The following is a 71,727-nucleotide window of genomic DNA, read 5'->3' as shown; positions in this document are numbered from 1 at the left end:
TTTCAGAGAAGCTAGCACATGACAGATACTTTGTATCAGACAAAGTAGGCCAAATGGGACCTCATCCCCACCACCTGCCCGTGTCATAGACAATACGGATTACAGGCTACAAGTTGGTTCTGTACCTCCCAGGCACACTTGAGAAGATCCTAACACAACATACCTTTTCAATTTATAAACTGCAGGGTCACAACTCTGGTCCCCATGGCTGGGAAAAGCTGGTTCACACCAGTTATTCCATGAAGAGATGCCTGCAACCAAACTATTAACCCATCTCTGAGGCCTCTGTAAACCAGAACTGGCATGTCATTATGACAGTGAAGCAGCTGGGCTCCCGGCTTTTAAGTCACCTTGCTCAACTCATCGTGATAGGGTAGCCTTGGGACATCTCATGGGCACAAGCAGGAGGAGCTCCTGCCAGAGCACACCAGATTCTGTGCCCCCCATCAGAACTGCTGCCAAGTAGAGCAGGGCCAGGAGCCCCACCCCACGCTCCTAGAATGAGCAGTGTTATCAATTAGCACTGAAAGAAGTAGCCCAGTTTGGGGAAGGTAATAAAAATAAGGCGATAGATATCTCTAGTGGAGGGTGGAAGAGGGACAAGTGCCCAGGACAACCCAAAGTGCGGTCTGTGGACCAGCCGCATGAGCATCCCCTGGGAGCTTGTAGGACGTGCTTGACTCCCTGGGGGTGGAGCCCAGCACTGTGCCTGGAACAAGTCCTCCAGGTGACTGATTCTATGGCACTGAAGCTGGAGAAGCTATGTCTAGCTTCCTGTCCTGGAAAGAGGCCTGAAGTTTGACACAACTGTTTCCAACTAAGTCCTCATGCTCTATGAAAAATCGGACTTCCCTCTTTTCAATAAACTGGAAAAGCCCCACAAGAGAAAGACAAGGGTGTGGGCTATGTCCACAGTCAGAGATGGAAGAATGGAATGCAGAGTAAGCCAGGACAGAATGGGACAGAGAACTGCACCTTCCTCAGCTGTCCCACCCCAATCTCCCACCCTCCCCTATACTGGGGCACCCGGCACCCTCTTCACAGCCACATCAGTGACCAACAAAAAGGCCAAAAGAGAGATTACCACCATTTGGTGCAAGGGTGTGTGTGTGTGTGTGTGTGTGTGTGTGTAACTCAACACCTGCCCACTGTAAACTCAGAATCTGGGCTGAGGGCTGCCCCATCCCCACTCTGACCATAACTGCAGCACAGCCACTCATCAGGTGGCCTGTAAGGAAGGCTCTCAGCCACCTCCACTCTGGTATCCTTCAGGCTCTTGGGCAAATGACCTGGTCCTCGGATCAGGAGACAAGAAACAGAATGTTGTAAAAGCTCTGCCGGACATGGAGGTGTCCTGGGTCCTGACCGAGCAGGTCACGCCACAGGGAGGGAGGCCTTCACCAAGCCTAATCTGTTCAGCTGGCCGGAGGCTGTCCTCTTGGGTGGGTGGGAGGACACTAGGACTTAAACACAGTGTGCATGAAACAGGAAAAGGAAATACCCACAAATTAAAACGTACACCCTATTTTAGCTCTAAACACATATCCCTCTCATAGAGCAATGTCCAAAATAGCCCATCTTATTTTAAAGAGATCAAAGGCAGTTTCTAAATGGGCTACAAAGCAGACCCAGAGTCTGGAAGATCAGGACTGCATAATAACCTAAGGTTAGAGGCTGCAGATGGTGTTTAACCACCTCCCACACCAGCCTGTTTAAGGCCCAAGACACTGGGACCCCAAGAGCTAAACTGGCTGCTCCAGTCCTCCTGACTCAAATTCCATCCTCCACCTCTGATCTCTCCTCCCATATGGGGGCCCAGGCCGTGGGAGTCAGAGGAGTCTGCCACCTGTCCTCCCTCACCCACTGTGGTCTCCAGGGCAGGAGAGCCCTCCTCGGTGAATGGACACAGTCAGGGAGAGGTGGGAGCAGGGTGTGGTGGAGGGACGAAGTCCCTGCTCATCAGCCAAACTTTGGCCTGAAGAGGGTCAGTCACTCATGGAGGGACTGTGACTACCATGGTCTTATTCTCTTACAAAGGGAGACCAGTGACGGCCAGCTGAAACAGCTCAAGATTTGCAGGAATCGGGGCTTTGGCTAACCCTTTCTTGTTAGGCTGTGGTCTGCGAACACGGGGTTGAGTACCTCAGACAGAGAAAGGCTGCAAGCAAAGATGCCCCTAGAATTGGAGAACAGGGCCTGGAGCAGTCAGTGGCTGAGACCATGGTTTCCCTAATTCAGGCAGGATGACCAGAATGTGCTACCGCACCTGCTCATGATAAAAGGCCAAGAGGGTGCTGCTGTGGGCACCTCAGGGAGTGGGGCGGGCAGGTGGAGGGGCACAGCATGCCTCCTCTCCCTGGAAGGGGGCCTACCCCACAGTCAGGAGCACAGTCCAAAGCCAGACCTTCTGTGTTCCCACCCTAGCTCTGCCACTCACCAGGCGACACGTAACGCACGCTGACTGGCTTAAGCGCCTACTCCTCAGTTCCCCTCCTCTGAAACCAGCCTGAGAGGCATCTACCTTGTCCGGTTGTTGCATGGACGAGATAATTTCATCTCCGTAAACTCGGCACACAGAAAAGCTACTCAGGTGTTTGCTGCTAATTATTACTCTCACTACTACCAAGGCCAGGCGACACTACCAAGCCCCGGGGACTCTTCCATCCATTCAGAAATAAGGGTTCTGGAAGCACTTGGGCCAAGCCACTGGCTCAAGGACAGCAGGGAAGGGGCTGGAAGTACCCAGAGAACATAGAAAACTTACAACAGGAAGTAAGGCCTTGATGAAGGTCGATAAAGCTATTAAAAGCACCCATTAAAAACCTGGCTAGAAAAGAACAGTCCAGAGGGCCCTATGAGAATTTCTACTCTGGCAACCAGGAACTCAGAGGGAGGCGGGCCCCACTCCCCTCTGGAGCTGGACAGGTGTCCTGGAACCGGACAGGTGTCCTGGAACCCCACCCCGGGACTTCACCCCCAGCAGAATTCAGCCTCCAGACGTTTCCTCCCTGCACACACCCAGGCTGGGCCACAGCTCTGTGGTGAAGGCCCCCCTGACTCCAGGGTAGGGGACTGGAAACCCTGAGGCGGGGAAAGGGGGGTGCTGCTCGTCCCCACCATAAAGGGTGTGACCCACCTGGAGAGACTTCCTGCTCTGAGGAGCTCCTGGACTTGAACCCTCCTGAGGGCAGACAAGCAGGGCAACCTTCACTAAACGTGGAGCTGTATTTGGACTGAGAAGCCAGCTGAGTGTGAGTCTATACAGAACTTAGAGCCCCGTGCAGTTAGCACTGGTGCGTGTGGCCTAGCAATGCCTGACCAGGAACCTGAGGCTGCCTAGCCCTGAATAAGCAAAATTCAAATTCTAGGAACTATCAAGACTCTAAGTTTTACAAGCTTTCTGCAATCTCAACTTAAAAAAATAAATCAAGTTTCTTACAGTATGAATCTTCATTATCCTATTCTAATTAAATTCTTTAAAAAGTTTTGAGATTTAAAAAAAATTTTCAGGTGGCAAGTCTGACTCATTTTATTAAGGAGAAAAACGTGGGCAAGATCTCATGGCAAGGAAGGCTTGTTACCACAAAGCTATTTGGAGTTGATTTTAGTAAGATTCTGCCATCAAATCTTGACTAACTGTGGGTGGATTAAACATTTGTGGATTCACCTTGGTAAACCAGGAGAAGGTACTGTATTTGTGGGAAAAAATTAAAACCATGATAATTGCACTCCACAGTTATTTGGAATTCCTGGCACTTAATAAGGGGGGGCACACGGGGCCTCCTACAAAGCAGATCCTTCCCCACCATGAAGAGTGCTGCTCCCTTCTTCCCCAAGCACCCCACCCAAGTAAAGAAAACAGGGAGCCAGGAGTGGGGTGCTGAGCTCACCCCTACCCCACACAGCCCTGTCTGCCACAGCCATAACCATTTTTGGTCATGCGATGAAACACTGATGCTTTAAAGTATAAAAACAATATATCTGTAAAAGTTCAATGTGCTTCTAAATTTTACATGTAACTTTTACCAGATTAAACTCATTTTGTACTACATTTTGACTCCTTTAGTGGTACCTGTGATTTTGCTTTATCCAAGGCATTGCCTCCCTCTCTGGCCTCATCTGTTGTCCTGGATAATCAAGAGTTGAGTTTCAACGGCTGGGGGAGAGAGACCATTCTGGTACTTGAAGCACGGCCCACGGGGTTTTAGAAGGCTCTCTGTAACCTGCAAATCTGAGGGGCTAACTCTCTGACTTAAATGAAATCCCTTCCCCAGCTCTCTCAGCACACAGGGGATGCAGTCCAAAGCCTTCACCCAGCATGGACCAGCGGCTTATCCACCTCTCCCCCAAGCTTACTAAATGCCACACCACAGGTGGTGGCTTTCAAATACGCATCTCCGTGCCTTTGTCTGGGGTCCCCTCGGTCTAGAATACCCTTCCTGTTCTTGTGGGCTTGGGCTTGACAATTCCTACTCATGCTTCATGCCCAGTTTAAATAGCAGTTTCTCTGTGAAGCCTCTCCCACACCCAGGCAGAAATAAATAACTTCTGCTTTTTATGACACAGCCCTCTCTATCGCCATAAAGAAAAACACCTTTACTACACTCTAAATCCCCACAAGCTCCTCCAGGGAAGGGACTGAGTCATCTCCATCTTTAACCCTTCAGTGCTCAGCACAGAGCTGACCCATGGAAGCAGCCCCAAAACAAGCTTTTATTAGATGAATACATGACTGAGAAACATAAGTTTTGTATCTCCCGTGCCCTAGACGGGTTTGGTACATAAGAAAAATTATTTGGAAATGCTTTTTATCAATAAAATAGATGTTTTCTTAAGTCATGACTCTAAAATAATTAAACCAATCTTCCTGCTCCTCACTAAGGCTGACCCAGTGGCAATGTGCAAAGAGAGGCTAGGAACTGCCAGGGACGTGGCAAACCGCCTGGTTAAAATGGGTCTGCAGCCTCTTGGCACCTCAGGGAATACAAGAAGGCCAGAGGTCTGTTTGACTCTCATCTGTCACTCACCAGAGGGCCAGTTACCTGCTCCAGCCCTCATGATGTCTGTGGAGTGAAGGGTGACACAGCACCCGTCAGGGCTCATCTCACCACAGGCTCTTCAGAGCATGGAGATCTCAAAGGCATTTCCATGTTGCAAAGAACACTACACACGTCCAACTCTACCTTGAAGGACCTCCTTGTGTGTAGGAGTCCTGCTTAAAAAGAAAAACAAAACCTGCCACGGACCCACCAAGCATCCAGAAGGATGGGAAATTGCCCTCACCTGCTGTGCCATGGACACTAAAATCCACTCGGTAACAGGTTGATTTTGAGGTTAACAAGGTAATACAATATTATTAATACAAAAAGAGAAATAATGGGAGACTAAAATACAACCACAAGTGATTTCATAACCCGTGTGTGTGGCTTTCCATACCAGCCTAGTGAAAAGAGCGCATGCTTTGGAAGAGGACGCAGAAACATACACGTCTGTACATGACAGACAGACCACCGCCAGGAGGATGCACAGATATGCTGGGCCTGCTGGTTGCCTCTGGAGAGCGGAACTAGAAGACAAGACAGAAGCCAGGATTTTTCTCTCTATACCCGTTTGTCATTTTTGAGTGATGCCAAAGGTAAGTAACACCCTCATAGTGTGTAAATATGTCAGACCTGTAATAGCCTCAAACAAGTTTTGAAACTGTCCCCCAGTGAATAAATTGTATCTTTCCCAGTAACATATATGTCTTAACTCTCAAACATTTCACTCAACTCCCTGGTAAAGTGGGAAGTCAAGATAGTTTAAGACCCAGATGAGCTTTTTAATGCCATGTGAACTTGGGCAGTCATCTAACAGAAATGTCACTTCCAGCTTCTGAGAAGCAAGTAAACTATGCCCCTCTGTTTCCAGGGGAGGCTAGACAGACAGAAGGACAGACATAAAGCACCCCATGCACTGTGCAAACGGGAGCTGAGCTGGACAGGTGAAGGAAGAATGAGTGGATGAACACAGGGAGGTGGGGCGGTCAGTGGGCCAGGAGTGAGGACGCTCCAGACTGCAAGGTGTCACAGGCACCCGCTGATTCACTAAAGCTCAAGAGGCAGCACCAGCCTTGTGGCCAGGGCCTGGGTGAGGCTGCTGACCACACCACAGGGTTCCTAAAGCAGCCCACCATGGCCAGTGCCCAGAGCGTATGGGGGAGGCAGGAGCCAACAACTCGGTTGTTATCCTCTCTACACAGCACCTATGATACCCTCCCTCCCTCCTCTCCATGAGGAAGGCCGGGAGCCTGGGCTCAAGATCCAGCTCCAGCCCTGGCTAAGCTGCACGTCTCTGGGCAAGTGTCACTTGCCCTTGCTGGCCCTCGGATCCCTCTTCTGTAACAGAGGTACCTCAGATCCCTCATCACTTGCCTGTTTCTGCAGATGCCTTCTGCTGAGGGATCGAGGCCCACCACAAACTGTCCGTGAAGCTTGGGCCAGGGCTGGGGGAGGAGACGCAGGACTCCACTGTAGCCTCTCCCTCGTGAACTCGCCATCCACAGGGCAAGGTGACACATGCAAAATGGCTAAAAGAGGGAGAAAATGCCTCGCCAGAAGCAGCTGGAGAAGGGGACAGGCATTTGTACCAGGTCCCTTTGCAAGAACTACCTGGTCCCTTGGGCACTTGCCACAGTGTTTGTCTCTCCCATTTTGGGTCAGCTTCTCCGCTGGGCTTTGAGCTCCCCCAAGGAGTTTTATTCTAACCCCATCGTCCCCACCGTACCCAGAGATGCTGGGGGCAGGGCCCTGCATGGGGGGATGGTAGTGAGCACCTGCTAGAGGCCATCAAGGCTCTGGGTGCCGCTGTGTATGTTCACACCACTGACCTTTCTGCTCTGGACAGGTTTTGAAGGAACTGTCAGGGGGTGCTGGGTTCAAGTACAGCTGTGTACGTTGCATCCTCCTCCCCTCACCAAGGACCCCACCTGTGGCTCCTACTCACTATGGCCAACACCCCGCAGCTCTCTGCTGATGTCCAGAGGTTGCAGGGTGTGGACAAAAACAGGCTAAGCATTTCAAACCTTCAGTCCACTTAGCAAACACCGAGCTCGTTCCTGGTTCCCAAAAGCTCCATCTGGAGTTTTAGTCTCTGAGAAGCAGCAGATTCATCGGCCTAATGTCCACAAGCACCTCACCATCATCCACACCTTCATCCGCAAGAGTTTAAACCTCTGAGACGGCCCAACAGGAATATTCCAAATGTGACAAGGTATCAACAGAAACCTTAAGTTAAAAAAAAAAAATTCCCACCTGTTACATATTTTAATTCTACATTTCCCCTGATAGCTTAGTGAGATTGCCAAGTTTAAAGGAAAGAAGAAAAGCTTTTCAAAACTCAAATATTGTTTTAACCCCACAGGGTCATTCATCCTTTCCTCCTACATAGAATGGCTGTAAAATAATGAAACTGTCTCTCACGGGGCTTAGTCAGGACATCATTCACAGCGGCCAGCTGCAGTGGGACCACAGATACATGTATGCACAATCTAACACCCATGGCTAAAACTGTTTTAATGCGACCTCATGTCAAAAGTTTGCCCAAATCATTCTGATTTCTGAGGCTACAGACTGAGTGGGTCATAGCAAAAATGAAATGCATGTTGAAACCTCTTTGAAGAAGACCAGTGAAGGTTTCCCTGGAAATGTCTTCCAGCTCTTCCTATGGCCTGGCCCTGCACCACACCTGACCAGAGGTGACATCCGAAGAAGCCACCACCCAACCCACCACCACTTCTTCCACAGTCCTGGAGTCACACTTCTTTCCCTTCTGCTCCTTACGTTCCTGGCCAAGAAGGGAGAAACACCCCCACCATCCCTCCCTGCAGGGGCCCAAGGTGCTGCAAGCCAAGGATCTGGGCTCTAGTTCCTGCCATGCCTCCCAATGGAGGGGAAGGGAAGGGCTGTCCACTCAGGGACACAGACCCACCAGGCGGGCCCTCAGCTCCCTTAGAGCCTAGAACTAGCAGCAGGTGGGCTTTCCCCTTCCCTTGGTGCAGTGGGAGCTTACAGGCACGCAGGGCTCCAGTCAGGAGGCATCCAGATCGGGTCAGGAGTTCAGGAGACATCCAGAGTGGGGCGCACCTGTGCTTGATCAGCCCCCATGGGCTAGCTCTCCTCACCCCCACACTCCCAAGTCCAGAGCTGGGCTCCTTAAAATCCAGGGATATGACAAGGCAAAAAGTAGGATTCTAAAATCTCAAGAAGTGAAAAGGAGAGGAAAAAGGAAAAAAGGAAAGATTGAGGAAAGTCTTCGTGGCAGCCCCAAATCCTATGTGTGGCAGTCGGTCTGATACAGACCCTGCCAGATGGGTTAATTCCTCACAGACTTAGCCCACGTGTGACTCCTTTATATGTTCAAAAGGAACATGCTCTCCATAATCAGTGTCATTAAGAAGGCTTTGTGGCTGTAAAATAAAGTAACCTCTGTTATCAGGAAGCCAGCGGAGCTTCCCTGGGGCTGTCCCCCTCGCCCCCATCAGCACGCCAGGCACTAGGCAGCACTGGCCCCTGGCCACTCACCGATGCCTGCGGCAAACACGGCCTCGCCCTGTTGCAGGGGTCTGGAGACAGCTGCCTGCGCGTCGGCCTCGAGCGGGTTCTAAGGCACCCAGGGAGAGGGCCCAAGCCATCGCGGCAGAGACTGCGAGGGAAAGCAGGGGACGGGGGAATCACAATTCTAAACAGAGTTGTCAGGATGGCCCTTACGAAGAAGGGGACATCTGAGCAGAGACCCAAGGGAGCTATGAGAACAAGAAAGCCATGTGGGTATCTGCGGGAAGAGATGCCAGGCAGAAGGCAAGCCAGGGCAACCTGCCTGAAGACAGAGTAGGGACAGTAGGAGGAGACTGGTGGTGGGTCGGGGGAGGGGGGGGCGGCGGGGAATGCCCTGTGGAGCCTCATGACCGCTGCTTCACATCCCTGAGCAGCCTCTGGAGGGTTCTGAGCAGAGGCTCGAGCTCATGTGATTTTGCTCTGCAAAGTCCTCTGGCTGCTCTACTAGAAAGCGCCCGAGCAGGGGCGAGGGCAGCAGCAGGGAGGGCAGATGAAGGCAAAGTGAGGGCACAGGGAAAGGAGACGTGTGTGTATTCGGAAGATGGAGCCAGCAGGACTTCCTGACAGATGACACAGAAAGCGAAAGGCTGTCAAGGACACTCCCGAGGCTTCACTGAACACCTCAGTAGCAAAAGGACGGTGTGGTCATTCGCTGAGGTGAGGAAGAGCGGGTGAGGAAGAGCATGAGTCTGGTCTGGGACACGTCACGTGTGCGATGCTTACTGTCAGGAAAGCAGTGGAGACGTCTAGACTGGAGCAGCGCGCTGAGGAATTGTCCGCCTGGGGGACGTAAGTGAGCCACCAGAGTGGCCGACACCACCAAAGAATCGAGCAGAGCAGAGGTCCCAGGACTGGGCCCCGGAGGTATCGGGGAGTGGAGGAGAAACTGGCCCAGCAGACTGACTGAAACAGGAGGGCAATCCAAAGTGAGGGGCTCTGGGAGCTGTGGGGAGAATGTTCCAAGGATGCAGGAGGGAGCAAGAGGCCACCGAAGGGTGAAGCCCAGGGGCCGGCCACTGTTGGGGGGCAGGGTGCGGCATATGGGAGGCTGGCCTCAGAGCACGCGTGTGGCACCCACGCTGGTGGGTGGTCTGCGCAAGTGCAATCCAGGCTGCTGGAAGCAAGGCCAGCAGCACGGAGCGGGGTGAGGTGAGGTGGAGACGAGAGGTAGTAGAGATTTGAGGAGAAGGTACAAAATGACTGTCCAGGATAGGGCTCAGCCAAATCCTGCCCACCGTTTGTTTTTGGAGAGTTTTAATGGAACACAGCTGCATCCAACTGTTTCCCTACCGTCTGGGGCGGTTTTCACACCACCATAGCAGAGATGGGTGGTGCTGCCACAGAGATGGATGGCCCACAAAGCCTGAAATATTAACTAGCTGGCCCTTTCCAGACAAAGCTGGCCAACCCCTGGCCTAGGACAGTGGGGAAATATGCCCTGGGTGCCAAGTGGTCCCACCCACACTCTGTGGTTGTGAAGTTAGAGACCCGTCAACGTGGCTGCGTCCTCCCCAGCCACAGGCCACTGCGTTGAGACGTGCCTACAACCAGGGTGTGGTTTCACCAAGTGAGCCGTCGAAGGGAGAGGGGCCAGGGGCCTGTTCTGTCAGTCATCGTCAGCTGCCACCACCACAAAGCCGTCCCCGGCTCCAGGCAGGGTACTCGGTGGCCTCATTTCACCTTCCAGCCCAGGACACTGGAGGACTGAGGCTCAGCACGTAAGAGACCAGCCCCGCACAGCCACGGGGATTCTGAACAGGCTGGCCCTGTGCAGAAGCCCAAGTTCCAAAGCCCCAGGGCCCAGCCGCTCCACCCCAACTGCACCTCAGGATCACCTGATGCAAAGGTGACAAATGCCAATGCTGGCCCCACCTCCACATGATTTTACTGGGGGAGCAGGGGGCGGAAAGCAGGCTTCCATGTTTCTCGAAAGCCCCCAGCTGAGTGTAATGTGCAGCCATGGCGGAGAACGTTGCAGCACGGTCTCGGTCCCTCCCGAACCCCCAGCACCTCCTCTCCCCAGGCTGTTCACAAGTGTTCTGCAGGGCTGGCTCCTGCTCTGCCATCTCAGCCGCGAGCTCCAGAGGCATCCTCCAAGCCTGCGAGTTCCCAGTGACAGGGGTCCATGGTGCCATGAGGTCCCTCCTGCCCTCAATGCCCAGCCATAAGCCCCACATCTGGTCTCAGCTGGATTTATGGTCCCCTTGTGAACCCATGAAGGGTTACAGACTTCGATCCTTCAGCAATCAGGAGTGTGTTGTTTCGGGGTGCGTGGGTGGCTCAGTTGGTTAGGCGTCCGACTCTTGGTTTTGGCTCGGGTCGGGATCCCAGGGTCATGAGATTGAGCCCTGTGTCAGGCTCCATGCTCAGTGGGGACTCTCCTTGGGATTCTCTTCCTTCCCTCTCCCTCTGCCTCTCTCTCAAATAAAAATAAATAAATCTTAAAAAAAAAAAGTGTGGTATTTCTCCTTCACGAACTGAAGCCTCACTGGGTTCAGGATCAAGACCATCAAAAAAGAAATGCCACGGGTCTCATGCCCAAAAATGTGACCCACCAGCCTTACCCCACATGGAACTACTCTGGTTTGGGTTTCATTCCCCTCCCTTCCTTTATCATATTTCCCTGATAGCACCTGCAGCTTTTCTGTTCTCTTTACTGAGAGGTCAAATTTGGAGTGTCTCGCCTCCTTACTATAAGACCTCAATATTTTACTATAAGACCTCAATATTTTACTATTATTCCACTTATTTAGGACAATCACATGTTACATTAATTCATGGTCTCATTGCATTGGAAAGCAAACAAAGCACTACTATTGATAAATATTTTAAAGCTCAGTTCTGGAATTCCACAAAGGTGACGTTGAACCTCTGGGCAGTTTAATCAATAGGCTGCATTCCAAAAGTCCATTTATAAGTAATTTGGAACCTAGAAAGTATTTCTTTTCATATAAAATTACCTTTAAGATGGTATTTAAGTTTCTAAGCTAACAAGCAAATGCCTGTTTTTTTGTTTGTTTTTAAAGATTATATATTTATTTATTTGAGAGAGAGAGAGAGAGAGAGCATGAAGGGGGGGAAGGGCAGAGGGAGAAGCAGACTCCCCGCTGAGCAGGGACCCCCCCCCCCAAGGCAGGACTCAATCCCAGAACCCTGGGATCATGACCTGAGCCGAAGGCAGATGCTTAACCAGGCGCCCTGGCAAATGCCTGTTTAACTCATTTGTTCTTTTGCTACTTTAAAATAAGGAAAATGCTATTATAATATAAGAAAATCAAGTGTGTGTTTCCATGTGCCTATATACAAGAAAATCAAATGTGAGTGGATGTGTGCTGCGTATATGCAAAAACATCTTCTGTGACCCAAGGAAAAGCAGCTCTACATCAAACGCTCAGGTGCTAACCCACAGAGGCTGGGAAGAGACCTTTGCTCACGTCCAGGATGGAGGACACCGATGACACTGTGTCTCCGCTGTACGTGACACCAGCACATGGTGCGGGCTGGTCACTAACACTGCCGACGGCTTCTCGGTCTTAGCTGGCAACACAGACAGGTGCAGATGGAGAGATCGAGGTAACAGAGTGGTGACCGATAAACAGACGAAGGGGAAGGTGGGGAACGTGCAGCATGGGTTCCAGGCATCCAAGGGCAAAGCGAAGCAAGTGTCTCCCCTGCTCTACTCAAAGAGGCTCAGAGTGCACAAGTCTGGCATGCTCACTCAGTGACCGCCACAACATATGCAAGTGTGAGACAAGCACTTAAAAGAGAGGTGGAAATAAAACTGTGGGTCCCCATCAAAAACCATGCAGACACTGTCCCCTGTTGGAGTACCGTCACTGCTGTGCGTGTGGTGTCTGGTCGATCACTGGGCAAGGCCTACCTGATGCACGTAAGCAAGGCGCTCTGTGGACAGGAAGACCTGTGACATCCGCTCTGCCACTGACCAGCTGGGTAACTGAACTCCTCCGCACCCCGATTCTCTCATCTGTCAGATGGGAGGATGGACACGCATCCCTGAGGGTGTTACGAGGATTAAACAAAATGGTGTGCGTGGAGACGGAGCACAGCAACGAGCACTCGGCAAGGCTCCACTAATGCTCGTGGCTTCTAGTTCGTGACAGGGAATGTGTGTCAGCCCACTTGAGTCATCGGGCCCCAGGGCACCATGAGTGCCCAACAGGTTAGCTTAAGAAACACAACAAGAGAGGTGCCTTCCTGAACGTCTGGGGAGAGGCAGGAGCAAGTCTTGTGGGGGGCAGGGTACAGACTGAGCAAGGTGGGCAGGGCTGGCCTGGACATGGGGCCAGGTGATCCCCAGAGGCCATGCTGCTGGGCAGAAGCCAGGGCTACCCCAGGAGAAACCACAGGCCCTACCCACCTGAGCAGGGGGCTCACCGTGGAGAGGAGGTAGGAGCAGGCTCCACTCCCTGGGGAAGGAGATAACTGGGCCCAGCCAGTTATCGGGGACTCTGAACAGCCACTGAGGTGGGTGCAAGAAGAAGAATGAGCTGAAGATATGGAACAGACTCAGGAACATGGTATTTATAATACATAAATATAAATAGACAAATATGTAATACACATATCTGTTCACATTCACATCAAAGACAACTTTCCTCATTCCACAACAGTGGAACGACTTTTCAAATGTCTGTCCTCCGGCTTCCCAGCCCCCGACCCCAGGGCAGGAATGGTATGTTCTGTTTGCTGTTCTTTTCCTTCTGCCTTCCAGACTGCCCAGCACAAGTAGCTATTTGACTGATGTTTGTCCTGTCAGTGAGCCCAACTGTTTGCACATCTCCCGATGCACTATATCTCTCAGGGATTAACACAGTCCATCCCAGATGTCACCTGGCCTTCTTCATGTCACTTCTCCCTGGCTGGGACTGGCAACTCGCAGTGAATAAGAGCCCCTGCTGGGCCATCCATGCTGGGCCATTTCACCCATGTGATACCACCTAATTTTCACCAGGTTGTTCTACCATCATCATACAGATGAGGAGAACGAGGCTGCCCAAAGTCATCCGGCCACAGTGAAATAAAGTCATTCATTCAACAAACATGTCCCGAACAAGTTACAGCCGTGGCACCTGACCCCGAAGCTCTTATATTTTTCAAACGACCAACGTAACAACACAGGAAAATGACAGGCGCTTATCTGTTCATAGAGTGCATCTCCAGCAACATCACAAAACGGGCCCTACTGCAAAGTCAGAGAGAAGAAAGAACCATGGCCACCCAAGAGCTGTTCAGCCTCTCCAAGCCTTGGCTTCCTCCTACGTCCCCTGAATGTCCTCTGAAGGCTGCTGTGGGATACCACACCAGAGCCCATAGTGGGGCAAGCAGTGGGGATGTCCACATTCTAATCCCTGGAGCCTGCAAATGTTATTTATATGGCACAGACTTTGCAGATGTGATTAACTGAACATCCTGAGGAAGGGAGATTATCCTGGATTACATGGGTGGGCCCTAATTCAATCCTAAATGCCCTTACAAGGAGGAGGCTAAGGGAGATTTCAGACAGAAGGCCATGTGACAGAAGCAGAAAGAAGAAGTCACAGAGAAGATACTACCTAGCTGGCACTGAAGATGGGGGGTAGAGGGACACAAGCCAAGGAATGCCAGCGGCCACCGGAAGCTGGACAAGGCAAGGACTGGACTCTCCCCTAACACTACTGGGGGGAGCACAGCACTGCTGAACCCTGGATTTGTGCCCCAGGACACTGATTTTAGACTGCTAGCCTCCAGAACTCCAGAACTGTGAGCGCATACATTTCTGTTGGTTTAGCCACCGAGTCTGTAAGAATTTGCTAGAGCAGCCCTAGGAAACTAATACAGGGGATTAAATGAGAAGCATCAGCCAGGTGCCCGGCACAGTGGGAACTGAAGCAATCTCAAACAGCGAAGGACAGTCCCCGCCACCCTCCCTGGACCACCAGCCGGTCTTCACAAGTGGTGGGAAGAGCTACAGCCTTATGCTGTAATGATCCTGCTTACATTTTAAAGAATTCCTTCATATCTAGTGCTTCTCTCGATTGCATCCCCAAAGGGAGTTTCCCAGGCTATGCAAGGACTCTTAGCTCCTCCCATATAAATACAGTATTGCCACAAGCATTTGTCTTAAACACCCAGTATAATTAACTCAGATGTTCACAGGGCAAGCTTTGCTGATGTTGCACGGACTAGACCCTCCTGGCTTTTGGTGTCAGGAGCTGCCATCAGGGCCCCCTTACCTTGAATAAACACAGCAAGAGAACCTGTCCCGGCCACAGGCCCTGAAGTTGGTGGGGGGCCGGCCCAGGAGAAGGGCCAGCCGGGCAAGCAAAAGACAGGGTGGCTGCCGTTTGGCCCTCCGACCCCCTCTTTTCACCTCTTCAGCCCTGGTACCATGCACACCCACACTTGGTTTTCCTTCTTGAGGGTTGAGTCCCAATGTCGAAATGCACGGTGTGCAATAAGCCCACTTCCTCCGCTCTCAGCGGCCTCCTCCTGGGCTCTGTGTGGAGGCGGCCCCACGACCCTGACGGCTCTTCTGCCTCCCTTCGGCCCCCCTTCAGTTTTGGAGTCAGGACCAGGTGGCCCCAGGACCCTGCCACCCTGACCAGGGCCTGCAGGAGATTTGAAGACCATCCCTTCCACCAGGCTAAGCAGCCCTCAGCCACAGAGGGCTCAGGGCGGAGCTTCGAAACCTCAAGAGTATTTTAGAGAAAATATGAACAAAAAGAAGAAGCCTGTTCACTTCCCGAAAGTCATCTGCTGGTCCCGGAGCTGCCTTCATGGCTCCCAGTCTCTGACCTTCTGCAATAGCTGGGCTTACCCAGCAGACACTGGTGCCCTGAGCAAGCTGACAGCCACGAACGGGGCAGAAGGAAGGCAGAGCTGTGTACGGATTGAGCCACGGCCAGAAGGAAGAGCCTCCTCAGCGCTCCTCGGCCACCGGCACTGCACGCGGCAGACCCCGGCGGCGAAGGTCTAACGTCTGCCAGGCCTTGGGTGTGTCCTGCTGAATCCCGCACAGGGGCTGGTAAGCAGCCTCACAGACACATACCTCTGAACCCTCTGGGGTGGGCTACCATCAAGTCCTGCTCTCCGGAGCATCCCCGGGGCCAGTGTGGCAACAGTCACTCGGTTTATGCCTGAAACCTCCTACAGAAGCGAACGCTAACAGGCAGGCTTGCTGGAGGAGCTCCCCACTCCCCCTCCCAGGCCCGAAGACAGGGCCTCCCGCCTGTACAATGTGGCCATGTGTCGTAACTGCATGCGTGCTCCACCGTGGTAAACTACCAGCCGCCTCCAGACTTAGAAGCTGACAAGGCCCATCCAACCTGACTCCGAGACGCACTTACAAGGCCCGTGTCCAGGCTGTTCCCTTCCCTCTCACACGCACTGCAGCCTATATACTGGGTGGGAGCAGCCGGAACCAGCCTCAGCCAGACCTCGTCACACCTACAAGTCGGCTCTGCTCCGTAAGCACTGTGCATCCCTGGTCCTGCTGTCGGAGACGTCCTCCAGAACCATCCGCAGCACCTGCAGTAGCTCGGACCTGCGGTGGGCCCTGCAAAGTCCCTCGGAGCCACTGTTCTTAAAGCTGGCGTCAAAGGTGGCCCTGACAAACCTCATTCGGGGTGCTATGGGTTGGTTTAAAAGGTCTGTGTGTAACTGAAGGTAATATTTTAAAGAAGCGTATCTTACAAATAATAACAACTAACCATTAGCTGCCATCCACTCCCCAAAGAAAAAGTTACAGTCCAGATGAGAATTGCAGTCAACGGGGAGGAATTTCTAAATGTCACCTAACCCCACACTCTCCTTCCAGCCAGGACAATACTCAATCCATACCTTAGAGCAAGGGCCGGGCCGGGGGGGGGGGGGGGGCCTTCTTTCAAAGAACTAACATGTTAGTGCCCAGCACAGACTGGGAAGAGACTACCATGTTCAAGAGAGCGCTACTGCACAGCCGGGCAAAGCAAAGAGAAACTCTTTGCAACGAGTACCAAGATATAGTAAGGGGAGAGGGCGAGGGGAACAGCGGACGGGGAATGTGATACTGTGGGCATGAAAAAAAATTTTAATGTGTACATACATAACATCTGCTGGCATACACACAATATCTTGGGAAGAACACACCAAAAGCACATGGCATTGGTGTCTCTAGGGAGGGAATCTGGGTGGCTGGGGTAGGAGGCAGACTTTACCATATACCCTGCTACAGCTTATAATTTTTGAACCATGAACAGGTATGCCTATTGAAAAACATAAAATGTTATCAAATATGTCTAATCAAGCTAAGTACAAGCAGGTTTTGAGGACTCCCACCAAGTAACATTAGTGTTTAGCCACTAATAAGAAGGTAGAGGGTTCAAAGGGGTGCTTCTGTGGGTCAGTGTCACCCCGGCAGGTGAGAAATCGGTAAGGCTGTACCTGCTGCTGGCAACAGTATCCATCCCCTCGCCCCTGCCAGCGTCCCTCGCACTCTGCCCTCCATTTCCCTCTTCTCCAGCCTTGCTCTTCCGCCATGTTTTTCTCCCTGGCTACATCACCACATCACATGGCGTAGTGACGTTTATACTCACAGTCCCCCAGTCACAAACTCTTAAAGGAGGAGCATGTTTTAGCACAACCACAAGCCAAGCCCTGTCCCCATCATCTCTCATTACCAACCACCCTCCCCCAGCCACTGGCCAACAGGCTTGACTATGTTTTCTGTCTACACTGCACCCCATGTGTGGAGACCCCACAAGGTCATAGGAAGAACATGTGTCTGTGGAGGAGGCAGGGCCAACTGAAGCAGTTTCATTGCAGGGAGAGGACCCTGAGACAATTCATATCTGTTTCCAGAAGCCCGTATTTCTGGGGTTCTTCACACTCCAACACTTTCTTTTCCTTACAGCCAGCCCAGTTTTCACAGGTAGTCTAGAATATCCTTCCCTGGTCCTGTTTCATTTCCACCATTTCAGAGACATGCCTTCCCAACCAGCACGGTGGGCTCTGGGGGCCTTGCCTCCGGGTTCAGTGAGCTGCGATGCCCAAGCCACTGAACGGGAATGAGGGAGCCCACCTTGGCCCACAAACCTAGTTAGAGCACAGGTATGGTCATAAAAATGATTACCATTTAAGAAAGGGTCTCCTCGAACCCCTAAAGAGACTCTGGAATCGCTTTTGTCACTTAAAATAATGATATAAGCAAAACAGACTAAAAAGCTTTTAAAAAGTTTGAAAAGGCTCCTGTGTGGGATGAAGTCCCAAACTTGAAAAGGGCCCCTCAGTGAGCTGCCCCTGCCTCTCCTGAGCCTCCTTCCTGATGCGTTACCCCCAGTGCTCCCCACACTTTTCTTTTGGAACCCTCAGCTCAAGCTATCACCCCCACCCTTGACACATAACTCCCCATGAAGTCCTGTGATGTCCCCAAAACCCATGAGAGGAGGAAGCCACCCTTCCTGTGTACCCCATCCTACTGGGCTTCTCTTTTCGCTCCTATGATACCTCACTTACAACCCCGGGCATATGGGAAAAGGTTGATGACATTGAGAGAGAAAAAAATCCAAGATGACCAAGCCTGAAGGCGGCGTGGCATGCTCCTCCCAGAGCAGCAGCAACGGTGGCTAGGTTCCAGCCAGCTGGCTGACAGGGCCTGGGTGCCTAGGACACGAATGTCAGGGCACAGGGAGGACTTACCAGGGGCACGAGATGTCAGGTTGGCTTTCACCCTGAGAACCGGCTGGAGCTGGAGCTGTACCATGAGCTCCAGTCTCACTTCCCTCTCCTAAGTGAGACTGAACCCCAACTTGACCTCTGGGAAATGGGCTGTGCTCCTAGGACAGGCTGAGGCTTTTCCTGCACTTTCAACAATGAAATGGTAGCTTTGTCCATTCATTCACTCGAAAAACATTGACTATACACCTATTTTGTACCAGGCACTGTGGGATACTCTGGAGATACAAAGAAAACTGAGCTACTTTTCCTGCCCTGAAGGACATTTATGTCCTATGACACCCCAGATCTGTTATGTTCACTGGGCATGTCCCCAGAGAAAAATCTTCACAAACGCAAATGCCAGTGAGGGACACAATGTCCCCCCCAATAAAACACAGTAAAGCAGAATTTAACATTTTAAATGATTCCTCTGGATCCCTAAGGATTTACTGTCAAGGAGCTACACACCATGAAGGAGCGGGTAAGGGGGCTCCCAAACGGGGGGGTGCAGGTGAGCCAGGCACTCAGCCCTGCACATGCCAGCCCTTCGGGGTGCCCGGACTAGGTTAGTTTACTTTGGTGCCGTTTTCCTTTTGGCGACCTGGCACTCACCCCCTAATTACACTCCATTAGTGGAACTGTGCACTCACTCTCTCTCAGACCACTCAACTTGGGGGCGCATGTGGTCAAAAGACCCAGGCCAGGCAACTGGAGTACTGAGTTCCCCAGCATTAGGGGCGATCACCTGACCCAGGTCCACTCAGCATCACTCCTTCCCCTGGGACAGTCCAGACCTGCACCATCCATCTTGTCTCACAGTGAACGTCACTCCCACTGGACAAAGCACCGCTTGAGCGCTACACAATCCTGACCTAGGGCTTTATTCTGTGCTCCACGGATGCTCCACATCGGGTGTCTCCAGGCCTGTGGTGGTCGCCATCTTGAACTCAGATGCTGCCCGAATGCCCTGTCCCTGGCAAGGGTTCCTGGGCCAGTGGCCACGTGAAGTGTGCTGACAGCCACCTTCTACAGTCCGCAATGCTTTCGAGAACTTCTGCCTTGTCTGTACTTTTCTCCCCCACCATACTCCCTTGAAGGTGCTTTCCCCTTTAAGAGTGGGAGATGAAACATGGAAATCAGAACCACTTCCCCCTGGCCCGGGGCCTCACTTTCTGCATTTATACTGCAGACTGAGGGTGTCCCAACGGTCTTTGTTTCCCCTGAAAAAGCACAGCATCTAATTCATTACACCCACCGTCGGCACCTGTGGAATAGGAAGACAAATTCCACATAACACATAGACCAGCACACCCAGGGAGGGGAAGAAGAGTTCTATGAAGTTTGATGGACACCTCCCTTAAGTAAAATATTTCACTCTCAAAGATAAAAAAACAACAACAAAAAAACCTATGTTCATACTGAGAAAGAACTGGATAGCAAAACAATCAACAATCTGGAAGAGAGGCACCAGCTCAGGCAGTCATGATTCCTGGTGGGATCTGAGGTGAGATGCTATGCTCAAGCCTTGACTACAGGAGCCACTCCTGGGGTAGAGAAGATGAGAAAGGGCCATCTGATAATCCTTGCCTTTTTAAAATGTGAAGTTAAATTTTTTTAAAGGCTTAGAAAAATTACTACAGATTAGCAAATTTTCATCAGTAGTTTTGTTAACACACAAAAAAATTTCCTTATTTCAGAGGCATGAATTCAAAGAGTGTTTCAAGAGGGTAAAAATTCTTGAATACATGCTCGTCTACACCCCTAAGTCCCAGGGATTTTAGTCAGACAGAAAGCAAAGCATGGCTCCTCAGGGGAGCTCAACTTCCTGTAGCTACTGCCTTGCTAGGTGCGCGCGTGCGTGTGTGTGTGTGTGTGTGTGTACACACAGAAGATGTGTAAGTAGATGCATGAACAGTGTGTGCAAGCACATGAGTGGTGTGTGAGCACTCATGACAGGTGTGTGTGTCGAGCACATGCACTGGACTGGGGTGGAAGGAAGAGGACAAGAATAGCTAGCCAGCTTTACCCAGGTGTGCAGCAGACAAATGCTTTTACCCAGAGGCCGGGAGGCCGAGGAGAGCCCAAACTTCTCCTACCATGCCTATTCCTTGGTCTGACATCTGACCATTGAAGAGGCCCTCTATTGAGTTTAGGAACTGCCAGCACATATATCCTTCTTAAAATCCAAATGCCTCAAAAAGAAGAACACATTCAATTTTGCTAACACCTAGAATAAGTTGGTTATTAGATCCCTTTCATCCAACAGAGAGCGGACACTTGGGATCACCTTTCTGAAAGGAAAAGCAGGACAAGGAAGGAAAGAGGCAGGATAGAAACACAGACCCAGGTGCCACCCCCCATGCAGCTAGTGAGGCTGGCCCTCCCCACACTTGGGAAGGGGACTTGTCTATGGCAGACTCAGGGTGGGGAAGGATGAGCCAGCCCTGGAGACTATGGCGAGGAGAAGCTTGTCTGCCTCCTCCTGGCCCCCCTACTCTAGGCCCCCTTCCCACTCAGGGCATCTTGTCCAGAGGCCCTCGCCTGGATCCCACATGCTGCCTGAAATCTCCCACCCAGGCAGCCCTTCCCTCTGGACACACCTAGAGGCACCAGAGGGACTACTGGTGGGAAGCAGCTCTGGGACCTAAGTCTCGGCCCTGGCCCTGAGAATTTAGTTCAGTACTCTGTCTGCCATTTTTGTGTTTTAAATGAGGAAATGACGGAACAAAGGGATCAAGTGACCTCTTTCAGGCTCTCGTATGAAAGCAATGTGGAAGTGAGAAAGGTCTCGAGCTCTCAACTTTTTAGTCAGCTGCCATGCCTATAGCCTCCCCAGAGGTTCCCCAAAATCCTGCCAACATTCTCCCAACAAGCATAAAAACTCACCTTCCAAAAAAAGGCAAGTTGCAGGAAAAGACACAGCTAGTTGCCTCCAACGTGTACTCTTCGCTTCCTCCTTCACTAAGGGCCCGGGACCCTGACGTTTAGTTGGCACAGGGCTGTCCACCTCCCTTGCGGCTAGCTGTGGCCAGGGGCTCGGTGCTTGCCAACAAGATGTACAGACAAATTTGATGAGGAGTTCTCGGGAAGTGTGCCTTCCTCCAGCCTGATGTCTGGAAGGCCCATGGGCTGGCTGCACCTCTAGCCACCACTCTAGACAGGAGGCACGGGGCCTCATTGCAGGAAGGCAGAACATGAGCTCTGACTTCGAGAAAGCCATGCCTATCCTTACTAAGCCTCTCTTCCTTCAGACTGTTTCCCATTCTATGCAGCCAAGTGTTAATCCTAACAATTTTACCACTCCCCACTTATATCCTATATATATATATATATATACAGGATATATGGAATGCTGAGAGCTGAGGATAAAGGAGGATACTATTTTAGATTTAAGTTAATCAACAATCCCCTTTTTCCAGAAAGAGTCAGGAATGCTTTAAACAAAGCATTCTCAAATTTACCCTGGGCTCCAGGCTAGAGTGAGTACATTCTCACTAGACCTTATAATCATAATAAGATTCATTTTGTTGTAGGGTTATTTTATAAAACAGTTTCTCCCCCATATAATCAACATTTATAATCCTAAAAAAAAAAGGCAACCAATCCTATTTCTAGGCCTGTCTGAGTAGCAAGCTCAAAAAGCTTTAATATACCGAATTCCTGTTTACCGCCCCAACCATTTCCTGGCTCAGCTTGCATATTTAGTGCAGACAAGTCTAGGTTATGAGGCATTCATTACAGTTAGTCCATTAAATGCGGTTTACAGTCTAAGCCACGGGCTGCTGGGAGCCGTGATAAAGATGGGTACAATCCTTCACAGTTAACAAAGCAGCCAACCTGTGGGTCTATAATGCTGGTCACACCCTGTGATTCCCAGTTCCAAGGAATGACACGGCGATCACTGCCCTGGGATCTAGTATCTCATCTCATCCTGTTGGGAATGAGTCTGTTCCAGGACGGTTTGGAATCCTCTCTGCTATGGAAGCGGCTGAGGCTGCACCTGCTGCTGTAACGAGGAAAGACCTGAACAGCAGCCAGAGTGGCCTGATGCTTCTTAACAACCAACTTGGTCTAACAGTGGTGCCGCCATCTTGGAAGCACCCTTTCTCTCTGGGCAGTCCACCAACCTGCAAAAGGCTTCTCACTGCTTCACAAACCGTCTGCTGGCTTTTCTCCTCTCTTTGACCAACGAGGTTAACTCCTAGCTTGGTAGAGATATTTGACTAATTAAGGATGATTAAATAATCGAGTTGACTCAAAATGAAAACATCTTTCTGCCACCCCCCCCATAAAGTTATTCAAAATACCATACTGTTCAAAGGCGCCTACAATGATCATCACCAAACATGTATCTTAGGCAATCACTGGTACGTTGCCAACTCTGTGCAAGACTATTTGCATTATCCAGTAAGATAGGTTCCCGTTCTCATGGGCTCTGCAGTGTTTCAAGGGGAAAGATGCACAAATGAAGACTGTGACAGCTTTTAGCAATGGAAGCATCCCTGAAATGTGTTCCGGGCTCTTCTTGGAGGGACAGCATTCCTACAGTCTTATCCCTCTGAAGCTCTGTCTTCAATTCTTTTTCATCACTTTATGCTTTAACTAATAACTTTAAATCCACGCACTCTTTATGTAAAAGGTCAGGAATGGGTAATAGTAAATAAAATAGGTCAAATAGAGTAAAAGGAGGCCAGAGGGAGGTAGGTGGAAAAGTCAGGGAAGGATATCGAACTGCCAGAAAGAGACAATCCAGATCTGAACAGCTGTGTATAAATTATCAGGGGAAAATATCATGAAGCAAAGTGGCCTCCATCAATCAATGGAAAATGGCAAGGATTTGGGCATCAACATACAACCCATAGCTGTACTGGGGGACTATCCACAAAGGGCCTCAGAAGGGGGGGTGTAGGGAGGGGTGCAGGGTGGAAGAGCCAGAGGCACCGGGTACTCTATGTGGACCAGGAGGAGTTTGGTCTGTATGATACACAGACAGCTTCAACCTCCACGGACATATCCAGGGTACTGCAGGGTCTCTGACACTAAGTGTGTATACTCTAGGAAGCTGCTGCTGAATCACTGCAGAAGGGAGCCTGAAAGTGAAAGAGGAGAGGCAGGAGCCTGATTTCCAAGGCCACTTCCCTAAATACTGTGTATGTATGTGGGTGTCACCCAATGCCAACTTTCCCCATGCAGCCCTCAGGCACCATCACAACTCCGGTTCATTGTTGGATTGGGGGCCAAGGGAGAAAGAAATGAGGGACTCACCTTCACCAGATGAACGAGGAAGGAAGAGGTCAGATTCAGCATGATTTTTACCAAGTCACTGGCAGGTTAGGGGCAAAATCCAAATGCATGCTTCTCTTCTGCCTCGGGTGGGCACTGTCTACCAGCAGGCTGTTTCCCTAAGGCCAGTCCATTCACCCATCACTCTCTCCTCTTCAGAACCAGAACAGTAACAATGTTTGGAAGATTCTGGGGTATCCTGACATTTCTTGGCACACAGCCCCATCTTAATTGGGCTCTATTATTGCATTTAATCAGCCATTAGATTATCACCCAATTATGTAATGTGATCACTCTGTTTAACATTTGTATATGCAGAACACAGCCAAAGCAACAAGAAATGTGAAAATACTCAACGTCCATTTCACACAATCACAAGTTTTTATGTGCTTTACAAAAAAAAAAAAAAGTGTCAGTAGAAGGCTTAGCTGGGTCAGTGACCACCTCACAAAACTTTATGAGCCCGAGCCCCTCCCACTTCCCTGTTCCCCCTCTGCCCACATCCTTCTCTGACCTTTGCTGGCAGTTCCCTCGCAGAACCTTCTTCTTCTGTAACATTTCCCCTCAGAGATACCCTGGGCAGGAGTCAGAGATGGATGTACTCTAGCCTTTTGAATACATTTTTTTAAATGGCTGTTATGCTTTTAATGGAGGGAGATAGAAAATGCACCAGTGCAAAAGAATGTTTTGCATACTCATTAGCATAGTGATTAATGTAAATTTAGGAATACACAGTGTGTTAAACTTCAAAAACTACAAAGTTTCCTGCAAAGATAATGGAAAAGGCTCCTTATGTTTTTACCTGCCACCTTTATTAATAAAGTTCTAAATGGTATTTGGGGTCGGGGGGGCACTAAAAAATAATAAGAGGCTCTTTTCTGCTGTAGTTCAACAAGAATTCTAATAAAGTCATATGGCAATGACTGTAGGGCAGTGAACTTTCCCCAAAAGGAAGTTCTAGATGACTATATCACAAACTTTAAAAGTACTGTAATAACGTTGCTTGGTAACAGATGGTGATGGCACTTATCATGGTGAGCAATGAATAATGCACAGGATTGCTGAATCATTATGTTGGACACCTGAAACTAATATAACACTTACGTTAATTATACTTCAATTTAAAAATTCTTAAATCTTTAAAAAGTATTTCCAATAACATATAGGCAAGCTCAGTGGCTTAACAGTTTGCAAGCCTGGAAAGCAGCTAAGATATCTCCTAGAGAGAATTTTCAAACATTATAAATCCCATTTTTCCTCCACAGAGAAACTTTCTAAAGCACGGACATGACTTGAAGGACACCAAGAAAACAATACATTTTTTAAAATAGGGGCAAAAAAATGGGAAAAAACAGAGTTATCAAGACCATAAAATTGAGAGGAAGGATACTGAGTCTCCTGCAAGATAGTAACTTCCCAACTACAGGGGTCCAGAGCACTGCAGGGCACAAATCTGCTTACATTATTTAATTCACACAGCCCCCTGTGCACCAGGTACTTTCCCCATTTCCCAGATGAGAAAGTTGATTTAGGTTCATGTCCAGCACTTTTTCCTCCCATAATCCAACTTGTCCCCCTCAAAACCAGACACAGACACCCCAAAGAGATTACTGCATGTGCTTTGTGACACAAACCGGACTAACGCCTGCATTAATGCATAACACATGCATGCCAAAGGCAACCGAGGGAACTTGGAAGTTGTCCTGTTACTGCTAAGTCACAAAGGACTGCAGAGGGAATCACAGGTAGCGATGGCTCCAATGAGGCCAGCCTCAAAACAAGGTGGATCTAGATACCAACCTATTTATCTATCTCATTTGCTCGCTCGCTCTCTGTAGGTAGACATGCTGACCCACCCTGTTAGGAGAAGGATGGGTCAGGCAACCAGAGTTAACTTTTAAACCTCTGACAAATCCATACACTCCCTGCCACTGCCTCCCAATCGCTCAGAGTAGCCCTGCTAAGGATCCTCAACACCATCAGGAGGCTCTGGCCCAGGCGGTCAAACACCACAGACGATAAACCAGAGCAAGACCACAACATCTACATCTTTTGTGCTGCTGTCTCCCTGGGCTCCAGCTCCATTCCCACGGGCCCACACTGCTGAAAGTCCCCTTGCATTTTAGATCAGCATTCTCCACCTATGGTGAGTCACAGATCCCTAAGGTTCGGTTGAAGGCCAGAGACCCTCTCCCCGGGAAAAGACCCAACGTGTGTGTGAGTGTGTCTGTGTGTGTGTGTGTGTGTACACATGGCCAGGGCAGCCCCCTCCTCTCTGTGCTCAACCTTCAGATTTGACACATTTTAGCCAAAACTGACAGTAGAAAACACTGACATTGTAACAATACCCAAACACACACCACATGCAGATAACTACATGTTTTTACCAAAAGATGTCTATGCTTCCTATAAGACATGTATTTGCATATTTTCTGTTTTATTTCAAAAAAATGTTTAAATGCTGGTTACAATCTCAAATTGATTTTGTGAACCACTGCTGTTCGAAAAACACCATTCTGGATCCTTCCCACCCTGTCTCCTCCTCAGGTGCTCTTCCTTCCTCAGCAATTAGTACTGATGTGGTACGCAGGGTATGAGACTTCCTGGATTAGACGAACCTTGAAAAGTCAAGAAAATCTAGAAACACCTTGGAAAGCCTTGCAAAGTAGAGAAAATCTAGAAATATCTCAACTCACTAGTTTCTGGAAAAATCTGGAACAGTGGGCTATTTTGAGCTCACAAATTACACCATGAAGGTGGCTATTTCACTTTACCTAAACATAAAGTTGGAGCTGTACTTGCAAAAGGGAACAACGGAGCAGGTCACCCTGGGCAGAGCCAGGGAGAGCTATAAACTGCCATTGAAAGTGGTCCCTTAGGCTGTCTGCAGGCCAATTCCTTAAGCATCCCCAAGTCCCTATAAGCTGTACTGCTTTCTATTTTTTTCTAACTGAGCAAGGAGTGGCAGAGTAAGCAAACCCTACGCATCAGAACTTACTTCCAGAATGGCTCTGGAAAGTGAGTCTTAAGGGCCAGTCTAGATCCTTGGTAGCTGGCCCAGTGGACTCCCATCCCTGCTGGGCCAGAGACAGAACCTGGGGCTGGGAGGTTACCATATTGCTTCCTTTAGTCCTACAGGGAGGATGTGGGCCACTCTCAGAGGAGCTGGAGAGGCTGCAGGCATAGGGGCTGGGAAACAGCTGGGCCAGTAAACAGAGGGGGCCACAGAGAGCAAAGACACCCACAGGCTCCTCCGTTTACACTATGGGCTGACCACCCAACACGCACTCTCCCTTCTTCCTACTCTGGGAACAGTCCTCTCTGGATTCAGGAAAAGCCAGCCCCATCTCCAGCTGAGGAATGGGGGTGGTCTTGATTAGACTACGAGCAAGTCTCAAACTTGAGCTTGCATCAGGATCACCTGGACGGCTTGTTAAAACAGAGTGCTAGGCCCCATCTCAGAGTTTCTAATTCAGTAGGTTGGGGTGGGGCCCGAGCCTGCACGTCTAATAAGTCTCAGGGGATGCTGATGCCGCTGGTCTGGGGCCCAGACATGGAGGAACACGCCTAAGCCAATCAGCACCCAGCATTCTCACGGCCTACTGACCTGGGTCCCAGGGAGGCCACGCGGTCCTCACTGCTCCCACAGACCAGAGGGAGGGCTGGTAGAGGCTGTGGCTAGGAACTGGCTGGTGTCAGGGGCGGGGAAACACGCAGTCCCGCTGACCATAAGGACCATCTCGTCCTCATGAGGAGGCTGACTCTGGGATGATACTAGCAGTGATGGTTGGAGAGAGGAGAAGAATCTTGATGAAACTGCAAAACTACTGATAGAGTAGAATTCCAGTTCTGAGATAGTAAATGACCTTATTGTTTACTTGGCAGCCAAAAGCACCCCAACGGACACACCCCACAATCCAGGGAGACTCTTGAACCAGGCATCCCTATTACCTAAAAGGACCCTGTTCTCCAGAAACATATACTTGCCTAAATGTACTTCCTTCACACCTACAGAATTTGTACACCTAGGTCATCCTTCTTGAAAATTCTAAGTAGTGGGTTAGAGGATGAACCATTTGAAATGCAAGCAACACAGGGCAAGGGAAGGAGATCTACATCCTGGAATGAACGAATTTTATCAGACAGCCACTGATACCAGCTGTACAAGAGCTACGGTAGGGGCGTGGGGAGCAGGAAGAGAGGCGGAGGATTTCAGGAGACCTCAGAATTCTACCTAGTAAGTGCAACAGGAAGGGCACTGCATAAACTCCAGGCCAGGAGATATACCAGATGTCGGAGGGAAAGGCTCTGACAGCGTCCCAGGAAGGGAGCTGCAAGGAGCTGAATGCTTTCCTCCTCCAGAGATCCCCTCCCACACGACACCCCTCTGTCTTCCTGACCCCATACCAGAAAATGGACATGACTTCATCACCATAGACCCTCCCCAACTGAAGCCTTCCTGCTTCGGAGGCCTTCAGCAGGTGAACTTTCAGATTCCACCTTGAAAGGGCTGCAGTGTCTCACCTGCCCCAGGTTAAGGACTGTGAGCCAACACTAGGGGCTGGCTGGGCTGGCTGGCAGGCACGTGATAGAGCATGAGGAAGGTGCGTGCAGAGACCATATTGAGGAGACAAGCACACAGCACCCAGGGGCCCTGATTCCCCATTTCCCAGCCAGCTTATGACGAAAGGGATGGTGAAACCTGAAGAGAAAAGGCTACTCTCATTCCAAGTTCCACACTTGCCCTCACGTGCTGCACACGTGAACTCATCATCAAGATTCATGTCCCTGAGATAGCAGGAATCAGGTGCCAACCAAGCACCTGGTGTATCAACACATTTAACCCCCCAACAAGACTCTGGGGTTGCAGATGAGCAAACCAAGATAGAGAAAGATTAAGCTACTTGCCCAAGGTCACATAGCTGCTGGAGGCTCACAGGGACTTTGGCTCCAGAGTCCACAACAGTTCGAGAAATAAAATAAATGGTTTTGAAAGATGTGTATGCTCAAAGTTCCTTACGTACAGATCAAAATACTAGCAATAGAAATATTTGATATTGGGGGCCCCAGGTAATTAATTCCCATCCCTACATTGATACAATAAAATATTTATTTTTAAATCCTGTGCAGGAAGCTATGTGATTTAATGGAAATGGTACAAGATCCAGACAGACCTGGGTTTGAATCCCAGTTCAAGCTCTTCTAACCACTCTTAGGTGGATACCTTACCCACGCCTCACCCAGCTTCCTCCTCAATACCACAGCTCACCTTCTCACAAGACCTTGCAGGGGATGCATATAAACACTTGGCCCGGGGCCTGGGATGTAGTAGGGGGTGCTCAGAAAATGGTAGCTTCCTTCTCCTCTAGGATGAAAAATGCATCAGGCTTAAAGGAGACTTCTAAGGCTGCCAAGAATAAAGTTTAAAGTTACAGTAACTTCCACAATGCAGTAATATAAAGAATAACCTAATGAGAAAAAATGGGCAAAGGATATGCACAGGTAATTCACACAAGCAAAAGTAGAAGTGAGCCCAAAAAACGTTTTCAATATTTTTGGTAATCTGAGAAATGCAATTAAAATAATAATGCCTTCTTTATCCATTAGATTGGCAAAAATTGACAAGATTTATACTCCTCAGTGTTGGCAGAGTTCAAAAGAAATAGGCAGTTCACATCCTAATGGAAGGAGTACAAAGTGAAAGCCTCTTAAAGTGGGGGCAATTTGGCAGAGCTATCCATTTAAAATTACTCTTTGACCCAGATATTATACTTCTAGGGATCTAGAAGACTGAGATATTTGTGAGTATTAACAATAATTTGATTCACAGATTCTCCACTATTTTTAGAGTAGGAAATTGGAAATAACCTAAATGTCCATTGATTAAGGACAGTCAAATTATGATAAACCCATACTCTGGAACACAGAACAAAAACAAAACAAACAAAAACAAAAACATTTTCATGTCAGTACATATAGATCTCCAGCACACAGCACTAAATTTAAAATGCAAATCAGAGAAAATTTTGTGTAATGTGTGAATGAGTGCACATGTCCACTAAAAAGGCCTAGAGGCAAAAACCCCTGAGTAGCAATGAGCACACCTAGCATCCAGATCTCGGTTTTTAAATACCATTCTCCATTACAAGGAACAAAGACTCTTTGGAGACATGGCTAATTCCAGGCCTGGAAATTATAAGCCGAGTGTTGAAGGTTTTGTGCCAGGGAGTAAAGAAGTCCTCCAAGAATGATGAGGACATGTCAAAAGGACATAAGGGGCTCCTGCAGGCCAAATCTGGGACAATTTTAGCAACAAAATGAATAACAAGAGTAAAAGACTATAATCTATTGCATAAAACAGGAATTCATGAGTGCAGAGGTATAAATCAAAGAATAAACAAGGGAGAAAGAAATGTTCTTCCTTTCAGTACAATTCCAACTGGTAAGTATAGAAAGAAATATGGAATTAGAAAATCACCATCTGTCAGCCAGTGTAATAACTGGTTCAGGTAAGAATCATCAATGGATTCTAAAACTAGTGAGTCAAAGTATGGGGAGTAACAGTATATTTATAGAGTCCAGAGTTAATCTTACTAAGAGATACATATTAGTTACAAAGGGAAAATGGTAACTTTTCTGTTAAGGGAACCTGGAAGACAGCACCTTAATCAAGTGATCAAAGTTAACCCGACCAGTGAATGGGACTAATCAACAGCATATGCCTCCCTCTGCTGGGGCATGCTGAGATGGTTGCAGGGTCACCACTGGGCTACCTTTGCCAAAAGCACGTAATCTTAATCTAATCATGAGGAAACTGCAGGCACACCCGAATTGGGAGACATTATCCAAAAAAAAACAAGTGGCAGTCTTCAAAAATGTCAATGTCATGAAATACAAAGAAAGACTCAGTAACTGGTCCAGATGAAAGGACAATAAAGAGACAGGACAATCTGACATAATGTATAATCTTGGATTTTCTTTTGCTCCAAAGGACATTATTGGAGCTCCTGGCAAAATCTGAAAAAGACCTGGATATTAAATAATAGTGTTATATCAATATTTGATTTCCTGATTTTTAATAACTATATTGTTATATAAGAGAATGTCCTTGTTTTTAAGATATACACAATAAAGTAGTCGTAAAAGGGCTTCATGTCTGCAGATTACCATTAAACAGTTCAGAAAAAAGTAATGACACATGAACAAATACGAGAGAAGGATAAAGCAAATGTAGCAAAGGTCAACATTTGGAGAATGTGGGTAAAGGATAGCCGGAAATTCTTTGGATTATTCTTGCAACTTTTCAGTAAAAGTGAAATATTTTTTAACAATTTAAAAAGAGCAAGGTGTGCATATGTACAGAAATATAGGTAAATTCCTAGGGATTCGGTTCATGATGGCATTTTGCTTTTAAGCAAAATGGTGTTAATATTGGTCTCCCCAGAATACACTCTCCTCACAGAGCTTCTCTTCCAGAACGCTAGAAAAATATGTTTTGAAGGATCTCTCAAGACCAGCTCATTAATCAAGTTCTACAATAGAAGCAACCACATAATCAAACCTTCTTCCCTGCAGATTTGTACTCTTTTTTCCTCAAGGAAAGCCAAAGCATCCTGACACCATGAGTAGCTGATGATGCTGAGAACTTTGCTGGAATATGTAATAAATAAAGGAGTTTTTCATAAGAAACAGGGTCCAACCTCGGTCCAAAGTCTCCCCACCCCTCTGTCTTACTGGATACCTGAGATGCTGCGGGGTGGGGTGGGGGGGTAACCGGTCAGCTAGTCCCATGCACCTTTCTGTACCATTCCTCGGGTGCATTCGCAGATCTGCTGGCTGAGCAGAATGTTCCCAGGTAGGCCACTGGCTAAAGGGACTTGTAGGGTCAGTGGTTCTCTTGGTCATATACACCCCCATCTCTCTGGTGCTTTACGGTTCACAGCAAGCTCTTGTGTATATTATTTTATTTCACCCTTTCCTTAAAGCAACTTAAAAAAAAAAAATCCTAATACTCAGTTTAACAGCAATACAAGAAGATACCCGGTTTCCCAAACAATGGAATAAACTATAATGTCTCCCCTTGACTTCCAGTCTAAAGCAGATAAACACGGAGATGGCGTAAGCCTAATGAAAAACCGAGACATAACGCAGCCACCAGCCTCAGCAGAGCCAATTCTATTGCTGAGCCCAGGAAAAAGCCCTCCTTTCTCTCTGCATCTGTCCAGCTTCCTTTCACTTAAGCCCTGTCCTCAGGGCACACCCTGCCAGGAACTTTGGCTGGTTGTTACAGAGGTGTGTTTAGAAGACACCACAGGGAATGAGGCCTTGTGGGTTTCCATTCACAAGCAACCACCACCCTTGGGACAGCATCATGGTCTTCTGACAGCAACCCTCCAACAGAACCACTACACTGGACTCCCCATGTGGGCACCATCATTCATCTTTCTTCAGAGAAATCAATGAATCAAATCTTCCAGGTGTAAACATGTTAACAAAAATCCCCCAAACAAAGGCCCTAGCCTAGATCCAGAATCAAAATTCCTCTTAAAGCCTGTTTTCAACCAATGAAAAATTAAGTTTAATTCTAGGACAACCTATTATATGTGCATTTACCAATGCCAACAGCATCTACATCCCAAAACAAATGGCAAGAGCAGGTTCTGTTCTCACCCTTTAGAGCTGAGAACATTGAGAACCAGAGTTAAGCAAGTGGCAGATCCAGGATTCACACCCAAGTCGGCCTGTTCAGGCCCCAATCCCACTGGCTTGCCCACAGTCCACCCAATCCACTGCGAACCAAGATGAATCAGGCAGAATTTCACTGCAACATTCGAAATGCCACCCCACCCCCTACTCCCTTGGTTTAGATGCCCTGTGGGCATTCTACTCTTAAGCAGCCTCCCAACCAAACACTTCCAGTGGCAAAGCAAAAGACAAGAAAATGGGCTTTACAACTGTTTATACTTCTTTCTCAACAAGAGGAATATTTTCATGATCTGTCATTATGGATGAACTCGGGGCAGGAGGAACACAACATTATGTAATGTCAGAGGGCAGGCGACAAGGGGGGAAGGGAAAGCAAGCCCATCCCCATCCCTTCGCCCACAAAGACATAAATTTACCTTTGACATTTTGAGTGTTTCAATCTTCTATGGCCTACACATTCATGATTGGCTTTTCAAGAGATGGTCACAGATCCCTGCAAATTTCTCAGGCCTCAATTAATTGACTAGTACAGCCAGAAAGAAATAATATACAAAAGGTCAAGATGCCAGAAATGTCGGGGGGCTATGGCCCGGCAGAAAAGGGAAGAGTTGAGAGGATGGAGACCAGATGTCCTACACTGGGATGCATGCTTATTTTTACCCGGTTATGTTTACACCCGAGACACAGCGAGGCCTTCAGCGTCTGGAATCAGTAGATCCAAGCAAGAGCCAAGATGTGGCCTCGGGGTCGCCGCGTCCTGCATCCTGACTTCCCATCGCCCGCTCCCAGCTCCGCACTCCGCTCAGCGGCCCGGGTCTCCCTCTGGCTTAGGGGTCGGCCAGGCTTGGATTGTTCTCCAAAGACGCAACCGCCGGCGAACCGCTAGGCTGTAGGATTTCCATGACAACCGCGGGCGCCGTCTCCGTCCGGCGCACCCGGTACCGAGATGCGCGCCGCGCCCCGCCCCGCCGGGTGCATCCCTGCGCCCGGCTGCTTGCCGCCGCCGCGTCGCCCCCGCGCCCAGCCTGGCCCACCTACCTGGCGCGCCCCGGCCCGCGGCGCCCGCGCCCTGCTGCCCCGCCGTCCTCGGTCCCGCCGGGCCGCGCGCCCGAGCCCCGCAGCAGCAGCGCCGCCGCTTGTCACCAAGTCGCGGGCTGTGGCCCGGCTCTAGGTGCTGGTCCTCCTGCGCCGGCCGGCCGCGAACCCCGCGCCCGCGCAGCAACCCGAACTCCGCTGCCGCCGCCGCCGCCGCCGCTCCGGAGGTCGCGCGCGGCCCCGCCCCGGCCCCGCCCCCTCTCCGCGCATGCGCGCTCCGCGAGCCCCGGCCGGGCCGCCCCATCTCTCCGGGTCCGCCTCCCAGGCGGCGGAGTCTCTCGCGCTGGCTTCTTCTCGTAGGTTCCCGCAAGACTCCACTCTTATCCGGGACCGAGTCTCCTAAAAGGAGTTTTTGAACTTCTGGACTTAATCGGACGATGGCATTTTCGCCCTCACATATACTGAGTCTTCTGAGGCCCGAACATATCCCCTAAGAAGGTTCCATAGACGAGCGGCCGCCGGGCGAAACGCACCGGCCGTTTGCCCCCAAGGTGAGCGCGCTTCCCGTGGTGCAGGTGCACGCAGTCCTTAGCAGACGTTTAGGAAACGGAACATTCAACCCAGAAACAAGCAAAAATTAAAATCATACTTTGAAAATACAGATAAGCAGAAAGAAGAAACTACTAACACCCTCGCAGACCTGTTTTGGCATAACTGTATAAATATGCAATTATAGACTTTCACCACTTATCAGCATGTATTTTATTTTGAAGTCTTTAAGATACAGAGAGAGAGCATGAGTAGGGAGGGAGGCAGAGGGAGAGGGAGAAGCAGGCTCCCCGCTGAGCCAGGAGCCCGATGTGGGGCTGGATCCCAGGACCCTGGGGTCATGACCTGAGCCGAAGGCAGATGCTTAACCATCTGAGCCACCCAGGCGCCCCAAGAAGTCTTTAAATTTTATTAGAAAAAAATTCTTAAGTGAAAACTATTTTAATTCAATAAGCCAGAACACATATCAGTTCATATTCCTCAGCTGTAAAAGCAAGCATTTATAATTTGCTTTAAAAAGAAAAGGTATTAATTGGGTAGAAAACAAAAATTAAACAAGAATTCTCTAATCTCATATAGAATTAGATCTAAGCCTCCCCATGTCACCAAAATCCAAATGCAGGCAATAGTTTGGAATAAAAATAAACATAAAACTATTTTTAAAGTTCAATTTCCTTACTGACTTTTTATTTCTCCTCTGAAAAGGAATTTATTAACAAAACACTTTTTACTATTTCTTCAGATAAATAGAAAAAAAGATTGACTTAACCCTAATATAAAATTAAAGCCAAGAAAATCAAACTTGTGGAAATGCAAAAATGTTTTTATATCTTATTTTCTAAAATTAGGGTGACCAATATACCTGGTTTACCAGGGACAGCCCCAGTTTACACCTTTTATCTAGCAAAAGTATAAATAAGATCCCCTTTACATCTCAAAAGTGTTCTCAAAAGTGTGCAGATGACCCTCCTAGCATTAATCAGGCCAAGAATGTTTTTAAATCATAAGCTTTAAAAAAAGAAACAAACATAAATTCACAAATATTTAAAAAATAGACATCAGTCCAATTTCAAAAATTCATTTAGCATAGTAATGAACACTGAATGAAGATCAGGCTTCCAATAAACATTTGTCAATTGACTGGCATGTAATTCAGGATACTTTTAAAAGAATAATCACGTTTCAGTATAACAAGGAGTGGGGCCCCAATTCCACTGTAGAGTGAACATTATCAAGAGAAAAGGGAACCAAGCTTGTTAGTATATATCGTGCTATGCATTCCCTAAGCATCACGATGTGATAAAAGAAAGTATCCTGTAAGTGTGCTGGGAGGAAAGTATCCTTTAGAACCTCTCAACATGAGGTCCCCAACCAGCAGCATTAACATATTCTTCAGTAATTCTAGAAATGCAAATTCCCAGGCCCCACACTAGACCTGCTGTATCAGAATCTCTGAAAGTGGGACCAAGCAATCTGTATTTCGATAAACATGTGGACCTAGATAATCTATATACAATAAATAAGCTGATTTAGATAATCTACATACAATAATTGAGAGCTGAGCGGTGTTATTTTGGGGACTAGAGCCAACCAACTTGAGAATTTATTTTTGGGTCATTAAATACAATATATTTATATTTATATGTGTTTTCACTAGAGAATATATGTAGCCTTGAAAACCAACAGCCTGGCTGCCATAATAGCTGTGAAAAACAGTGGCCACGCAGCTACTAGAAGGGGCCAAGGGATTTAGAGCACTTTGAAGAGCTCTATCCCCAGAGACATGTCACTATTGGACTCGTATGGCAGCTCACTGGAAAAGCTCTGTTCTTGGGGCTTGATTTTAACTGACTTGACTCAGAGCTTACTCTCTGTGAATGGTCCTACCCACAGAGCATTTGGTAAAAGCAACACTGCAACTGCCTAAGATAGTGATACCAGTTAGAGTCAACAAGAGACTGACCAAATAACTTAACAGGAAGTAATCAGGAATTGCTATCCTTTAGGGGACTTTGGAAAGATCTGACATACTTCTGGAAAGATTCTAGAACCTTTAGATTCTGGGAAGATTCTAGAATCTTTAGATTCTGGAAATCTAAAAGGACACACACAAAAGGTGTCGGGGTGGCTCAGTTGTTAAGCATCTGCCTTCTGCTCAGGTCACGATCTCAGGGTCCTGGGATCAAGCCCCGCATTGGGCTTCCTGCTCAGCAGAGAACCTGCTTCTCCCTCTCCCTCTGCTGCTCCCCCTGCTTGTGTCTGTCTCTCTCTCTGTCAAGTAAATAAAATCTTAAAAAAAAAAATAAAAGGACACACACATGTGTGCAAATGTACCCATACTCAGGAAAGACTTGAGAAGACCATAATCTCTCACTTTTGGCTGACTTCAAGGCTTTGAACAAACAAGAAGTGAAGACTCAGGCAGAATTGTAAACTGCCTGCCTAAGGATTGAAGACATGCCTCAACATATACACACAACCTCCCCATAAAGGCAGAAAGACATATTGGTTCCAGTGTTTGAGAATATCTTTGTCTAATCATTAGCAAATCATTAAGCTAACCAAGCCAGGGTTTCAGTGGCTAAAAATGACAAAGAATACAGACTTACAGAATTATTCCCATAGAGTTACTAAACAAACAAAAAGTAATAACAAACTTTGGGGTAGAAGGAAATATGATTTCTAGAATTGCCCTATTATATTAAGTGTCCAGTTTTAAACAAAAATTTATGAGACATATAAAGAAACAGGAAAGGACCTAAGCTAAAAGTTAGTGAATAGAATGTCCATAAGAAAACACAAATGGACTTACTAGACAAAGACTTTAAATCACTTATTATAAATATCTCCAAAGAAAGAAAATATATTCAAAGAATTAAAGGAAACTATATCTCAAAAATTAAAGAAAAGTACAAGAGCAAAATAAAGAGAATATCAATAAAGAGATAGGAATTATAAAAAAGAACAAAATGGAAATCCTAAAATTAAAAGGTGCAATAACTGAAGTAAAAATTATCTTAGAGAAGTACAACAGCAGGACTGAGCTGGCAGAAGAAAGAATTTGCATTTTAGGATAGGTCAATTGATATTGCCTAGTCTGAGACACATAAAACCAAAAGAATGAAAAATTTGAACAGAGCCTCAGAGATTTGTGGGACACCATCTAGTATATCAACATAGACATACTGGAAGTCCCAGAAGGACACAGAAAGGTACATAAAGAATATTTGAAGAAATAATGGCTAAAAAATCCCAATTGATGAAAAACACTAATCTATTTATCCAAGAAGTTCAATAAACTCCAGCTAGGATAAACTTAAAGAGATTCACACCTAGATACATCACAATCAAACTATCAGAAGCCAAAGATGGAGGGAATCTTTTTTTTTTTTTTAAGATTTTATTTATTTATTTGACAGAGAGAGACACAGCAAGAGAGGGAACACAAGTAGGGGGGAGTGGGAGAGGGAGAAGCAGGCTTCCCGCCGAGCAAGGAGCCCAATGCGGGGCTCGATCCCAGCACTCTGGGATCATGACCTGAGCCGAAGGCAGACGCTTAACGACTGAGCCACCCAGGGGCCCCAGATGGAGGGAATCTTAAAAGCACTGAAAGAAGCAACTCATTATGTACAAGGGATCCTCAATAAAATTCAGAGCTGTCTTCACACCAGAAACCGTGGAGGCCAGAAGGCAGTAAGATCACACACACAAAGTACTGAAAGAAAAAAGCTGTAAATATAGAATTCTATATTCAGCAAAACTCTTTCAAAAAAGAAGGAGAAATTAAGATATACCCAAACAAAAAACTGATTAATTCATTGCCAGCAGAGCCACCCTATAGGAAATACTAAAGGGAGTCCTTCGGGCTGAAATGAAAGGACACTGGAGGGTAAGTCAAGTTCACATGGAGGAATAAAAACTAAAGGCAAATATAAGGTAAAAGTCAGTTTGTAACACTTCTCTCTGATTTAAAAGACAACTACATAAGACAACAATATAATTTGATTTGCTGGTATCATAATATGAAAAAGATATAATGTGTATGGCAATAATAGCATAAAGGAGTGGGGATAAAACTGCTTGATTGGAGCAAAGTTTGTGTATACCAATGAAATTAGGTTAGTATTAATACAAACTAGGTTCTTTCAAATTAAGATGATAATTATAATTCCCAGGACAAACACTGGGCATAGATACAGATAGATACAGATATAGCTACAGATTAAAAGAAAGAAGGGAATTAAAAGAGTATACTAGAACATAGCTATTCATCACAAAAGAAGACATTAATAGAGGAACAAAAGACGGGGTGCCTGGGTGGTTCAGTTAGTTAAGCAACTGCTTTTGGCTTAGGTCATGATCCCAGGGTCCTGGGATCAAGCCCCGCATCGGGCTCCCTGCTCGGCAGGAGGCCTGCTTCTCCCTCTCCCACTCCCCCTGCTTGTGTTCCCTCTCTCGCTGTCTTTCTCTCTGTCAATTAAATAAATAAATAAAATCTTAAAAAAAAAAATAGAGGAACAAAAGAGATGTAAGATATATAGAAAACGAATAGCAAAATGGCAGGCATAAGTCCTACCTTATCACAAGTCATATTAAATGTAAATAAACATTCTAATCAAAAGGCAGAGATTGGCAGATGTATTTTTTAAAAATCCAGCCATGCGCTGTCTATAGAAACAAACTTAAAATTCAAAAGTATGAATAGGTTGAAGGTAAAATAATGGACAGAAGTGTACCATGGAAACACTAACCAACAGAGTGCTGCAGTGATTACACTAATATCAGACAAAATAAACCTTAAAACTAAACAAAAACTATAAACAAAGAGGAACATTTTATAAGAGGGTCAATCCATTAGGAAGCTATAATAATTATAAGGATCATGCATCAAAACACATGAGGCAAAACTGACAGAATTTAACTAAGAAGTGGACAATGTAATAATACTAATTGAAGATGTCAATACTCCACTTTTTGTGTTGGATAAAACCATGAGTCAGATCAACAACATTATAAATCAACTAGCCTTAACAGATATCTATAGGATACTCCACCCAACAGTATCAGAACACATGTACAAATTACTCAATTATACATGAAATATTCTCCAGGATAGAGTATGTGGCAAGTCATTAAGAAAATTCAGTAAATTGAAAAGGATTGAAGTGATACAAAGTATGTTCTTTGATCACAATGATGCTAAAATAAAAATCAACAACAGAAGGAAATGACAGGTAAGGGTAAATTAAACAACACAGCCCTTAATAACTAAGGGATCAAAAGAGAACTCAAAAGGAAAGTGAGAAAATATCTTACTTTATTTTATTTTACTTTATTATTTTTTTAAGTAGGCTCCATGCCTAGCATGGAGCCCAAAGAAGGGCTTGAACTCACAACCCTGAGATCAAGACCTGAGCTGAGATCAAGAGTCAGATGGATGCTTAACTGACTGAGCCACCCAGGCACCCTATGTTTTTATTTTATTTTATTTTATTTTATTTTATTTTATTTTATTTTATTAATTTATTTAAGTAGTCTCCATGCTTAGCATGGAGCCCAACATGGAAAGTGAGAAAATATTTGAAGAAAAATTAAAATAAAAACTTAGCGTACCAAAACGTTTGGGATGCACCTAAGCAGTGCTTAGAGGAAATTTTACAGCTGGAAACACCTATATTAAAAAAGAAGAAAGAACTAAAATCAGCAACCTAACCTTGGTCCTTTTAGAAACTAGAGAAATAAAACCAAAAGAAGCAGAAGGAAATAATAAAGATTAGAATGAAAACAAATGAAATACAAGTAGAAAAACAGTACAGGGCGCCTGGGTGGCTCAGTTGGTTAAGCGACTGCCTTCGGCTCAGGTCATGATCCTGGAGTCCCTGGATCGAGTCCCACATCGGGCTCCCTGCTTGGCAGGGAGTCTGCTTCTCCCTCTGACCCTCCCCCCCCCTCATGTGCTCTCTCTCATTCTCTCTCTCAAATAAATAAATAAAATCTTTAAAAAAAAAAAAAAAAGAAAAACAGTACAGAAAAATCAATAAAACTAAAAGTTGGTTCTTTAAACGTATTAACAATTTTGACAAACCTTTACGTAGAGTGACCAAGAAAAAGGAAGAGAGAAGATTAAAATTAAAACTGGGAATGAGAGGGGCGCTTGGGTGGCTCAGCCAGTTAAGCATCTGCCTCCGGCTCAGGTCATGATTTCAGGGTCCTGGGATCAAGTCTGCTTCTCCCTTTGCCTCTGTCCTTCCCCCCTGCTCTCTCTCATTCTCTCTCTCTCTTTCTCTCAAATAAATAAAGAAAATCTTAAAATAAAATAAAATTAGGAATGAGAGAGGAAACCTCACTTCTGACCTTACATAAATAATAAGGATTACAAAGGAAATTCTGAACAACTTTATTTCAACAAACTACGTAACTATGGAAAATTCCTGGAAAGAAACAAAGAAATGAAACAAACTAAAGAAATAGAAAATCTGTATAGACCTATGACCAAAGAAGAAGAAGAAGAAGAAGGAGAAGGAGGAGAAGGAGAAGAGGAGGGGGAGGAGGAGGAGGAAGAATCAGTAACTTTAAAACATTCCATCAAAAAAAAAAAAAATCCTTTCTCATGGACTCTGAGAAACAAACTGAGGGTTCTAGAAGGGAGGGGGGTGGGAGGATGGGTTAACCTGGTGATGGGTATTAAAGAGGGCACATCCTGAATGGAGCACTGGGTGTTATACGCAAACAATGAATCATGGAACACTACATCAAAAACTAATTATGTGGGGCGCCTGGGTGGCTCAGTCGTTAAGCGTCTGCCTTCGGCTCAGGTCATGATCCCGGGGTCCTGGGATCGAGCCCCGCATCGGGCTCCCTGCTCGGCGGGGAGCCTGCTTCTCCCTCTTCCACTCCCCCTGCTTGTGTTCCCTCTCTCGCTGTATCTCTCTCTGTCAAATAAATAAATAAATCTTTAAAAAAAAAACAAAAACTAATTATGTAATGTATGGTGATTAACATAACAATAAAATTTAAAAAGGATTAAAAAAATCCTTTCTGATGGCTGAGTAATAAGGCTGAACATCTACCATTTACATTGACATAGATGGAACTGGAGGGGATTATGCTAAGTGAAATAAGTCAATCAGAGAAACAATTACATGGTTTCACTCATATGTAGAACATAAGGAATAGTGCAGAGGACAATAGAGGTGGGGGTGGGGGAACTGAATGGGAAGAAATCAGAGAGCGAGACAAACCACATGAGACTCTTGACTCTGGGAAACAAACTGAGGGTTGCAGAAAGGGAGGTGGGTGGGGGGATGGGGTAACTGGGTGATGGGCATTAAAGAGGGCACAGGATATGATGAGCACTGGGTGTTATACTGAACTAGTGAATCATTAAACATTATATCAAAAACCAATGATGTACTATACCTTGGTAATTGAATTTAAATTTGAAAAATTAAATTAAATTAAAAATCCTCAGGCCCAGATGTCTCCATTAATGAATTTTGACACATATCTAAAGAATCCTTTACAAACTTACAGAAATTAGAAGAGGAGAAAAAACTTCCAAACTCTTTCTATGAAGCCTGTATCGCCAAAACCAAAACCAGACATAGACATCAGAATAATAATAAAAATACAGCCCAATATCTCTTAAGAATATAGATTTTAAAATCCTCCTAAAACTACGCTAGCACACTGAATCTAGTAACATATGGAAAAGGTTATACACTGTGACCCAGTGGGATTTATCCCAGGAATACAAGGTTAGTTTAACATCTAAAAACCAATTAAGGTAATATAGTATATTAATAAAAGACAAAAAGCACATGATTATCTCATTAGAGGCAGAAAAATCAATTGACCCAATTCAACACCCAAAACTCAAAAAACAAGGTATAGAAGAGAATTTCCTCAGGTTGACAAAGAGCACTTTTGAAAACCCACAGCTGACATTATATTTGATGAAAGACTGAGGGCTTTACTCCTAAGACCAGGAACAAGAAGACAAGGATGTCTCCTACCACATCCATGCAACATTTTATTGGAGATGCTAGCTAAAGCAAGTGAGCAAGGAAAAAAATGAAGGCATTCACACCGAAAAGGAAAAGTAAAACCATCTCTATTTGCAATAACATGATCTTGTATATAGAAAAGCCTAAGAAATCCATTTAAAAGAATTAGAGTAAACCAGATCAGCAAAGATGTGGGATACAAGATCAGTTATTTTTTTTTATAAAATAGCAATGAACAACCTGAAAATGAAATTAAGAAAACAACTCCATTCAATATAGCGTCAAAAGGAATAAAACACTTAGGAATATATTTAACAAAAGAAGTCCAAGACTTCTATGCTGAAAATCCAAAACAGTGTTCAAAGAAATAAAGAAAACCTAAGTAAATGGAAAGACATCTGGTATTTATGGATCAGAAGACTCAGTAGTTATAAGATGGCGATATCTCCCCAAATGGATCTACAATCCAATGCAATCCCTATCAAAATCCAGCTGCCTTCTTTGCAGAAATGGACAAGCTGATCTAAAATTTTTATGAAAATGGAAGGGACCCAGAATAGCCAAACCAATCTTGAAAAGGATTAACAAAGTTGGAGGACTTATCCTGACCAAAAATTACTTAGGTCATCATTTTACCCTAAATCCTTTAGTGAGGTTATGTCAGATTTTTTAATGCAGTTAAATTCCATTGTCACAATCATCTTTCCATCCTGGGATTGTCCCACATCCTGGTTGATATTTTACAATCTGCATACATTAAAGGTCACTCTTTGTGATGTACGGTTCTGAGTTTGGACAGATGCATCGAATCCTATACCTACCACCTCAGTACCACACATCACTCTAAAACTTCCCCTATGTGTCCCCTTTGTAATCATATGTTAAGTGTATTTTTAACTTTATAAAATATACCAAGTTGTTGTCCAAAGTAGCTGTACCATTTTGCATACCTACCAGACAATGAATGAGAATTCGTGGTGCTTCACAACCTTGAAAACATTTGGCATCGCCAGTTTCTTGTATTTAGCCATTCTAATAGATGAGTTTTAGGAAAGCAATTCTTTTTTTTCATAAAGATTTTATTTATTTATTTGAGAGAAAGGGAGGAGCAGAGGGAGAGGGACAAGCAGACTGTGCTGAGTGGGGAGCCCCATGCGGGGCTCGATCTCACAACCCTGAGATCCTGACCTGAGTTGAAATCAAGAGTCTGATGCTTAACCGACTGGGCCACCCAGGCGCCCCAGAAAAGCCATTCTTAGACTCTGCTTTGCACAGAATAGGCGTACATTTAAAAAACCAATTAATGAATGATGTTGATTATATTTAAAGAATAAATGTCTAAGGAAAGAAGTTTCCCCCAACAGGAGCGATTATTAACTGAGTAAATTCATACTTTAGCATGAAGAGCAATGCCCTCACACAGGAGATGCTTGAAGAATGATCCTTTCCCTTGTTCCCATCCTGCCTTTTGTCAGGGATTTCCACATTCTCCAAAGGAAAAAGCTTCAGGACAAAGGAAAAACCATTGGCGTGGGCTTTTAGACATCAGTCAGTGGGGAGAGGGTCTTCACCGCCTCGTCTAAGTACATCTGAGGTAGGGCCTCCAGTCTGCAGCAGACATTCTGTCAGCGAAGTCCAAGACGTCCTTCCTCTCTGTCTTCCCTTTCCTAGGACTCTACTCGGCAATAGTTGGGGACGAGTCCTCTTATGTAGCCAGAATAGCAGCAGATGGCCCCGGCAGTGGCGGTTGGATCCAGCCTCCTTTGGGAACTTCTTTTGGGACTCCTCAGGACCGGTCCCATCACACAATGCCCCTTTTCAGATAATGTCCAAAGTCCTACCTTTTCCAAACTCCTCTGAGTTCCTACATTACCAGTAACCGCCAGCAACAGCCCCCCTTCAGAGGTCTGAGTTGCAGCTCTGAGGGGCTCTCCTCTGAGCACCCCTTCTCCTTTGCTCCCCCAGCCCTAAGGGTAACAGCTGCTTTCTGTAGTTACTCTCTCTGGATAACCTCAGGGCTCCCTTTCTGCTCTCTCAGCCCTCCGACGCCCATTCGATTAATTCCCTCTATTAAATTCTCTTTGGTCAAGAAACACCTAACATATTTTTACCTAATTTGTTTTTAAATTCTGATCTGTAGGTTATTTCCTTTTTTTTATTTTATTTTATTTATTTATTTTTTTAAAGATTTTATTTATTTATTTGAGACAGAGAGAATGAGAGAGAGAGAGCACATGAGAGGGGGGAGGGTCAGAGGGAGAAGCAGGCTCCCTGCCGAGCAGGGAGCCCGATGCGGGACTCGATCCAGGGTCTCCAGGATCATGACCTGAGCCGAAGGCAGTCGCTTAACCAACTGAGCCACCCAGGCGCCCTATTTCCTTTTTTTTTATTAAAAAAATGCTGCAATAAACATTTGTACATGCCTTTGGGTACACATATCTGAAATTTTTTCCTATAATATGGAGCCAGATAGGGCTGCTAGGACACAGGTATGAGAATCTTCAACTTTACTAGACAAAATTCATGCTCTGCACTTCAAAGAAGCGTTTTGATTTTCCATTTTGTTCATTACATTACATCTTCCCTTCCTCCGGGTGTCACTAACGGCCCCGAGACCAAGAGAGAACTGCGCTGGCTTCTCTTTCATAACGTCCTGGAAGAAGGTCTGAGATGGACCCGAGTTTGCTGATAAAGCTATATTAGATCCCTGGTCCTGTTTAACTTTGATAGTTGGTAGCGTTAGATCTCTGAGGGCCAGTGCTTCAGGGGGATGGAGCAGACGTCTCTTCTGATGAATCAATTGATTTACAAATATTTCCAGACACTTTTGATACTGGTTACTGACAAGATACCCTTTTTCCAGCTCTGTGTTGTTCCTTGCTGTCTAGCAGCTTTGGTACTTTCCAAGCTTGAGACACTGGGATCTTTGCCAGGCTGGGTTCCCCAGAGCCAAAGTGTCCAGTCCTCTCATCCAAGGTCCTGCCTCACCTCCCACCTCCCTGGAGTTCTGCCAGGGAGCCTGCATCCATCCACACCTGGAGGGGTGCTCACCAATATTTCCTTCCCTTCTTGTCTCAGGGACTTTCTGTTCTGAGAAACACGTGCACAGACACACACACACACACACACACACACACACACACACACACACACACTTCCATGAGCTTAGACTCCCACAGAAGGCACCAAGAGAAGCTGTCTCCCTGTCTCCCAGCATGGCTCCCTGTGGCTGAACCCGGTGCAGTGGGAGGGACGGCCTCCAGTGGGCAGCCACAGTGGCTGGGAGAACACAGACCTTGTCTCAGGTTCCGAGACACTGAATAGGAGTCCTGAAAACAGCCGGGGACTCAACCTCCCAACAATCTTGGCAGCTGGAGACTAACTAGATGAAACCAAATTCATTTATTCCTCAAGGAAAACAATGTGATGTTTTCTGCACCCAAGGGGTTTCACAGGCTATCCCCTCTTCACCAGCGCCTGTTTTACTCACTGCCTTAGACACATATCCCAGAACTAAATCTCCCCTTTGATAAAATATGAAGAAGGAGTCATTCAATGTATTTTTAATCCACGTCTCTATTTTTCCTGTGCAAATATAAACGTATATATAATTAATAGTTAAGGCTTTTCAAATATATGCATTTTGAGAATACATTGCTAGTTACAATTTGTTGGTGGTATGAGCTTGGATCACATCTTCCTTTAATAGTCCTTTTAAATTCATTTTAGAAAGTTAAAATAGCTAAATGATCCATAAAAAAACCAGAAGAGACCCATATAAATCCAAAATACATACTTGAAAATGCAGCACCTTTTGTATGAACTACATTAGGGCCTAGTTATGGAGCATATGGATTATAACATCAGACCATAGAAACTTCAAAGTTCCTGAAGCAAAATGGGGCATTTTTTTTTTCTGAGAAGAAAGAGGAAGCAGAAGAGGAGAAGTCGGAACAGAAGAGAAGAGAAGAGAAAGACAGAAGGAAGGAAGGTGGGGGGAGGGAGGGAGAGAGGGAGGAGGAAAAGGAAGGAGAAAGAGAAAAGAGAAAGAAACCTTCACATACGGCTTCTCTGTATCAGAAGAATGACTCACCTTTGGGTAATTTACAATGTGTATTTAAGTGAAGGATAGGCCCTTAAGGTTATAATTCACAATCATAGAGCCCAAATATAGAAATATCTTATACAATGGTAATGGAATTCTATTTACTGGATAAAAAAAGTAAAAAGCCAGGTCCTGTCCTGCGCACACTTCCGCCTAGATGAGAGCTTTGCCGCTGGATATAATTCCAAGGGAGAGTGAGGCTTCCTCTTTGAGTGGAGAGGCAGTTTGCAAAGATACTGCCTCAAGGTCTGATCTTCTAAAAGTTCTAGTTGGCAGCTTTGCTTGACTAAGGACCCCCACCTCCAACCTGAAAGGCTCTCCCCTGAACATAACTCTCCCCCTCAAGCCAGAACAGGCTGCCCCTGTTCCTGACTCAGGAACAAGGGGAGAGGCTGTCTTCAAACCCCTTTGGTGAATTAGAAGATGTTTCTTTCCCTCATAGAGCTGTTCTTTTCTGTGAAATCGATTCCGGTTTCACGGGGGCTGGATGGCAGGGGGTCTGGGTTTGCTTCAAAGGCTCGAAGTGACCTCAAATGGGGCGACTTGGCTTCATCCCTTATGCTTATCACAGCACGACCAAAGGCCAGGATTTCTAGAATCCCAAAGAGCACGCTAGGAGAAACGAGATTCAGAAATGTGCCCCAGACTGTCTCATGTAAGGTTGAATTTGAGATCCCAGGTTGTACTTCTAGCTTCTGTTACATCTCTCTTATCAGAAGGTGGTGGCATGGGGTGTGCGAGGGGGTGGATGACTAAATAATCTTCCATTTACAAGAAAATAAAGTTCAAAAGTCTAAAAATTCCCCATGGATTAAAAAAAATAAGGGTTCTGTGCGCACACTTTCGTATTCGTGGACTGGGGACATCTCACACTGTACCAAACCCTGCCCCATGCAAGTGTTCCATGGGGATATCACAATAACCTGCCACTTAACTGGGGCTGACATGATGAGACCCCTTCCTAAATGAGGAAACTGAGGCTCTCTCCCAGGGCCACATGGCCTACAAAGGGTAAGGAGAATGGGAATGCAACCTCACCGAGTCCTGGGCCGTTCAGCTGCGGCCACTGTGCATCACACCAACGGCTGACTCTGGGAAGGAGGACACGCACGGACCTCTGCCTTTCACTCTTGTTTGGTCTCTGTTTTCTCAGCCTCCCCAGGAGCACCCCCGTCAGACAGAGGGTCACTCCCACAGATCTTCACCCGGCTTTCCAGGTGACTGAGACGCTGCTTCACTTTCATCTGGGTGGCGTTATACTCAGCCAGGAGCCGTGCAAACCTGGTCTGCAGGGCGTCCAGGGAGGACTCCAGGTGCTCCACCTTCTCCTCGATATCCTTGGGGTCCGTCCCGGCCTTGGCCAGGTCCTCATCAATCAGGTTGTCCTTCATCAGGATCTGCCGTCCCTTCTCCTCCAGGGCCTTCTTGGCTTCCGGGTATTCGGTGAGAGCCTCCATCAGATCATCCTTGGAAAGGCAGAACAGGTCTGAGTAGCCGATGCTCCTGATGTTGGCTGTCCTGCGGTTCCCTGACTTGCTCCCCTTGATGTTTAAGATGCTGATCTCCCCAAAGTAACTCCCATCACTGAGGACCACGAACTGGGTGATCCCATCATCAGCCACCACAGCCAGCTTGCCCTCTTTGACGATGTACATCTCCCTCCCGATGTCCCCCTTCTTGCAGATGTAATCCCCTGGGCTGAACACTGCCGGCCGCAGCTTGAGCACAAGCTCTACCAGCAGCCCTGCCTCACAGTCTTGGAAGATGCGGACCTTCTTCAGAGTGTCCAGGTGCACGTTGATGGCGATCTCGGCCCTCAGTTTGTCTGGGAGACTCTTGAGCACCTCCTTCTCATCCACCGTCTTCTTGTTGGCCCACAGGTAGTCAAACCACCGGATTACCCGTGTCTCCAAGTCCTTGGTCACCTTGCGGAATTGCATGTACTGCTTAATAGAGTCAATCTTGGCCTGGAACTCGGCCCGTGAAGCATTCGTGTTTGAGATCATGGAGCCCACATTGCCAACAATGGTGGCAAAAATCAGGACGCCCACTAGGAAGTCTATGACCACAAACAGATACTCCTCGTCTTTCACAGGGGGTGGGGTCTCCCCGATGGTGGTCAGGGTCAAGGTGGACCAATAGAGACTGTAAATGTACTTCCTGGAAAGGCGTCCATACTCTGGGTTTGAGATGTTTGGATACACCCAGGAGTCTGTCCCAAAACCAATGAACTTGGAAATGGCAAAGTAGATGCAGGCATTCCAGTGGATGATAATGAGGATGTACAAGACCAAGTTCCCGATCCTGAACAAATTGGGGTAGTTGGTCCTTGTCTCTGTGCGGTCGAAGAACTCAAAGAGCCGGGCAAACTTCAGTAGGCGGTTGAACCTCAGTTCTGGGTGGTTTATACCCAACTTAAGATAAGCCAGGTCTGTGGGGACCAGGGACAACATGTCCAGCTTGAAGTGCACGGTCTTTGTGTAATTCTTCCAAAGCCTCTGGGCATCCCTGACCATCAAGCCTTGCTCAAGGAAGCCTAAAGAAAAAGACGGAGGTCACTTGGGTGTTAAAGACGCTGCTTTTTTTTTTTTTTTTGACCGTGGCCCACAAGAAAATATTTTACACTGTAACTAAAGAAGACGTAGTTATACATACATGACAGAAGCAATTTCAAAAACCACATTTAGCTCTTACTACAAAAATGCACTCTGATATTTTCTCATCTATGATATTCTGACCTATTTTATTCAGTTAAAAATGTAGATTAATTGGCTAAATTTGAATGTGGACTGCTGTTAGATGATAGCAAGGAATGATTATTAAATTTTAAAAGATTCTGCATGGAGCACTGGGTGTTATGCACAAACAATGAATCATGGAACACTATATCTAAAACTAATGATGTAATGTATGGGGATTAACATAACAATAAAAAAATTTAAAAAAAAATTTTAAAAGATAAATGGATGTGTTAAATATATATATATTTAAGTTTATTTATGTAATCTCTACACCCAATGTGGGGCCTGAACCCACCACGACCCCAAGATCAAGAGCCTCATGCTCTTCTGACTGAGCCAGCCAGGAGCCCCTGGACATTATATTTTTAAAATGCGTCCTTTAAAGTTAGAGATACATGTTAAAGTGGTTACTGTCTGAGACTGGCTTTAAAATACTCCAGCCAAGAAAAGGGTGTGGGGGAAGAGATGAAACAGCAAAATGTTGGTAACTGCTGAAGCTGGGTGAAGGTACATGGGGATTCATAATACTACTGTCTCTGATTTTCTATTTGTTTGAAAATATTAATGATAAAAATTGCAGAAGCACATGGCCTATCAAACTGATTTCACCAGCCACCAGTGGACCATGACCTGCTTTTTAAAAACATTGCCCATGGAAGCAGTAGCTCTCCTTTCTGGCTGCACATTACTGTCATCCCAAGGGCTCTGAAAACATATGCAGCATCAGACTGGTCTGGAGCTGAGCTGGACATCGGAGAGTCATGAGGCGTTATTACTGGTAAAATCAGTCAAGTAGGCTGAGATTTGCATTCTTCTTTTTTTTTCCAAACATTTTCAAACATGCACAAAAGTAGAGAGAATGATATGATGAATGTCTTTTAGAGTTTGGTAAGCATCAGACTCATACTGAGGGTTCTGTGAAACCCAGAGTCTGGGCCATCCCCACTGCTGGTTCCAGAGGTCTGGGGTCTACTTCTAACAAGTCTGGATGACGCTGCTGCTGATCCAGGGTCACACTTGGAGGGCTAGATGGAGGCAGGACTACCCCCTTTGTGAAAAGCAAGCATCAAGTTTGTGATCACATGGTAGGGACACCCTGCCTCCCACGCCCTAATTTTCCGTTTCATTCTTTGGTTACCATTGTGTTTCTTGAGCCCCTAGATCATTCCACAGCACTCCTAGCACCTTGGGACTCCTCCCTACTTCCTTAATAATGTCCTCTCTTGATTCTGGAGATTTTTTCCCATTCAAGTATGACCTGGTTTCTGTGCCTACCTGCCTTCCCCCCCGAGGCTCCCTGCTGATCTTAGATTACCAGCGATAGCACCAAAGCACAGACAGGGGTGGGACCCCTGTCTGAGTGGGGGTGACTTGTCCCACTGAAGCTTGGTTGAAACAGGAATAGCTGGCTCAATGACTCAGGCCACCCGTGGAGCTCTCGTATCAAGGTGGGCTTATGTGACCACGAAGTGGCAGACCACCAGGACTAAGTTACTCATGCAAACCTCAAGCTGCATATTTGAGGTCTTCTTCTTCTTCTTTTTAAAAGATTTATTTATTTATTTAAGAGAGAGTGCACATGGGCAGGGGGAGCAACAGAGGGAGAGGGAGACAAGCAGACTCCCTGATGAGTGGGGAGCAAGACAGAGCTTGATCCCAGGGCCCTGAGATCATGACCTGAGCCGAAATCAAGAGTCGGATGCTTAACTGACTGAGCCACCCAGGCGCCCCAGAGGTCTTCTAACTTATGATGCGGGGCACTGTGGAGACGCAGGGAGTGCCAGTGGGGCACTTTGGGCCAGCATCTCTGGGCCTCAGTTTCCAAATCAGCAAGATGGAGACAATCATGCCTGCACTTCCTGTCTCATGCAGCAGTTCTCATGAGAAACCAAGAGGTGCTTGAAATGCTTTGACACCATGAAGCCACAGGGAGTCTTACTGCTGTGATGTGGTGTTTCTACTGGCAACTATGGCACGGCTTTCAGCTCAAAAACCTTGAAAGTGACGAGCCGGGCCCCTGCCAGCTGATGTGATGTCTTCGTGCAGATTAGAAAAAGATGCCCCAAGGACATACAGCTTGGACCCTCAGACATGGGGGGCTCTTAGCCCCCACTCACACCCAGAGGTGATCTGAGGGAACTCATCCTCCACTTGGGCCCTATTTCTGATTTTATTCCTCCATACATCTAAAACCACAGAGTAACATGTCTTGGATCCTCCGACTGTCTGGGAAAAGGAACTCCAAGATTGATGGAGCTCTCCCTCCTGTTTCCTGCCATATTGAACTGTCGCTGCAGGAGGGGTCCTTTGAGAGATGACAGTTTGGCCTTATTTCACAGGTGATACAAATGAGGCCCAGAGAGACAACTCGACTTGCTCAAGGTCCCATAGCTTGTTGGGACAGCAGAGACCAGAACCCAGGTACCCTGACCTCTGCTAAAGGGCCACTGTAGAGGAGCTTGAGGCAGCACCATGCCCTCACTTTTGGGGCTTCCCCAGACCCACCTGGGCTCTCGTGGTCAGGGGGAGGTGATGCCCACCATTCTGGAACTTCTGAACCTGCCCTGTGGTCCCCGTGGTCCCCCTCCTGATGCACGAGGGGGCCGTGTGGCCTGGCCCAGACAAGTCCCTGGGCCTGGACCCGCTCACCTGTCCGGGCTCGCACCAGCACATCCAAGCCATAGAGGACATCTGCCAAGTAGTCCAGGACCAGCCACAGCATCACGTGCTCAGACTGCAGGTCATCGAAACAGGCCCTAAGCAAGCGAGGGAAGGAGTGCGCACATCGGGGGGCTGGTCTGAAGCAGGCACCAGCTCCGGGCTGAACACCGCGGCGTTCATCTTGGTATCAGCCCTGCCTGCAGGGTTTGTGCCCCAGCTCTGAGGAGGAGACCCAGCTCTGAGAAGCTTTTCTGCCCCAAAGAGTGAGCCCTGTGGCCTCTTAACAGTAAGCTCCGGGATGCCAGGAGGGACAGTTCTAGGCCTCACTGGTGGAGTCATGTGCGGAGACAGAGCACTTGCCCTTTCTGGGGCCAAATGCCAACAAAACTAGAGGAATTTCTCAGAAATTAACAACGGAACAAGCCAGTAAATATTTTCTGCTTTCTAGATCCTTATGCTCACTATTTCTCATACGGACAGTATCCCCTAAATACCCCTCTTCACCTCAAAAGAGCAGCAGCTGGGGCCTATGTCCCCACCCTGCAGCTCCTGAGCAACCTGAACCCCCTGATGCCTCCTCAGAATGGCAGCTTGCCCGCAGCCCCAGCACCCCCACTCACACAGAAGCAGCTTGCCCACTTATCCCCATCCTGCAGGTGGGCTAGCAGCGGCCCCAAGTTCTCCCCCTTCTCACGCCCACACTTCCCCTCAGAAGAGCAGGAGATGCCCCCACCTTGCTCAGATAACCCCCAAAGCCCCCACTTACACTCAGATAGTAGCATGTCTCCTCCCCATCCCCAAGAAGCAGCAGCTGTCTGTCTTGCAGGCTTGCTCAGGATTGTCGCAGAGTCCCCTTGCCTTCCCCGCACCTCCTCAATCCACCCTCAGAAGAGCAGCAGCTCAGCCCACATCTTTGTCCTGCAGGCCTGCTGGGAAGGGCCCTGAACCCCGTCACTTACTCTCAGGGAGTAGCAGCTCCCCCCTTAGCCTGCCCTGAAGCTTGCTTGGAAAAGCCCCACAGCCTCTTGTGTACTTCCAGAAGAACAGTGCCTTGCCCCCCTGTCCTCCAACTGCTTGCTCAGGAGCTTCCCCAAGCCCCTGCCCCCTCAGAAGGGTAGCCTCTCCCTCCCCCTCCGGAGCGCCCAAAGCCTCAGCTGCCACGGGAAGGCCCATGCTCACCCCTGCAGGCCTGTCTCATGAGCTGGCGCAGGAAGGCTGCAAAGCCCAGCACTCAGGAAACACGGCCTCTTGTCCCTGCATCCTTGCCCGGCACCTCACTCAGATAGGCCAGACTCCCACCAACACCATCAGTGGAAAGACAAGGTATCCCTACCTCTCTCTCCTACAGACTTTCTCAGAAATGCCCCAAAGCCCCTGCTTGTCCACAGACAGCAGCAGCTGGCCCTGCCTCCCTGGCCTGCAGCTTGCCCAGGGATGCTCAGAGGTCCTGTTTGCCCTCAGGAGAACATAGCCCCTTGGCACCCTCCATCCTGTACGCTTGCTCAGGGAAGCCCAGACTCCCAGCCTACCTTCAGAAGAGCAGCATCCTGCCCCTGTATTGCCATGCAGCAGATTTCCTAGGAGACCCTAAAACCTCCCTCCCCTGATCCCTTATTAGAAGAGTTAGCAGCTCACCCTGCACCTGCCTCCTACAGCTTGCTTAGGAAAGTTCCAGAGCCTCCAGCTCTCCCCAGAAGAGCAACAGCTTGCCTTGCATCCCAAAAGTACATTTGCGGGGAACTTCCCGAAGCCCACATCTACCCTTGCCCTGCATCCCTGTCCCGCAGGCCTTCTCAGGAGCACCCCAAAGGCCCCGACTGCCCTCATAAGGGCAGCAGCTTACACCCCAGCACTGCAACTTGCCTGGGGAGGCCCACAGCCCACAGCTTACAGAGAACTGTGCCCTTCCCTGTGTCCTTGTCCTGTTGGCTGCTCAGGAATGCCCAACCCCCACCCACTTCCCCTCAGAAGAGTAGCTACTCGCCCCTGCATCTTCCTCCTACAGCTGGATTAAGAATGTTCGACAGGACCCTTGCTGTCCATTACAAGCACAGGTCCTCACCGGTGCTTCAGAGAACTCTGATGGTGCTCTTTTAGATCCTCCTTACTGATGGAGAAGTAGGTACACTCAGTTGGATGGTGGCCACGTGGGGCCCAGAAATCCAGTCCCCTGAGTGGGAGCCAGAGCTCTGTCTTGAGGCCTGACTGCCCTCACCCTTCCTGGCCCCGCCACCCTCACCCCCTCCTTGTGTGGATACCCTGCCCCCACCCCTACCTGCACACCAGCAGACACCAGTTATAGAAGACAGGCAGGGCAATGACAGTCAACCAGCGGTAGTACATGTCGCTGGAGGGGTCCACCACCACGCTGTCCTTGTTTCTGGAAACATCGACACACAAACAATGCAGCGTGTTGAAAGATCACATCATTGGACAGTCTTCGAGATTCAGCTTAGCTTAGAGACCCTACGGCAACTGCAAGCTAAACTCAAGAGACACGTCCTGTCAGTCTCGGGGAGTCACATAGGGTATCCCTACATGGGGGGACAGGCTAGGAGAGGGCAGACTCTGGAGGTCCTTCCCTCCTAGCTCAGCTCCCCAGGGAGCCACAGCTGACAATAAAATTATGGTGATGACATTCCCATGTGCCCATGGTATCACCCATGTCCTTCAGCATGCTGGGAATCAAATGCAGCATGGTAATGTTGGAACCATCTGGGGGAGCTCTGTGAAAACGCTGATTCCCAGGGCCCACCCAGAACCCTCCAGGGCTGGGGCTGGAGATGTGCATTTATACACTGCCCAGTGGTTCTGAAGCAGTGCATTCGGGCAGATGATCTGAAGACTCATGTCCAGGCGCTTGGATCCTGTCTCTCCATCAAAAACCAACTAGCCTGGGAATCATCTAGGTTATGTGGGCCAACACTGAAGGAAGCAACAGCTTAGGGTGCTTTCTGTTTTTATTTTCAAGATTTTCTGAGGATTAGAGTTTAGAGGTGGTACTGGAGATTCTTCTTTTTCTTTGGGGCCATGTGTCTTCTCTCCCACCCCATATGCCCCACAAGCTGGCCCAGGCCTGCAGAGCTGCTCCCATGCCCCGGAGGAGACCCCAGGATATCTTTCTGCCTTTGCCTTGACTCAGCGGGTGCAAGATCAACAGCTCACTGACAGGGCTTTGGAATGTTCCCAGTGCACATCACCACCAGGTTTGGAGTGAAGTTTGAGAATATAGTATTTCCTAGTGCCCAGGAGTAGGCCTCAGCTTACCCCAACTGTGCAGACAGGCAAACAGAATGTGGGGTGAGGGGTGCACAGGAGCAGGCTCACAGGGACAGCCCCTAGTTGCTCACCCAAGGCTGCAGACAGCCCTCTGAACCTATAAGCCCCCTCTGGGTGCTCAGAGCTGGGGCAGGACTCTCCCTGCAGAGTGGGCCCCTCACACCGTCTCAGGAAGCCTGATCCCCACCTGGGACCAACTCTGCTCCCACAGCACTAAGCAGCCCCTCTGCAGAGCCGACGCCAAGGCCTGACAACGAGGTTCTCAGACTCCCAGGACCCAGGGAGAGGCCGGGCCTGCTGTGACCTCTGCACCCCTTCATTGGAGGCAGCTCTTCTCAGTACTTACTCCTCTTGTTTTGAGCAGTTTTTCTCTTTCTCTTCCTTTTTCTCCTTCTCCTTTTTCGCCTTGTCACTGGATGATACAGGGGGACTTTTAGCAATTTTCATAGGCCAAGGACACTACTACCACAGTGGAGAGGGTGGGCAACAGTCACAAGGAGGAGAGGGCATGGTGTAGGAAATGGATAGGTCTAGCACCCTGGGATGAAACGAGGTTACTGATTTTATTGCTTGGTGGTTTAAGGTAAACCACCCCTTTAAAGCGTATACTGTATACGTTAAAGTATACATAGTGGTCCAGTTTAATGTTCTACAATTTCTGACCAACTTTCACGAGCCCCTAGGAAGTCACAAAGAGCTTGAGACCAGAGACATTTTGAGGTAAAGGGAAATGAACCCACATCCACTCCGGAAAAGTCATTCGGAGTTTCAGAAGTCACATGTTCTGAAGGGAAGGGCATGGCTTGTTGGCTGTTGTCAAAACCCACCTGTGTATCAAATGAAAGCCTGGCCCTCAATGAGGAAGCCAGGGAAGGAGAAGGGAAGCAAAATACACACAGGCAAGAACAGGTCTGCCATCGAATGGCAAATCTTAGAGTCGTCTGAGGAAAATGCCGCCATGTTCGGACACTTATCTAGACGTTGCTGGACGGTGAGGCTGGGGGCTGCATAGCCCCCTCCCATCTACATCTGCAGGGAGGTCCTGTGAGTGCAGATGTCTCCTCAACACATGGCTTGACTCTGCTTCCTCTTTACGGCACATCTTTATGCGTTAGCACTATTATAAACCTTGTCTGTTAATAGTTACACGAGTTCTGCAAGGCAGGCTTTATTGCTCATGGAAGGGTTGAGGAAACCTAGTGGAAAGGTAATAGAACCTGCCTGCCTCCGGGGAACCCACCAGAATCATCCACAGGCCCCTCTGATCCCCCTATTCCGCATCCCGGAGGAAGGCCCCGGTTGAGAATAAGCACCTGTTAATTAAACACTCATTGAAAAAGACCAATATACTTTACACAGCACTTCCTAAGGAAGTAATCAAGGATGGGTGCAAACATGCATACGGAAAAGTAACAACCACCATTATTTCTAACAGTCAAAAGCACAAGCAATCTAATCCTGCAACAGGAGGAGATTCGTCAACACTGGAATTCTATGAGGCCCCTCAAAATGACATTGCCCAGAACCACTGGGCAGTATTTGGTGACACGGGAAAACATTTCTAATATTTTGCCAAGTTAAAAGCAGACTGCAATAAAAGCTCAGAATAATAGCTGCATGAGCTTTCTATTGCTGCCAGAACAAACCGTCACCAGTTATGGCTTAGAACAACCCAAACCGCAGATCTGTAGGTCAGAAGTCTGGTATGGGCCTCCCCGTAGTGGAATTGAGGTGTGGGCAGGGCTGTGATCCTTTCTGAGGATTCCAGGAGAGAAGCTGTTTCCTGCTTATTTGGATTGTTGGTGGAATTTAATTCCTTGCAAATAGAGGACCAAGATCCTCTTTTTCTTGCTGGCTGTAAGCTGAGGGCATTCCCAGCTTTTAGAGGCTGTTGCAACCTTGGTTCACAGCATCCTTCTTCTATGGTCAAAGCCAGCAACAGCAGGTAGAGTCCTTCTCCAGATGCCATCTCTCTGGTTCTCTGCAGCTGGAAAGATTCTCCACTTTTAAGGATGCATGTGATTAGACCAGGCCCACCTTGATAATCCAGGATAATCTCCCCATCTCAGGGTCCTGAAATCTAATCACATCTGCAAAGTCCCTTTTGCTGTGTGAGGTAATGTAGTCATAGGAGGTGAGGATTAAGGCATGGACATTCGGGGGAGTCATGGTGCCACCTACCCCAGTTTGTCCCTCGGCCCTCAAACATTTACATCCATCCAATGGGCTAAATGCATTTACCCTCATTCCAAGACCCCCCAAAGTTTCATCCCATTAAAGCATCAACTCAGAGTCCAAAAGTCTCATCAGCTCAAAAGTCCCAAATCTTATCATCTAAACCAGGTAGGGGTGAGACTCTGGGTGTGAGTCGCTCTCCTTGTGAACCTGTGAAACTAAAACAAATCATCTGCTCCAAAGATACCATGAGAGGGCAGGTATAGGATATCAGTTATAGATATTCTAGTTCAAAAAGGGAGAAGAACAAAGGACAAGAGAGTGACTGGTCCCAAGCAATTTTGAAATCCAGCAGGGCAACAGCCATTCTGTCTCAAGGCCTGAGATAAATCCTCTGTGGTTTTCATGCCTCTGGGCTCAAGGCTCTGCCCTTCGAGCTATCCTTTCTTCCTCCTTAAAGGGAGCACCTGTCTGTTTGTAGCTGAATATTCTAATCAACCTGTTTCCTGCATCTAGAATTTAGTGGTCCCACAGTCTCCCTCCATTTCATGCTGTTTCTGCCCCTTCAGGTCCAAGCTGGCCATGTTTCAGCTGGCAGAAAATCTTCCAGAACATTCCAGGTCATGTGTATCAGAGGGATTCACTGTGCTAGACAAGTGGCTCATCCACAGATCTGTCTGAGAAATCCCTTCTCTATCTTTGGCTTCTGCTGGGATGGCAGAGGGAAGCTGTGAGTCACACCCTTCATCTCTTCAGGGAGTCTTTTGTTGAATTCAGAACTTTGGATCTTTCTGAGGTATTAGCAAAAGGTTGTTCAGCGACACCCTTGACGTTTTCGCAAAGCATGCTTTCCTGACAGTTTTTAAAATTTAGTATCTTTTCCATGTGAGTAGGCTGAGGATTTCCAAATTCCTGAAGTCCTGTTTCCTTCTTGTTTACCATTCTTCCCTCAACGTATCTCTCTCCTCTTGGGTTTTACCATAAGCAGCAAGAAGACACCAGGCTGGACCTTCAACACCTTTGGTTGGAAATACCCACTAAATATTCAAGCTCATTGCCTACAAGTTCTGCTTTCCACCCTTCCTGCAGGACATAATTGCACTAAGCTTTCTGCCACTGTAAAGCAAGAATTCCCCTTTCTCCAGTTTCCAATAGCCTGCTCCTCAGTTTTTTGCGAGTCCTCACCAGCAGCACCCTTAAAGCCCTGGATCCCTACTAATAGTCTGTTTACAACCATTCAAGCAACAAGGTTGCTTCTGAGCCCTCATCAGCAGAGTCTTTAATGTCCTTATTTCTACCAACAACCTATTCAAACAGTCTAGGGTTTTTTTTTGTTTTTGTTTTTTTTGTTATGCTCCTCAGAATTCTTCTGGAGTCTTCTCTGAAGCCACTCCCACATTGTTTGGTATTTGTTTCAGGAGTAGGCCCCTCCTGGTATCAAAAGCTTGCATTACTAGTTTTCTATCGCTGCCATAACAAATCACCGAGAACGTAGAGGCTTAAAACAAGCCACATGTGTTATCTTATAGTTCTGTAGATCAGAAGTCTGGTACAAGTCTGACGGGACAAAAATCAAGGGGCTGGCAAGCTGCGTTTCTTTCTGGAGGCCCTGGGGGAGAATGTGTTTCCTGCTCAATGGGGTTGTTGGCAGCGTGTTCCATTCCTTGAAGCTGTAGGACCAAAGTCCCTGTGTTCTTGCTGCTGAAAATGGAGGGGGCTATTCCCAGCTTTGTGAGGCTGCTGTATGCCTCGCCTGGTGTCCCCCTTTCTCCTTCTTCAAAGCCAGCAATTGCTGGTTGGGTCCTTCTCACATTGAAAATCCCTCTTGTTCCTCCTTCCATCTCATCTCGCGGACCCACTCTTCTTCTCCCCTTTCTGCTTTTAAGGACTCATGTGATTATATTGGGCTTGCTTGGTAATCCAGGATAATCTCCAAGGTCTTCAAATTTAATCACACTTGCAAAGTCCCCTTTGCCATATAAGGTAATCTTGCCACAGGTTCCAGAGATTAGGATGTAGCCATCTTTAGGGAGGTGGTACTGAAATTGTTCTGCTTACCTCGCTAGTCAGTATTTATTGGGCACTTACTATGTACCAGGTACTGTTCTAATCATTGTACATGTATTCACATATTTAGTCTTCACACAACCCTGCAAGTAAGACATTAATACAAACCCTATTTTACAAGTCAGGAAACATGCACAGAGAGGTCAGGTAACTTGCCCAAGGTCACAAAGCTCTTTGTGGCTGAATTGGGATACAAATGCACTTAACCAGCATATATGTATTGATAATACATATAGAGAGAGATGATATATATTGATCTCAATATATATATCTATATATCATATATATAATTATGTGTAATTATAATAATAAAATAATAATTATTATATAGGATATATAATAATTATAATATAGTATATACCAGTATATACATCATATATTTTTATATAATATATTCATTCTTTCTATCTACCTATCTATCTATCTGTTCAGTATATATAGAAAAACTTGGAGGGATATTTCCCAACATGTTAAGAGGGGTTATCTCCGATAATGGGATTCCACTACTAAAACGAAGTATATTTTTTGAGGGTATATGCTCATGGGTGCTTTTCTGTGTTTTCCAAGTTTTTTAAAGTGAGCGCATGAATAAATTGAATAAAAATAAAAAATTATTAAACTTATTAAATGAGAGGAGCAAGGACAGTCACCCATCTTCTGTCCTCTTGAATCAACCATGCAGTGTCCCTTGAAGGGTTTTCTGCCACTGAAGTCTTAATGTCAAGGCACCAGCAGAGGGCGCTGCCCACAAGCTTATCAGGCACGCTTAGACCCGCTGGGAGTTTAATTACACCAGGCCAGGATGTGTGGCTGGGGGTTACAGGCCTTGGTCTTTCCCCTAGTTATCAACCTGCTGTGGGCCTATGGAAGACCCAGCGCCATCCAGCTGCATCTCTGAATCCACCCAGCACTGCCCTGAAAGACCTATACAGAGCCGCAAAACAACGCCAGTTTGGGCTGGGAGCAGTTTGCTCCGGGAGAGAGAAAAATGATTCAGGACCCATGGGACGAAGTGAAAATACCAGAAACGTGGTGGAAGAATGGGGAAGGACGTCCGTAAGAGTTATTTCTGTAACTCTGTGCCCAGATGGTCACATTTTGGGACAGTCCCCAATTTTGTCCTTGATCCTTGGACTGCAGTGTGGATCCAGGATTCGAACCCATCTGAAAAGATGTATAAGAGCCTGATGCAGCCAACACTATCCCCTTCCATCCTCGCCTACATCCCAGCCCCAGAACAGAGAAGGCTAGAGACCCGCAGGACCTCTGTCCATGCTTTCCAGTGCCCTGAGCCTTTCTCAGACTGCGGGACCCAACACCAGGGTTTCAAAGGTGTTTCATATCAAGCTTGGCTTTAGATCAAGCACATATCACAATAGCTGCTGTTTTGCAGATTAAATAATTTCATTTATCTTGACTGCTGGCATTTGAGTCTCGGGATTGGATATCGATATTTATGCAAACAAAATGCAACTAAGTTTCATGGAGGGAAATGTGAAAAACTTCTTTCCAAGGAACAAAGGGAAATAAGAAAAAGTCTTGGCACATTTCTCTTTCAAATGGAAGTCAGGAAATTCAGATTTCTTGCTGATATTGATGGTTTTTTCCCTAAGCTCCAACTGAGACTTCCTCCCGTGCCTACCCCCATGGTACTCCATAAAGAAGGCTGGAGAATGTGCACACACACACACACGTGCTAACACGCGTGTATGATCACACACATGCACACACCCTCCCTGGACGCTTGAGTGGCACTTGCCAGAATCATACCTCAAACTGATCTGCCAGCTCAACATCTGGTGATAAAAATTACAGCAGGTCAACATTTCAAGAGGCTAGTCTCTGGAAATATTTAATTTTCCTCTTCCCACTGTCCTGATCACACCCTCCAAATTGGCCTGGATCGGCCTTAGGACAAGGGCATTTCACTGGGGCCCCCTGGAGCTTGAGGTTGTAGAAAGGAAAATGCATTCTCATCATGAAGGAGAATATGCACAGCTCTGTAAAGGAACTCAGAGTTTGCACCCTCAAATACATAGCGATAGAAGATGTCAAGGCTTAAGACATTTATGCAATTCAACCCCTTTGCATTATAGATGAGAAAAATGAGGGGAAGAGAGAACATGACTTGCTCCAAGAAGTCATATGGACCAGGTCCCTTCACCATTTGTCCACAGGGATGGTATTTGGATGAAAGGAACGGGATTCTAGTCTAGTGGTGTCCCGGGAAGCAGACATGTTTGAGCAGGGAGGCGGAGCTGGGGCATCTACAGGAAGGAAGGTGGCCGGTGGGACCAGGGAAAGCGAGGGGGCTCTGCTGGGGAGCAGAGGTACTCACTCCTCTGAGTTGTTGCAGGTGTTGGTGTTGTTTCTGGCCAGGGGCCAGCCACTGCAGGGAAGTAAACAGAATGCAGCATAGGAATCTGAGCTCAGTTCCAACTGCTGGGGATCATTCGCCCCAGGTGGTTATCCCGGTACCCCATCCCCTGTGCCCTGGGCCTTTCCACGCAGCTTGAAGCATCCAGAACAAACATTTTTTGTGACTGGTTAGCTGTAGTAAACCTTGTGGGAAGAGAGGATGAACTTTTGGCTAAACTGAGTCTTCTGAATAAATGAGAGTTGCTATGTGAATCCCACCCAATCCTGGCCTCGCGTTCCACTCAATTTCATTCAGTTTAAACCATGTGCCGGGCAGTGTGCTAGGAGCTACGAGGGGCACAGACATGAAGCCGAGGTGCACCTGCCCTCACGGGTGCACTCAGATGAAGCGGGCTGAGCACCTTCAGCAGCCGCAGCAACCTGCTCCCCTCATCTGCGCAGGCAGGGCTCTCAGGAGGCGCCCTCCCCCCACCTTGAAAACGCAATCACAGCAGCTGCATCTGACTTGACTTGCAGGGCAGAAAATAGACCGTGGACAGAACTGTCCCAGTTTTGAGTCTATCTTGCCCTGGGCCTTTGTCCCCCACATTAATCTTAACACTCCGGGCCCACCACCCTGGTCTCTATAAGAACTGGGGAGAGAGTGGAGGCTGGTTGTGCACCCAACTGCACGTTTATTTAAAGCTGAATCGCGCGGTCCTCCTTCACAGTGTTCTCTAGGAAAGGGCATTATCTCCTAGGGCTCAGTTGTTGACACAGCTAGTTTAATAAAGCCAGCGTGGCCTCAAGCTGCCTGTCTATCGTCACTGCAGACCATTCACAGAGGACGGCCAGGACCAAAGCCACTGGCTGGTGATACTCCTGCCTGGCTCTCAGGGAGCCTCTTCTATGATGCTAAACATGGAGCCAAATGCCATTCTGGTACTTCTGCTCACCCCTGCTCCAGTCTCCCTCCTTCTCACCATCCAGGATGTGGCTCTAACTGTTTTGGGAGAGGTTCTGATCATCAGAAAGTGTCCCGAGGATTTTCCCAACCCCTGTGAAATTGGGAAAGAAAGTGTAGCTCCCTGCGATATAGTGGTCTGTGTTTACCACATCTCTGTGTCTGGGGTCTCTGAAGGCCAAACCAACAGAATGACCAAGACCTGTCTTTGCATACATTCTGCTTTGCCAATGGGATTTGCCTGGAAAATCCCAAGTCTTCCTCTGTCAAGAAGCCTCCCTGATTGATCAGCCACCACCCTGCACCATCGCACGCACCTACCCACTCTGAACCCTCAGCTGAGTGACTGAGATATGGTTGGGACCTGACCCTGATGGGGTCCTAGCTCAACCCTCTGCTCATCTGGTCACATTGGGAAATGGACAAAGAGGCCAATGTTCATCTTCATTAGGCTAAGTTTTAGAGAAGATAATTTGATCACGTTAGCAAAGAAGTCTTTGCTTGCCCACCAGAAACTGAAGCAGTCTGGCTGGCTCGGTAGCAAACCTCTCTCCCCTCCTCCTCCTCTGGCTTCTCTTCTTCCTTATCTGCCATCCCTCCTTCCTTTCTGGCTCAGCAGCCAACAGCACACAGGCCTTATAGTCATGGAGCCCCCTCTCGGTCTAGGATGCCTAGCCCTGGGAACCTGGGATGGCCCTGCACACATCCCCACCAGCACCCGGGCCCTCTGTGGTCCCTTCCCAAGCCCAGAAAGCCTGAGGGTTTGTGGTCCAAGCCCAGGTGAAAACGTGAGCCCAAAAATGCCAGGCCTTTGCATCTCAGCCAGCAATTCTTATGCCTTTCCCAGCAGGAAGACTAAATGTTCCTCTCCTAGAGTGGTTGCTAGCAAGAAATTTCCTTGAACTCTCATATTTTATCTTAAATATGCTTGTATATTTTGCAATCTACTGCATAATCTACAATAAGCCTACAACACAAACATACAAACATGGAAGCAAAATGGAAGCACCCGGAAGATCCATCCTGCTTCCTCTGAAGCTGCATGACCTTCCCTCCCCAGGGGCCCTTGGATGCCTGTTTGAGCCACTCACACCTGAGCCCTTCCTTCTTCTGCTCATTTGACACAAAAACATGAAGGATTTTCTCTAGCAATTATATAAGGACCACCTGTTCTGCAACAACCATGCTTGTTTTCACCTTTACATCTTATAAATCTTGGCCTTACCTAGAGAATTCAGCCAAAAGATCTTTCTAAGCCCCTTTTCAGAAAGCAGATTCTGAGCAAGAGGCTTCCTGTTTGAGAGGCTCAGAGGTGATCAGCTTCCCCCTCCATATCTTACCTCTCTTCCTCTCTGACTGCCTAGAGGGTCTTTTTTTTTTTTTAATTTTTTTTTTTAAGATTTTATTTATTTGCGAGAGAGAGAACAAGAGACAGACAGCATGAGAGGGAGTGAGAAGGAGGAGGGTCAGAGGGAGAAGCAGACTCCCTGCCGAGCAGGGAGCCCGATGTGGGACTCGATCCCGGGACTCCAGGATCATGACCTGAGCCGAAGGCAGTTGCTTAACCAACTGAGCCACCCAGGCGCCCTGCCTAGAGGGTCTTAAAGAGACTTCTGTTGCTCAGTGTCACTGGATTCAACCTGTGGTGGCCCAGTGGTCTCCCTGCTGACCACAGGCTGAGGAGACTTCCCAAGAACAAGAGAGGTGAGGCAGCAGCTCTGTGTGTGGGATGTGTGTATGGGGGGGGGTGTAAGTCAGCACCTGCAGATTTCTCTCAAATGTCTGCACCAGCCACAGCCCCCATTCATGTGGTGGGCCATGCATGAAGATGCTCAGAGCCCTTGTTCTGCAGACCCTTCTCCTACCAAAAAGCCAACACTCTCCCCATGCCCCACCCTACCCCACCTACACTCCCCACCCCCATAGTTCCTATCCTGATCTGGGATATGGATGGCTCCTCTTGAACATTCTGACCAACCTTCAGACCTTCCTCCCAGAAGATTGTATGTAAACCTATGCATAAAATTGTGGGTACCATTTAGGTACTCCCTAGGCTTATCGGTTAAAGTCCCTGGTTTTTAGTAAGGTGGGTCACAGTGCAATCTAGGATGAGGGTCCTTTGATGGAGAGAGATGGGTGAGGCTAGCATCCCCAGATGCATTTGAGAGCACCAGTTCCAGGGGGCGCTGATGGAAACTCTGTGCAGGGTCAAAGGAGGCTGGGGACCCTGGTTAGAGGGTTTATTCTCCTGCAGTCCTTCTTGCACTAGGGGCAGTGACTGTTACAGCATGCAGTACTCCCCCACCCCAGACACCTTCTTCAAGGCCCAGGTCACGAGGCTGATGCTCCAGGCCACTCACACAGTGGATCTAAGCTGCAGGAGCAAAGCAGTGCTTCCTGCCCCACCCCCACCTGGTGCGGGTGGCTCATCCCTTTGGTTCCTTACCTTCTCCCTTTGTCTGGTGGCTCCTGGCTGCCCACATTTGACTGGGCATTGCTTTCTCGGCTGGACACCTCCTTGAGCTCAGCTCCACGGAAACGCTCCAGGAAGGAGTCTGTTCTCTGGGCCTCATGGTGTAAGTGCCTGGTAGTCCAGGCTTGCAGTGAGATGATCAGGCGAGACATCCTGGAAGGACATGGACAGGCAGCCAGTGCAGAGAGGAAGGAGACGGAAAGCCCTCTTTTCCAGGGCTGGGGCGGAAGTAGAGATGACTGGCAGGACATGGGTCCTGGGGGCCCTGGGCTCAGGTATGCATCTCTACTCCACTGGGGCTTTATTCCCTTCTCCTCCAGAACCTGCCATCTGGGACAGAGCTTTCTAGATAAGGGGCATTGTCTTCATTATAACTTTGTCCTTTTAACACTTGGAGTCTGCCAAAGGCGTGATCCTTCAAATGGGGCATTAGCAGCTTTTCTGCTTATCATTCCTTTTGTAGAGCTCTTTGTTATGACTGGTAAGCATAGGAATAGAAAAGAATCAAATCTGCAAATGGTGATAAAATTTAGAACAAGGTTTAAAGGAACAAGTGCCCAGATACAACTTAGATTCTTTTCCTAACCCTTGTCTTATTGTTTGTTATACACACTCTTGTTTCCTCCCCAGGCTTGTACACAAGTTCCTTGGCAAGTTGTGCTGACCCATCTCCTGGAGCCAGACCCTCCTGGGGTCGCAAGCCCCTGAGACCGGTCAGCCCATGTCCCCAGAGCCCAACTTAGCTCCAGCTTTCCATGAGAAGCCTTCCCTCTGCCTCCTGCCTTCCCTGTCTCTTCCAAGGGGAATGAGAAGAGAGCCTGACCTCTGCTTCTCAGTTTCTGGTTGTCCTGACTTGGTACCTACGGTGCATGCCACTGTTCTCAATCAAATAAGTTCTGAGCAGTCTAGAACGAGGTCATGGGCTGTCGCGTGCCTTGGCCCTAATCACACACTTGGGAACTTTGCCTAAGAGAGTAAGTTAAAGCAAGAAGACATTCCACGCACAGAGACGTTGACGGCCGCTGCTGCAGACAGACACGGAGATGCCTGCGCAGCCCAGCCGCTCTGCCCTGGACACTCCTCCCGCCCCCACCCTCCCGCTGCCGAGGCGCTGGAAGCAAGGTCACGCTCCGCACTCCAACTTCAGCCGACAGGCCCAGGAATGGACAAGACACCCACAGAGAGTCACTCAAGCCTCTGAACTAAAAACCACTCCAAGATGGGGTTGGGTGTTTCCACCCAAGATTGTATAGCAAAGGGCATTTTATACAGGCCTGTGCCTGCTGATGTGTGAACAGAGAAAGCCGGAAACAGAGGAGACATGCAGGGGAAAAAAAAAATCACAAAGATCATGACACGCCAGGAGAAAATGAGAAGGAGAGGGCAGGTGCCTCCCCCGCTCACCTCTCATGAGCCCCGTTGGCTCCCTTTCCGTGAGGTGGTCTGTCTGAGCTTGCACCAGCCTCCTGCCTCGGCCCTCCCCCAGGCCTTTCAATATGGGCTGGTGTGAAGGTGTCCTCTTCCTTGCAATCAGTGAGCCTTAAGACAGCATTTTATTAGTATGACAAAAACACTGGAAATCATGGAAATGCCCAGCTATAAGGGGCTAGTGAAACAAATATTCCTCCGCAATGAAAAATATGAAAAATAACTAGAGGAATTGATTTTTGTAATAATCTTAAGCAAAAACTGTAGAACATGTGTCTACACAAAACTACAGCATTGGTTAAAAAAATAAAATGGTGGAAGGAAATAACAAGCCCTATGTTTGTTGAGCACCTGTCGTGAGTCATCACTTGGCTCTGATGCCAGCCTCACGTTGTTCGATGCGTCTCCAGATGAGATCTGGAAAGGTAAGATGACTTCTTCAAGGTGGCACCGCTCTCGAAGCCAAGTGCAGATGTCATCGGCTCAGAGCCTGGGTAATCTTTCAAATCCTTTTGCAAGGACGTGAGTTATGCACCCAAGAGGGCCTGCCAGAGGCTATCACGACAGTGTCCCTAGGGCCATCTGCGCACCACTGAGGTCCACCAGTGCTCTCCTGTGGCTGCCTGGTCTTGTTTCTCAATTCTTTTTGGAACCCTACCTGGTTGGCTTTTTTCTAAATTCTTCCAGACTTGAGCAAGTACCTCAATATCACTTTATATGAAAGCAATTCCAGATAACAGCAGTTTTTCTTAGGTTTTTCTCAGCTCAGAACACTTGACCTGAGAGGATAGTACTCAGGGATAGATTTCTGACTGCTCTTCTCCTGCCCATTTTCTTCTCCAAATCTTCAACTCCACCTCCACCTCCACCACCGTCCCCCACCCCCCGCCCCGTTTCTTCCTGAGACTCATCTACCTTCCTCCTGCCTCGGTCTCCCTCTTCCCAAGGAGAGCGCTGAGCCTGATCGGTTACCTGGTGGGGCCCTGGCTGGTGTAGGAGCTTTGCCTGGACTCCGCCAGTCCTCTGGTCTCCATGGCGATCTGCTGCAGTTCTGATGAAGTCTCCTCGCTCGGCGAGTGGACCCTAGGAAATCAAATATGCAGCAGGCTAAATTGATTTCAAGCTCATCCCCTCCTGGACACACTCAGGGATGAGCTGGCCAGATGTCCTGCTTAATGAGGAAAGCCGCCAGCACTGGTCTTCACTCTGTCAGTCCGTGCTCCAGCAGGATCCAGCAGATCCCAGCTTTTAGGATAAACATGGCCTTTCTTTTACAGCAAGCCTGACCCCGGAAGGTAGCTTGTCCAGCCACTGCCCATGGACTTAAGGGTGCAGGCCAGCAGCACATGGTCCTCATCCGAGCGCCGGGCGGGGGTGTCCCAGGGCCCACCATCGGGAACCACAGCAGCTGTTTCGGCACAGTAATCCCAGAACAAGAATTCTGGTTCAAACACCATTCTGCATACTGAAATCCTATCTGCTAAGGCCAGACTGTGGGTACGCCACAGTCACACTACCTGGGCAGGTATTTGTGTGCTCGGCCGGCAGCCTTCCCAGGAGCCCATTCGGTATTTGGTTAAGAGGGGTGTCCTGGAATATCGTATGGAATTGGCCTAGACCTCCACGTGCATTTGTACAGTGATTTCGCATGAAAATTCATTTCTACTGTGGCCTTTTGTCAAACCCTAACCTCTGTCCCCTGCAGTGGGGGGCTGGGCAAGTGACCTTGCCCGTGCAATTCAGGGCGAAGAGCATGAGCGCAAATAGGACAGGTGCCCACGGCTCGATATGAGCACCAGTCACATCAGCAGAGCCTTGGTGTTTGTTGAACTGCCCAGAATAAGACCAATGTGTTTGGGTATATTTTCCTTTCGTTCCCTGTCTTTTAAAATCTCCTAGGGCTAAAAAATTTGATCAGCTTGATTAAAAGCCATCCAGGCATTGACCCCTAGGGATTTACACTTCATTCTATGAGTCTTGAAGAGCCCAGGCAGGACAAATTAATTCCATCACGTGATCTATTCCAACCTAATCAGCCTTCTTAACCAGGTGGCAACACAGTTGAGGAAGTAAGCAATAATTAATGTCAGGAAAAGGCTCTCTCTCTCTCCTCAGTGAGGGATTGGAAGGCAGAGTCCTGAATCCCAGCTGCAGATCTGCTGACTTCTGTTTCTACAACATCCCTGCCATCTCCAGCCGCAGGGCGCTCACTACCGTCCCATGGTCCACCCGGGCCATCTTCGTAGCGGGCTCTTCTGTCCCTCAGCTTCCTCAGACCAAGGCTACTTCTTTATTTGTGCTGGAACCACACAGAGGCAGGCCTCTTCATCTTCTCCATGACCACCTTTGTGTAGATGGGACACGAAGGGACAGCTCTCACACCTGTGCCACTTCTGGTTTTGCAGGCTGGAATCCCCCAGCTCACCCAGCCACGCCTCATCAGGTTCAAGGCTCTTCCCCATCATGGTCGTGCTCCTGTGAGCAGGTTCCTGCATTCCTGCCTGGCTGGGCATGGAGACTGAGACCACTCTGTTGTTACTGGACCCCAAGCCAGAGGTCATTGTAGGTTTGTGAGTTTGTGGGCCTTTGGTGTCCCTATCACCAACTACCATCAGCCAAAACCCAAAGTCTTATAACATGGGCTGCTGTTAAGCCAGAAGGTCCTATCTTGTGCATGTACCATTGGTTTGTTGGAAGTAAGTTCTGGACTTTCCATTTATCTGAGCCACTTGATGTTTTGGGACCCTTGGTATGCAGTGGTGCCATGCTACTTTTTCCTCCCACCTCCATCTGGTTCACATGCAACACACAAACCATAGGCCATTTATTAACTGTTTACTAAATGTCAGCCATATAGATCTTATCATTTAATCCACATAACCACCGCATAAGAGAGAAAACTGAGGTTCAGAGAGATTAAATAACTTCCCCAAGATCATACGGCCAAGTGGCAAAGCCGAGATTTGAATGTCATTCCATCCCATGTCAAAGCCTGCTCTCGGGCCCCTGGGTGGCTCAGTCGTTAAGCGTCTGAGGTCATGGTCCCAGGGTCCTGGGATCGAGCCCCACATCGGGCTCCCTGCTCAGCGGGAAGCCTGCTTCTCCCTCTCCTGCTCCCCCTGCTTGTGTTCCCTCTCTCGCTGTGTCTCTCTCTGTCAAATAAATAAATAAATAAAATCTTAAAAAAAAAAAAAAGCCTGCTCTCCTCCACTCTATGAAGCTGCTCTCTGTATTTTCACATATGGCACCGATTAAAGCAAAAGTTTAATAGGACATGGCTGAGGACTGAGCCCTGTGGTATGCCACTGGAGACATGGCTCTGGTCCACCTGGCTATACTATGTGGGCATGGCTCTTTATTTTCAAACCATCTAATAGAATTCTCCCTCTCTACCCCTAAAAGACCACCCATGTTTTTCATCTTTAGACTCATGGGAAACACTGCCAGAGGGCCTGCTGCAGTTTGGAAGCTCTGATCCCCTAGCCCTCCTAATAATCTGTATACTATGAGGATAGAATGCGCATTCCAAGGCACCCTGGGCAGTTCCTAGAGGAGGAAGAGTGGGATGAAAGTGAGTGAGTCCATATCTCTAGTCCCTGGATCCTAGCAGCTGGTGTGTGGTGGGGTTAGGGGTGCAGCAACCGACAGCTGGGCTGCAGCTCCGTCACAGCATGTGTGCCCAGAAGATCTGGAGGCAATCCCAAGGGTGAAGGTGTTCTGTCCCCACCAGCAGTTCCTCAGGGAGCTCTGGGCACCAAGAAGCTGGCCCAGCATTTCTGCCCAGTCTGCTTTCTGTTAATTACGTGAGGACACATCCTGAGAACAGATTTATTTGCATTAGTAGCAAAAGAATCAATGACATCAGAGCTGATGAGTATGTGAGGAGGGCAAAACCCACCCCAGATTCCAAAGCAGGCCTCCTCCTGGCAGCGGTGAGGGCTCCCATGTGGGGGCTGGGTCTGGGACACTCACTCGAAGGGCAGGGACAGAGTGGGGAGCCAGGAGGCCTGGGTTTGAATCCCTACCCTAACACCTATTAGCTAGGTGTTCTGTGGGCTGGTCACTTACCCTCCCTGAAGTTTTGTAGTCTTCAAAAAGGAACTAAAGGAAAAATTGGTGATTTTGTATTGACTTAAGTAGCGCTCAAACAGCCAAGTCCAGAAAAGGCACATTTTGCTGTGAAGAATAGGGAAAGCCTTCTAGGAAGTAAGTTCAAGGGACCCAAGCGGGCCTTTTCTTCTCCCACTTGTTTTTTTGATGCTTGAAGTTCTCTGATGTCTTCTAGCTCCCGAGTCTCTACCCTCGTTCAATGAGTGGGGGTATTTAGTCAACCCAATTAGTTATTCCTCAGAGAAACTGATTTTACCCAGCAGATGGAAGAGGAGATGGGAAGAGAGAAGAGCCAGATGTCTGAGGTGACACTTTGAGTCCCCGAGGACCCACAGGTACTGAGAAAAAGGGAGCCACTTCTGGCAATCAATGGAAGAATGGGGATCCAGAACCTCCCAGAGAAATACAGAGGCAGGAGAGATGGGGGCCCAAGCCCCGTCCTGTCGGGAGCTGGCAGAGGGGTCTGGGGCAAGAACAGCCCCGAAGCTGCCCTCCCATTTGTGGACGCCGACTGTAGGCAGCGTGATGACGGCTTTGCAGGAAGGAGCTCAGTGAAGTTGGCGATTGGCAAGAAAAAGAGCAGCCAGCACAACACAACGATGTGGCTGTTTTCGAAGGAGAAGGTAATTTTCAACTTGTGATGTTCATCTTCTAAGTTTTCTTATAAAGAGGAACTTCCTGTCTGTGAGGTAAAGGTTTCCCCTGTCCCTGGGAGGAGACAGCGGTGCTCATCAGAATGGCAACTTGTCGTCAGCTTTGCACTTTGCGGAGCACCTGATGTCTTCCTCTGGTGACTTTGGAGACGTAAGAGTAAACAAAACCTTTGAGAGCAAGGGTGGCGACGATCATACCTTGTTTTATTTTCCTCCTCTCCAGCCCCGAGGAACTTGACTGGCCCACAGGCACTGCCATTGGCCACATGTGACCAGGGAACTGAAGTGAGTGCATTTTTGTCTTCGGTCCTGGGGAAGCAGGCTGAAAATGGTGTTCTTTGGTGATAATTGCTTTGGGCTCTGCTCAGAGAGCAGCATGAAGAAGGCTTCTCTTCAGTAGGACACAAACCCCGGTGCCCTGAAGCTCGCCTAAAATAGCTACACCAAGAGACTGATCTGAGATTTGAGGTGCCCCCGGTCCTCATGGTAATAATCTGTCGCAGATTCCGAAGTCTTTCCCTACTGCATTATCTTTTCAAATATGCCAGACTGCTCTTAAATAATCAAGTCAACTAAACAGATCTAAATAGAAAAGAAAAATTCAAGACAATTTTATTTCTGGTATTTCCAGCGTTTTGACTTTTTTGTTCAAATGAACAAAACATGTTCAAATGAAATGTTTTCATTTCACAGAGCTCCTTCCTGCAATGTTTTCATCTTTCCTTATGGTTTGTCACCAGGAAAGTGATCCCAATGATTTAAAAAAGGAGAAACAGAAACCTGGCTCTCTAATTTGGTGAAAGATTTCGGGACAGGGATGTCTCAGGGGATGGGGACGTGATATCTC

General features: G+C 47.8%; 2 protein-coding genes across 2 annotated transcripts in view; both read right to left on the bottom strand.

The window, feature by feature from the left end:
• Nucleotides 1–33,538, bottom strand: part of INPP4A (inositol polyphosphate-4-phosphatase type I A) — a 100,960-nt gene extending 67,422 nt beyond the window's left edge. The window contains exon 1 of the mRNA XM_078057457.1: nt 33,315–33,538. The gene's annotated coding sequence lies outside the window, so the exon portion shown is untranslated. The remainder of the gene's footprint in view (nt 1–33,314) is intronic.
• A 13,557-nt stretch (nt 33,539–47,095) lies between these two features.
• On the bottom strand, nt 47,096–67,574 carry CNGA3 (cyclic nucleotide gated channel subunit alpha 3). The gene is made up of 6 exons (XM_078057456.1): nt 67,405–67,574; nt 67,090–67,200; nt 64,663–64,842; nt 53,649–53,753; nt 51,362–51,468; nt 47,096–48,507 (listed from the first exon to the last, which is right to left on the bottom strand). The coding sequence occupies exons 1-6, from the start codon at nt 67,572–67,574 to the stop codon at nt 47,096–47,098; spliced, it is 2,085 nt and encodes a 694-aa protein (XP_077913582.1).
• Between the last annotated feature and the right edge of the window lie 4,153 nt (nt 67,575–71,727).

The sequence above is a fragment of the Halichoerus grypus genome, chromosome 10 (genome assembly GCF_964656455.1).
Source record: "Halichoerus grypus chromosome 10, mHalGry1.hap1.1, whole genome shotgun sequence".
Lineage (NCBI taxonomy): Eukaryota > Metazoa > Chordata > Mammalia > Carnivora > Phocidae > Halichoerus > Halichoerus grypus.
Note: the sequence above shows the minus strand (reverse complement) of the source record. Positions and strands in the feature narration are given on the sequence as shown.

Coding starts and splice junctions, on each gene's coding strand:
- CNGA3 (XM_078057456.1), bottom strand. CDS start 67,574: ATGGTGTTTGAACCAGAATTCTTGTTCTGGGATTACTGTGCCGAAACA. Junction 64,843..67,089: donor ACCAGCCAGGGCCCCACCAG/GTAACCGATCAG, acceptor ATGTCCTTCCAG/GATGTCTCGCCTGATCATCT. Junction 48,508..51,361: donor GCTGGTGCGAGCCCGGACAG/GTGAGCGGGTCC, acceptor CTTTTTCTTTAG/GCTTCCTTGAGCAAGGCTTG.